Source organism: Chiloscyllium plagiosum, unplaced genomic scaffold (assembly GCF_037043375.1).
Source record: "Chiloscyllium plagiosum isolate Xiang-an unplaced genomic scaffold, Cpla_swu_hap1 HiC_scaffold_27, whole genome shotgun sequence".
NCBI classification, from domain to species: domain Eukaryota; kingdom Metazoa; phylum Chordata; class Chondrichthyes; order Orectolobiformes; family Hemiscylliidae; genus Chiloscyllium; species Chiloscyllium plagiosum.
The window spans coordinates 81,261,793-81,324,201 of NW_028270165.1; the positions used below are offsets into that span (position 1 = coordinate 81,261,793).

The following is a 62,409-nucleotide window of genomic DNA, read 5'->3' on the forward strand; positions in this document are numbered from 1 at the left end:
CAGTGTGTGCAATGAGTTGGGAGCAGCCCGGAGAGCTGCAGCTTGACCAGTGAAGGCCTATTGTAATATACTTCCTCAGCTATCTGCAGACGCGTCTCCAACATCTGTTGTTACTCCTTCCTCTGCGTCCTTCTCGTCATTGAATAAAAAATAATCAGGCCTCATAAAGATGCCTTAGTGGCCTCCTACAGTATTTCCGGATTACTGGCCGTACCCGAGTTGATATCCCAGAAGGCTCTGAACTCTTGTGATGTACTCAACAGATTTGCTATCCCTTAACAGGAATGGGTCCATGCACCAGTGCTGTGCATCCGTTCCACCACTCTTGATTTTACCATCTAATTACACTGGCACATGGTCCGAGACAGCTATATTGCCAATTTCACAAGCCAATGTTCTGTCCAAGCAATCCAATGGCATTAAAAAGTGTCAGTTCCCATGTGGTACTTGTGTGGGTTGGGAGAGAAAGTAAAGTCTCTTCCATTAGGGTGGAGATGTCTCCACACATCCACTAATCCCAACTCCTCACACATGTCCACCAACTGCTTAGGTTGCGCGGGTGTACCTGCCTGGCTCCTTGGCACCCTGTCTACCTCGGGATCTATTAGGCGATTAAAATCCCCTCCAGTGACCATGCGGCGTCCCCCATGACTCATTAATTTAGCAACTGCATCAATTAGAAATTTAAGAGGGTGCACCGGGGGGACAATACACATTCAGGACGCCATACTCTTCACCATGTATGAGAGCTTTAAGAATGACGGACAGTCCATGTTTGTCCTTAATTTGCTCAATTACCTGGAAAGGGAGGTTCCTTCTTACCAGTATAGCCACTCCTCTACACTTGGAGCTAAAGGAGGAGAAGAATACCCTATCATAACCTCCTTGCTGCAGTTTCAGATGTTCCTTATCAGTTAAATGTGTCCACCCTTTCCTTCCTGAGGCTTGACAGCACCGTCTTTCTTTTTAATGGGGGAATGGCTCCCTTTTACATTCCAGGGGCACCACCTGAATTAATCAGTAGCCATGGTCATCCAGGGCATCCCGTGGTTTCCCAAGAGGAGGAAGCTTATCTGAGGTGTGGTGAGCAACAAAGACATTAACTCTATAAAGTCTAAAAACTGCTCCTATTCAAAACTACGATAAATAAAAATCTAACCACCACATATAACTTAAGCAAATGCGCAAATAACCCCCAATTATGTAGAGATCTCCCCCCTCAACCCCCCAACCCCACCATTGCCACCATCCTGCCTCCTTCCCACTGAGGCTGTGCCCCAAACTCCAGGCAATTCACAGATTGAAAAAAAACATGTTATTTACATTCTGAGAGTTAACAATGGTTGCCCATCTCCCCACACCCCTTCTCCATACATCTTAAGCACAGGTATAGCCACCCCCAATCCAAACACAAAAGGACAGCAGTAAAGAAATGGCCTCAGACAATACCTAACTGACTGATATACTATATGATTCCAGTTTTACGTCAAGGCAGTACGAATAAAGCCGATAATCACAAGAAAAGGGGCAAAAAAGTAATGATGTCCCTCCCGCCTTCACCCCGACTCGATTTCTTTAATTCAGAGAATTTGCAAAGTCCTTCGCCTTTTCTGCTGAATCAAAATTATATACCATCCCTCCATGAGAGAAACGCAATACGGTCAGGGACCTCAAAGAATATTTTCTGTTTAGATCCCTTAATTTTCTCTTAACTTCATCAAATGCCCTTTTCTTAATCCAGGCTCCCGAGAAGTCCTGAAAATATATTATTCTTGAGCCTTTGTGCATTAAAGCCTGTGGATCTCTACCCAGTCTTCTTGCTGTTACAATCACTAACTGTTTTTCTCTTTTATGCAGGAGGCGCACTCGGACCACGCGGGGCTGCGGGTCCGACCCGGACCTGCGCATTTCGATCCGGTGGGCCCGCTTCACACTCAACAGGCCCGACTCCAACTCCAGCCCCAGGAATCCAATAAAGTCTTCGCCTCCCTCACATTCCGGAAGACCCACGAGCTGTAAGATATTTCTTCTACTTTAGTTTTCCAGGTCGTCCACTTGCTCCTGAAGGACCCGAACCTGGTCTTCCAGCGTTTAGATCCTTCCTCCTGAGACCTCCGCCACGGTCTTGATGCCACGGTCCTCTCCTCCGCTGCCTATTCTCTTCGGGCCAACATTTGAATTTCCTGCTCCATGCTTTTCCAGCGTGGCAGATAGCGGTTCCACCGCTGCTTCAATCTTATCTCAGAGTTTGGCAAACACCGAGAGTAACTGCTGCTGCCCCATTAAACCCAAAGGGTCTGCCCTGGGAGTTTGAGCAATGGCTCCAGGCGCCCCCGATGCAGTAGGGGAGTGCCCTACCTGCTGCACCCCTGTCGGCCCTTTTCCTTCATTTGCTTTCATTCTGTCCTAAAGCTGTCAAACCACAATTATAGCAGCTCTAGACGTTCAGTAAGTTTATATTAGGATTGTTTTCTCCTACGGATGGTTAATGAGGTGGGGGGAGGGGGTAAAAGTCCACCTTGCCGGGGGTATGGCACAGAGCCCAGCACAGCAGACCACTCAAACCACCGCCATCTTGGATTTCCAAGAAAATGGTTTTAAGACCAGTACAGAACAGCTGCACGGTCATACAGCACACAAACAGACCCTTCGGACCAACTAGTCTATGCTGTCTATGTTCTCAAACCCAACTAGTCCCATCTGCCAGTGATTGGCCCATATCCCTCCGAACCTTTCCTGTTCATGTACATTTCCAAATGTCTTTTAAACATTGTCACTCTACATGCATCCACTACTCCCTTTGGACACCCATTCCACACACAAACCGGAGAAAGAAATTGAGCTCTTCATATCTTTTTAAAATCTTTCTCCTCTCCCCTTCAAAATTTGCTCCCTAATCTTGAACGCCCCACCCTAGGGAAAGGACACCTGCCTTTCACCTCATCTGTACCCTTCATGATATTATAATCCTCTATAAGGTCACCTCTCAATCTCCTCTGCTCCAGTGAAAGAAAACCCAATCTATCCACCTGGCTGTAGGTATATTCATATTCAGTTATGATGTGTTCAATGTTGGTGCAGGCTCAAATAGCCAACTCCTGCTCCCAATTCTCTCACTCTGTGTCCAGGACAGCATTAGGAGATTGGGAAAGGGGAGGGATAGATATCTTGTTTGTTTTTATTTTTAAAATGCACTTGATTCCCACAAATAAAATCAACAGGTACAAGTACAGCACATGCAGTGTTCCTCATTGCAGCTTCAAGGTTTTGTGTCCTCTTCTTACGCGTTGGCTCCAGCACATTCAGCATACTTCCCCCGCCACCCCCCCCCCCCCCCCCCACCCTCCCCATCCCCGCCCTGAGCCGTTGATGCTTCCATTGTTTATAAAATCAAGAGAGGAATGGATAGGGTAAATAGACAAGGTCTTTTCTCTGGGAGTGTAGAACTATAGAGTAAAAGATTGAGGGTGAGGTGGCCAGGGGAGGGGGCGAGGAATTTAAAAGGAACCGAAGGGGCAATTCATGCAGGAGATGGCGCGTGTAAGGAAAGAGCTGCCAGAGGAAGTAGTAGATGCTGGTATAATTATGACACATTTAAAAGGCATCTGGATATGTTTATGAATAGGAAGGGTTTAGAGGGATATGGGCCAAATGCTGGCAAATGAGACCAGATTCAGTGAGGATATCTGGTCAGCATAGACCATTGGACCAAAGGACCTGTTTCTGTGCTGTATATCTAGATGACTCTGGTTTGCCACGCCAGTCTGTTCAATTTCTCTCTGGTGTCATAGCCTTGATGTCTCATTCTAAAACTCCCCTGTGGGGGCACGTTTACCATTTTGTGTCTGATTGGTTGCCAAGAAGCTACATTGCCGGTTCATCCTGAATTTACACACTATATTTTTGCTTCCAAAAATCAGACCTGCTCACTCTCAACAGTATCCCAATGTCGTGGAAGATATTAATTTTCAGGTGCAGAAATCCAAAATTCAGAGAGATGTCAGTTGTGACTGTTTTGCTCTTCTGTCCCTGTCATATCCTGAATCAGCAATTTCAGGAGAATTAGAATGGAGTGAGAACAGAGTGGGGGGGGGGGGGGGGAGAGAGAGAGGGATGGTGCTTTCAGTTTTGTGGAATAATAAAAGAAAAGAATGTTCTGCAGAAAGTAGAATTGCATGTTCTGAATTTCTACCCTGGACTGACAGTGATGACTTTTGTAATCTCTTTTCAGACTATTTGATCTGAAGATGAAGTTTCAAAATCAACACATGAAGGGCTGATGCCTGAACCATTGACTCTCCTGCTCCTCAGATGCTGCCTGACCTGCAGTTTTCTACTCTGATTCTCCAGCATTTGTGAGTCACTCAATCCACCGGGACTGCAACAATTTTCAACTATGATCCAATTGGTTCCTGTTTCAGTACATTTTCAGCATCAGTGGGACTGGAAGAGAGACCCTACTGTTGCAGCAACGCACTGAGTGTGGAGCCTGAAACAGTTATCTGGCCTGGAAAGAGGAATTCGAGGCAGGGAGGGGACATACACGCGTTTGTGTGCAACTGTAGCTTCGGCCATGGAGAAACCATGGAAGTGTGGCGACTGCGGGAAAGGCTTCCGTGTCCCGTCTGCCCTGGAGACACATCGGCGCAGTCACACCCGGGAGAAGCCATTCTCCTGTCCTAAGTGCAGGAAGGCCTTCAGTGATTCCTCCGCCCTGCTGAGGCACCGGCGGGTGCACACTGGGGAGAGGCCCTTCAGCTGCCCTAAGTGCAGGAAGAGCTTCAGCGATTCCTCCGCCCGGTTGACGCACTTGCGGGTTCACACAGGGGCGAGGCCCTTCAGCTGCCTCAAGTGTGGGAAGGCCTTCAGCGATTCCTCCGCCCTGATGAGGCACCAGCGGGTGCACACAGGGGAGAGGCCCTTCCGCTGCCCCGATTGTGGGAAGGTGTTCACTCGCTCCTCCCACCTCGTGATTCACCGGCGGGTCTACACCGGTGAGAAGCCCTTCCCCTGCCCCAAATGTGGGAAGGCCTTCAGCGATTCCTCTGACCTGCTGGCTCACCAGCGGGTCCACACCGGCGAGAGGCCATTCACCTGCTCTGTCTGCGGGAAGTGCTTTACACGCTCTTCCGACCTGCTGAAGCACCAGCGGGTCCACACTGGGGAAAGGCCCTTCAGCTGCTCTGTGTGCGGGAAGGACTTTGCTGTCTCCTCCACTCTACTTACGCACCAGCGGGTCCACACTGGGGAGAGGCCGTTTGCCTGCCCCAAGTGTGGGCAGAGGTTCACAATGTCCTGCAGCTTGAACAAGCACCAGCGGAAGCACCAATGCTCCTAACAATCAGATTCTGCCGGTAACGCTGCTGAGGGTCACCCCCAGGACTGATCCTCCTGCCCTTTCTGACAGTGGGGGTAGTGGGAGAGTTGGTAGGCTTTTTTGTTTTCTACTGGGGGAGTGGGGGGGGGGAGGGAGGGTGGTGGCTTAGTGGTTAGCACTGCTGCCTCATAGCGCCAGGGACCCGGATTTAATTCCATCCTCAGGGTGACTGTCTGTGTGGCGTTTGCATGTAATTCCCCGCTGTGTCTGCGTGGGTTTCCTCTGCGTGTTGCAGTGCCTTCCCAAAGTGCAAACGTGCGCATGTTTGGGCGAATTGGCCAAGCTAAATAGTCCCATAGTGTTCAAATATGTGTCGGTGTGGTGCATTAGTTAGGGGTAAGTGCAGAGTGATAGGGTAGGAAAATGTGTCTGGGTGAGTTACTCTTCAAAGGGTCGCTCTGAACTTGTTGGGCAGAAGGGCCCGTTTCCACACTGTAGTGCCTCTATGTTTCTTTGAACCTTGCTTCCAGTGGGCGCTGCTGCTCATTGCGCCCAAGACCCGCACAAACCTACGACCGCAACACCATTGGAGCAGAAGTTAGGATATTTTGACCCATCGAATCTGCTCCACCATTTATTAGAGACAAAATAAAAAAAACTGCAGATGCTGGAATCTAAAATAGACAAACAGGAGGCTGGGCACAACAAGGCAGGCAGCACCAGCAGGTGGAGAAGTCAGCATTTCAGGTATTATCCCTCAGGACTGAAGAAGGGTTCTACCCGAAACGTTGACATCTCCATCAGAAATGATTTATCAGTATGTTGTTAGAACTAGAGGGCATAGGTTTAGAGTGAGAGGGGAAGGATTTAAAAGGGACCTAAAGGGAAAACTTTTCATGCAGAGTGTGGTGCGTGCATGGAATAAGCTGCCAGAGGAAGTGGAGGAGACTGGTAGAATTACAGAATTTAAATGACATTTGGTTGGGGACATGAATAGAAAGGGTTAGAGGGATTTGGGCCAAGTGCTGGCAAATGGGACTAGATTAAATAAGAATATCTGGTCCGCGTGGACGAGTTGGACTGAAGGATCTGTTTCCGTGCTGTACCTCTCTATGACTACCGGTCCTGATGTAAGTTTCGAATTTAGTAACTTTGAATAATTCAATCTTGTTGAATTCACCTCCTGGAAGGTTTCAAATGAAACCCTCCAAGCGATATGAGTTAACTACGCCGAGTTGGATAAAGTATCCCATCACGTTCAACATGAATGCACAGTTGAAGAAGTTGAAGTCAGAAGTCACACAACACCAGGTTTCAGTCCAACAGGTTTATTTGAAATCCCAAGCTTTGGGAGCATTGCTCCTTCATCAGTGCTGCTCCTTTATCACTTCACCTGATGAAGGAACAGTGCTTCGAAAGCTCATGAGTTCAAATCAATCTATTGGGATTCTCACCTGGTGTTGTGTGACTTCAGACCTGTCCACCCCCAGCACCTCCACATCAGAGTTGACGAATGAGATCAGACTTGATTCAGCATGATTTAGTGAGATATTCATCTGGATGTCCTTATGCCTGAAACATCGATTCTCCTGCGCCAAGGGTGCTGCCTGACCTGCGGTGCTTTTCCAGCACCACACTCTCAACTCTGATCTCCAGCATTTGCAGTCCTCACTTTTTCCAGGTTCATGTGGAAACTCAACACTGTCAGAGTTACAAAGAGATGCCAGTCATAGAGTACTATAGCACAGAGACAGGCCCTTCAGCCCAAACTGGTCCATGCTGACCAAAATGTTTGTCAACACTAACCTCATTTCCCTGCACTTGGCCCATATCTTTCTAAAGCTTTCCTATCCATGTATTTGTTGAAACGCCTTTTCAATGTTGTTAATGTACCAGCTTCAACCACTTCCACTGGCAGCTGTTTCACCAGGCGAACTACACTCTGTAAATATTTTGCCCCACATCTTTTCTTCCATCTTTCTCCTCTCACCATAAAAACGCGTCCTTGCTCTTGAAATCCTTCCCCTAGGGAAGAGACAGCTACCATTAAGCCAACTCTACCCCTCATGGTTTGAAAATATTGCCTCTCAACTTCCTCTGCTCCAGTGGAAAAACATCCCAGCCTATCCAGCCTAAATTCTAATTTGATAATAATGGCAGTGATGATTTTGGCTGTGTGTGTGTCAAGGATCTCTCATTTCTAAGCCAATGCTGTGCCTCTTTAGTTCACCTGATCTTAAAACGAATGGCACCCCATTCATTTAAAATGTCCATGTTTTCTGTGTAAAGTCGGTCCTGGTCGGCAAATAGGCAGTGGTGTCTTATATTCCCGTAGACTTCTTTTGACCGGGTTCATATGCTCTGTTTTGAGATGTATGAGTAAATCTGCAGAACAAAAGATTAATGCAGCCTTTATTCATGTCTCATTATTAAAAACACTTTCTCCATTTACAGATGTGATTGAGAAGCTTCTCCCAATGAATCTTTGACTGATAACAGCATTTGTCAGGCTTTTGAAAGTCACTGCAGCTCTGTCACAGCACAGGGGAGGGCTCTTTCAGACACAACGCGTCATGTAGAAAATTCTCCCACATTAGTCGAGCAAAGTAGACGTCTTTTTAAGACATTGTGAAACTTGTAAGGGTTCAGAAAAGGTTTGGAAGGTTGTTGCCAGGGTTGCAAGGTTTGAGCTACAGGGAGAGGCTGAATACGCTGGTACTATTTTCCCTGAAGCTTTAGAGTCAGCCAGAAACATCTGTTGAATCAGAAAACATCTCTTCCTGCAGCAGCTTCAGACAGACTGCTTGCTAAAATCAAAAGCAGGGGAAAAGAATGGGACAAATGCCCTTTCATCGTAGAAGTGTTTTAGAAGAAAAAATGTCAAACCCTTTTCCCGGATTGTTGCCTTAGCCAGTATCTGTTAACCATTAGCGAAAACCTTAATCCTAGATGAATGGGAAGCCTTTTACAACCCCTCCTGAAAATAAACCAACATCGTCATCTTAAAGGAGCAACATGATCACAACAAAAAGCACTTGAACTGAAACATTTGTAACAAAAGGCTGTACAGTTAGCAGGACAGGAAAACAGGTTTTCAATTGCACCAATCAATTTAAATCAGCCCCATTGGCTACCAAAAATTTATTAAATTTAAATCCTAAAGTTTTGACAACAGGACCAATCCTATCATAAAGAATTGGCGTTCTCAGTCATCTATGTATTAGATAAAGCACCATTTAGAAAAACAGAGAAGGACATTCCTGACGGAGGAATCGGAGGAGGCATCCCCGACAGAAAATGGCGCAGAATATTCCGGAAGACACATAACCTGGTTGTAATCTGAGAGATTAAATTCTATTTTGTGTCATCTGAGTGTGACATGTATTGATTGGAAAAGCATACCAGAAGAATCTTGATTTATTCCAGAATACTCAGTAGCTAGGAAGGATTTATTCAGTTTGTTAGTAGTTTTGTTCATTTGTTCACCGTGAGAGTTGGTTAAATACGTTGCTGATTGTCGGTTGTAAAGTGTCAGGGATTTACTTTTAACACTACAGCAGGTTACACCACTTATCACACTGACTTTACAGATTAAAGGGCAACGTGCCACTCTTTGGACGTTTCAGTTTGAGATCTTGGTGAGGGGGAGGGGGGGTTCAGCCTTCGCTTTGTAACAGTATTGATGACATTCTCTTGAATGCAATGGAGTCAATATTAATCCAAGCCTCTTGGTGTGGTTGTGGGTGAATCACCTTAATTTGGCTCCTGACTCAGAAACCGCACAGACAATCAACTGCTGAAACAATGATTTGCACTTTATTGCACGTCGCAACCACAAATAAAACCTCTCAAGTTCATTCAGCTTCACTCCCCAAACTTGGCTATCACCCAGTTGATGTCTGAAGTTAACTGGTTTTCCACCGACGGTGCCCATCTCTGGAAGTTCCAGGGGTTTGATGCAGTATTATTCTTCTAAGTACTGCTGCGGCTGCATCATTCTGGAATTGAAGTTTGGTGGCGTTTCCTCAATTTCCAATCTGTGGTGTGACTTTTGTTTTTAAGACTCCAACATCACCTCACATTGCTGGAGACCTCAGGTCTGCAGCTTACCTTCTTATCCTTGAGGGTTAGCTGTCTGTTTGAAACAGCCTGCCCTGCAATTAACCCCTCTATGTCAGGGCTTTTCTTCTTCAGGCAGAATTAATTGTTCTTTTGTCACACCATTATTAAACAACATTATCTTGCCTGTCCCAAGAAACAACTTATTGTGTTGCCTCCTTCTTCCCATGGATGTTAATTAGCAGAAATTAAGCCATTTATCGTATTGAATCTGCTCTGCCATTCAGTCATGGCTAATATTTTTCTTAACCCCATTCTCCCTGTAACCTTTGAGCCCCTTGATACTCAAGAATGAGTGAATGGTGGAGCAGACTCAATGGGCTGAATGGCCTAATTTCACTTCCTGTGGTGTCACAGTTTCTCGTCGGCCCTTTCGTTTCTTGGTCCAGAAAGAGTTCTTGTTGACTCGTGAAGTTTGGGAAGCTCTGGAGTTTACAGGTGCACACCACTCTCCTCTCTGCCTCCTCCCAGAATAACGATTCGTCCTGAGATACTGGCAGTTCTTGAGATCCCTGGATATCCAGGAATACAAATCAGTGTGTCTGGAAGTCTCTGCTGCTACCCTGGAACAGAAGGATTATGGGGAGAAAATTCAGAAATCCGAAGAGCAAAGAGACTTGGGACTTCTAGCCCAGGATTCTCTCAAGGTAAACTTACAGGCTGAGTCAGTAGTTAGGAAGGCAAATGCAACAATGGCATTTATTTTGACAGGACTTGAATATAAAAGCAGGGATGTACTTCTGAGGATCTTTCAGGTTCCCGTCAGGCCACAATTGGAGTACTGTACACAGTTTTGCGCACCATATCTCAGGAAGGATGTACTGACTCTGGAATATGTTCAGAGGAGGTTGATGAGAAAGGTCCCAGGATTGAAAAGCTTAACATATGAAGAACATTTGAGAACTCTGGGTCTATACTCAATGGAGTTTAGAAGATGACGAGGGAACTAATTGAAACCTACAGCATACTGAACAGCTTAGACAGAGTGGATGTTGGGAAAATGTTTCCATAGGTAGGAGAAACGAGGACCCGAGGGCTCAGCCTTCAAGTAAATGGAAGACCTTTTGGACCGGAGATAAGGAAAACTTCTTCAGACAGACAGTGGTGTATCTATGGAATTCACTGCCCCAGAAGGCTGTGAAGGCCAGATCGTTGAATACATTTAAGCTGGGGATAACTAGTTTCTTGAGTATCAAGAGGATCAAAGGTTATGGGGAGAATGGGGTTGAGAAATTTATCAGCCATGATTGAATGGTGGAGCAGACTCAATGGGCTGAATGGCATAATTTCTGCTCCTATAATCTTATGATATGCTGATGTGTGGAGGGGTGAGAATGGGGGAAAAGAGATAAAGAGGGGAACACAATTAAAGTGAAGCTGGGTACAGATACATAGGAAATACAATAATTGAACGATAAATTTCAGACCACATAGAAGCACTCGCATACAGAGGGATCTGGCAATATAGATCTCCAAAAGTGGCAATACAGGCGGGTAACGTGATCAAGAAGGCACACAGCACGTTTGCCTTGAGTGTAAGAGTTGACGAGTTATGTTACAGCTATTTATTCCGGCCACATTCAGAATATTGCGTGCAGTTCTGGTCCCTGCACTCCCAGAAGGACATGGATGCTCTGGGAGAGGGTATAGAGAAGGTTCACTAGGACACTGCCTGGTCTGGAGGTCTCATTATGAGCAGCGAATGGGATAAACCTGGATTATTTTCACTGTGAAGATGGGGCAGAGAGATGACCTCAACAGCATGATGAGACACACAGATTGACTGGACGGGGGCGGCATGGTGGCTCAATCATTAGCACTGATGCCTCACAGCACCAGGGAAACTGGTTCGATTTCAGTCCCAGGTCACTGTCTGTGTGGAGTTTGCACATTCTCCCTGTGTCGATATGGGTTTCCTCCGGTTTCCTCTCACAATCCAAATGTGTGGATTAGGGTGGAGTGGCTATGCTAAATTACCCCAATGCCCAGGGATTGGCAGGTTAAATTGGATTGTCCGTGCTTAAATTGCCCCACAGTGTTCAGGAATGTGAATGTTAGGTACATTAGTCAGGGGTAAATGTCGAGTAATAGGGGTAGGGAAATGGGTCTGTGTGGATTATTCTTTGGATGTTTGGGGTTGGGCCAGATAGTCTGTTCGATAGTCAGAGGCTTCCCCCACCCCACCCCCAGGGTGGAAAAGTCAACTACAAGAGGGCACAAGTTCAAGGCGAGAGGGGGACAGTCAGGGGGAGAATTGAAAGGGAAGATTTTTCACACAGTTGGATGGTGGATGCCTGGAATGCACTGCCAGTGGACGAAGTGGAAAGAGGCACCTTAGCAACACTTAAGGTGTATCTGGACAGACACATGAAGGGGAGGTGAATACAGGGACAGAAACCATGCATCGGCAATAAATACCAGGTCTAAGTTAGGATTAAGAATTGGCACAGGCTTGGGCTGGGAGGGGGTAGGGGGTAAAGTCAATTTTCAAAAAGCAGGGGATACCTGTATGGTGATGAAGGGGTGGGTGGAGGCTCAGGTGGTGCATAAACACTGACAGAGCCCAATTGGATTGACTGTGCTGGAGACTCAATGGGACAGAGACAAATGTATCTATTTCAGATCTCCCTGCACTTCAGCCGCTTCTGTGGACTGTTTCCGTAGGGAAGGTGCAATCCCAGGCTCAGAGAGCATCAGCCCCCACTGGAAGTAAAGTGGGTGAGAGAGCGGCCATTCAGCATAAAGGAACCCCTTTCCCCTCCCACTTCACCCACTAAACAGGGTTCAAGATGTGACTCTCAGCATCGGTAACAGCAGAGTCCAACCCGAATCCCTGCGCCATCTAACTTATGAAGTTGCTGGTGTCTCCACAAGTTGCACGACTGGGTGAAGCCCTTTCCATACACTGGACAGGTGAACGGCCGCTCCTTGGTGTGGATGCGCTGATGTTTGCGCAGGGTGGAGGAATCGCAGAAGTCATTGCTCCACACGGGACAGGTGAACGGCTTCTCCCCAGTGTGGACGCGGAAGCTGAGCAGCAGGTGATACGACTGGGTGTAGCCCTTCCCGTACACGGAGCAGGAAAACGGTTTCTCCCTGGTGTGCATCTGCTGGTGCGGCAGCAGGTGGTGTGACTGAGTGAAGCCCTGCCCACACACGGGGCAGATGAACGGGCTCTTGCTGGTGTGGACCCATTCGTGGGCCAGGAGGTGGTGTAACTGAGTGCAGGTGAACAGCCGCTGCCCGGTGTGCAAACGCCGATGAATCTCCAGCGCAAATGGCGAAGGGATACCATTCCCACACTCCCCACATTTCCACGGTTTCTCCATGGTGCAGGTGCCCTCGTCTGTCTCAGACCTGAACAATCAGTTGAAAACTTGCTCACGCTGACAGCATGTGTTTGGTGTTACTGGTGAACCCTCTGATAATTGGAACACTCTCATTCAGTCTGTAAAGCTTGTACCAGTCACTACTCGGGTGTGTGGGTATGTGAGACTCTGAGTTTCCAGTCACACTGACGTTTAAAACCTAACTAAGCAGACAGACCTTCTCCCCTTTGTTTTCAAGGCCATCAATATCCACGTCCTCGTGAATCAAGTGACTGTCAGACTTTGATGTGATGTTTGGTCTGAGATTTCTGCCGCCAAATTATTCTCTTGTAATATTCCTGTGAAGTGATTGCAAAGGTCATCACAGTCAGTCCATAATAGAAAATCTGAACGTAATTCTAGTTACTATGGAACATTCTTTCCTCTCAATCCCAAAGATCTTTGTGTAGATCTATATGTAACTGTTAACCAACAGGGTTATGGGGCAGACTGCATACCTCCACGAAGAGTTCACATGGACTCAAGTTGCTGAATGGACCTCTGCAGTGCAGTATTGACATTCTTACTGAAGATCTACAATATGCTGCAGTACTATATTACAAGCCCAGGAACAACTGCAAAGCAGACAAGGTCTTTTCAGAAGTTGGACCATGAACTTCTGAAGTTGCTGCTTCTCTTCCTCTCCCTCTCTGAATGAAGATTGATCTTCACCCAGACTGCAACTTCTTTCCTCTGTCCAAATATTTGTGAACACATCCTTTTTTTTGAAGAATGGCATGTTTTCTGATCATCACAATTAAAGGGGTGTCTTCCCCCTGATATGCAAAGGGACAGTCAGTCAGGAGAGGGCAGGGTCACGTCTTGTGTTGTTGTGTGGAATCTGTGACAGCTGCAACAATTCATCCCAACTCCTGTACTCAGTGCTCTGACTGATGAAAGCAAGCATGCCGAAAGTCTTCTTCACCGCCCTGTCTACCCATGACTCCACTTTCTAGGAGCTATGAACCTGCACCCTTCCATCTCTTGGTTTGAAATACTGCATATGAAACAGATTTGGTGCTTGTTGGTATGTGTTATTATTTGGTGCTTATCTCGACTCTAATTCGGTATTTTACACTGAATGCCATGACTGATGAAGGCCAGTGTGCCAAAACTTTCTACCTGTGACTCCACTTTCAGAGAACTATGAACATGTACTCCAAGATCCCTCTGTTCCACTACACTCCTTAAGGTCCTACCATTCACCATGAAATTCCTACCTTGATTTGACTATACAAAATGTAAGACCTCACACTTATCTATATTAAACTCCATTTGCCATTAACCTTAAACCTATGCCCTCTAATTTTGGACTCCCCCACCCCAAGGGAGAAAAGCTTGCCTACTTACCCTACCCATGTCCCTCATGATTTTATAAATGTCTTTCATGTCACCCCTCAGCCTCCAAAGTTCCAGAGAAAATAGCTCCAGTCTATTCAGCCTCTTCCTGTAGCCCAAACCCTCCAACACTGGCAGCATCCTTGTAAATGTTTTCTGACCATTTCTAGTTTCACAACACCCTTCCTGTTGCAGAAAGCACAGAATTGCATGCAGTATTACAACAATGATGGAACCAACGACCTCTCTGAAGAGGATTTTAAAACAATATTTATAACTACAAGCAAATCAGGTTAGTTGGGCATGACTTTCCCATAGCAGTTTGTTTTGGTTGTCCTTCATTAACCTATGCTTTAAAATATATAAGAAAATGTTTTGAGGGATTGAATTATTGCTAGCTCGTCCAACATTTGCTCCCCATCCCTCATGGCCTTTGGAGTGTGCAATTGGCTACATGCTAGAAGGCAGTTGAGAGTCAACCACATTGAAGTCGGTCTGAACTCACAGGATGTGAGCGTGTGCACGTGTGTGTAGGGTTGTGAGTGGTAGATTTCCCTCCCTAAAAGAACACTTTAACAACACTTTGTAATGATTGGACAAAAACAACAGTCCTGGCAGCATCTATGAAGAGACGACAGTGTTACTGTTTTGAGTCCAGTGGCCCTTCAAAATTAGGCTGGATTCAAAACATTAACTATTTTCTTTCCACAGATGCTGCCAGACCTGCTGCATTTCCCCAGCAATTGTGCCTTTTGTTGCTGATCTCCAACAGTTGCAATTCATTGTCTTAGCCAATAATGGTTTCCTGGTTGCCAGTACAGAGACAAACTCTTTTTATTCGTTGAAAATAAAGTCCACTAGCATCCATGATGGGATTTTAATTTTTGTTCTCAGAAGAGCGAGAACTCTGGGCTACTTAACCAGTATCACGAGATCACTATCTTCCCTTCACTGACAGTGACATTGACAATATTGTCCTGAATATTTTTCTTTATTCATTCGTGGAACGTGACACTTGGTCTCCCAAAAAATAACCAAATGCGAATTCAGAGGGCAGTTAAGAGTCAACCACATGACTTTGGATCAAGAGTGACACATTCAACAAACTGGGAAAGGACTGAAGATTTCCTTCCTTAAAAAAAGGTTATTAGTGAACAAGACAGGTACTTATGACAATTGATGAGATCACCAGAGCAGCGATAAGTTTATATTCCAGATACATAAATTGATTTCAAATTGCATCGGGGCCATAGCAGCATCAATTTGAAACTCCAGATGTTAAATCCAGTAACAATGCCCAAATGCCACCAACTCCCTACAATCTCTAGGCTTCCCAACAATGACTGGTCTGTAATTGCCAGTTGCATCCTTTTCCTCCTTACTATTTACTATTCAATTCAGCCCATTGAGTTGACTCTGCCATTTATTCAGATCACGATTATTCTGGGAAACATTTACTCCATTTTGCTACCATTTCCCCATAATCCTCAATTCGCTTACTGATTAAAAAAAATCTATCTCAGCCTTGAATGCACGTAACAACCCAGGCTCAACAGCCCTCTGTAGTACCAAGTTCCACAGATTTACTGCCCTCAGGAGAAATTCCTATCTGTCCTAAACATGCAATCTCTTATTTGGAGGTTAAATCCTCTGGTCCCAGACTCACCCACTTTTCCACGTCGAGCCTGTCAAGTCTCCTCAGAATCTTGTACGTGACAATAAGGTTATCTCTAATTCTTCTAACTACTAATAAGCACAGGCCCAACCTATTCAGTTCTCCTCATAAGACAGTCTTTCCATACCTGGTATCATCATGGTCAACCTTCTCTGGACTGCCTCCAATGCCAATATATCTTTCCTCAGGTAAAGGGCCCTAAACTGTTCACAGTATTCAGTTGTGGCCTGACAAATGCCTTACATAGGTTCACTATAACCTCCCTACATTTCTACTCTATTGAAAAGGCCAACCTCCCATTTGCCTCCCTATTACTCACTGAAATTGGATGAAGAGATTTGTGGACGTGATTCCAAATCCCTCTATTCTAAAGCTTTCTCCATTTAATATTCAGTTCTTCACCTCCTGACAAACTGTATTACCTCATTTTCCCGTCTGCCAAGCTTTCGCTCATTTGCATAACCTGTCTATATCCCTCTCCAGATATCTAATGTCACCCTCACCACCTGCTTTCACATCAACTGTCTCTTCTACAAATTTAGCAATAGTACCTTCACTTTACTTATCCAAGTAATTCATATATATATTGGAAATAATGTTGGCCCCAGCGCTGATCCCTGTGGTACACCACTAGTTACAAGTTGTCATCCTGAACATGCCCCTTACCACAACTGTGGTAGTTAGCCAATCCTCTATCCATGATAACATACAGCCTCCCAACACTGTGGGCTCTTTGCTTACTATTTCATGAGATGTGAATATCATTGGCTGTGCCAACAACTCTTCCCAAACTGACCTTGAAAAGGTGGTGCTGAACTGCCTCTTAAATTGCTTCACAAATATGGTGTGGACTGCAACAATGTTCAGGAGTGAGTTCCAGCATTTTGGTCAATAACAAAGAAACAATGCGATATATCTTGCAGTCGGAATCCTGTGTTCACACTTGTCTGTTCTTGGTGGTTGAGGTCATGACTTGGAAGGTGCTTTTGAAGAACGACCACTCATGCAACCAAGCCAGACTGGTAGATTGTGGCCCGAGACTCTGCCATTTTGAATTCCCTCATCGATCTACATTCTTTCCAGCGAAGTTTCAGTCTCAAACCGCCACGCAATGCCATCTGTTACGGCTTAAAAGATAAGAATACACATGATTGCCAACCGTATTTTGGGTTGTATAAATCTTTGCCTGCCAGAATTATTTTCCAAAAGACTTTAATTAAACTGGGTGACTGCATGAAATGGTTTGTTGGTCAGACTATAATCATCATCCTCAATGGAGACAATGCCAGTAATACCATTGAACTCGTCTTTTTGTTTAAAAAGCACAAGTTCTTGATTTATTTTTACAACTTACTGGCATTCACACCTGCACATTCAATGTCAAACTCAGACAACATAAATGAAATTGCACTATTAATTTTGTTTTACAACAATCCAACAGATTAATTAATAATACACAGTGAATACCAAGGCTGATTAATGTGAAATTAAATTTGACTGAAAATGTAAAATCGAGATGAGAGATAACAAATGTGGGAAGGGCAGAAGGCAAGAAATGCAGCATCATAGAAGGTGCTCCTCCAGGGAGTGTATTTTACCAACTACAACTGCTCAATATAAACAAACACTCTGACATGATCCTCCGGTTTTAATGTAAACCATACTCCCATACAGTAGGAACCATTTAAATAAGTTAATAGATACAAGCCTTGAGCAAATCCAGCCTCCAGCCAGGCCTCCCGCTTCTTGGAGCTCCGAGAGGGGTTCCCACTCATTCATTCAACAGGAGGCGGCTCAATTTATTGTAATGGGCACGGAGGGTACAGCGGTCGTGTCTCATGATGAGGAGGAAGCTGTTTCCTCTCATTCAACAGAAGAGGACCTATTTACTAGAGTTCTTTTTTGTGGTGCAGCTGTAGTCTCCCATAGAGCCCTGAGGCTCAGGTTCAAATCCCACTGCTCCAGTGTGTGTAATAACATTACTGCCCAAGCCACGTGCCAATTGGCACAGGGATAAGAAAATTAGGGAAGTAAACACGTCAACCTGTTCAATGCTATCTCCAATCATTTCACTTTCTGTCCCATTCGTACTCCAGGGAGCCCAGCCTCGTTTCACGGAGGTTCTTTTTGAGAAGTTTAATCGGGCATTTTTGCACAAGTCAAGTTAAGAAAGCCGGGATCTCTCGCAAGACTGCGCGGAAGACAACAATTGTAATTCTTGGCGGAGAGGCTGAATTATGAATTCACTAATAGCCTCGTCTAAGCGATGGGGCAGAGCGCGCCAGTGCCTGTCTCTGTGGCGCAATTGGTCAGCGCGTTCGGCTGTTAACCGAAAAGTCAGTGGTTCGAGCCCACCCAGGGGCGGTGTGTTCGCTGTTCTGCCTTCGCTTCGAAGCTGTACGCTTTTAATGGGGTCAGGAAAATGTTCCCCAAACGGAAATCTTCTCCACAAAGGGGTTTCTGAATTAAATTAATGTCCAACTGAAGGGACTGCGGATGCTGAGAAGCCGAGACAAAAAGAAAAACTCGGCAGGTTTGACAGTACCTCTCGGAGAAAACAGAATTCTGAAATGTTGTCTCTGATTCTCTTTCCACAGATATTGCCTGACCTGCTGAGTTCCTCCTGCAATTTCTAGGTTTGTTTTTAGCGGAAAGTTCATTTCACCTTTTGGGATGAAACACCTCGACTCGCCATGTGCAGATATTTAACCATTTCGAATCACTGTAAAGTGATTGGATTCAAACAAACTCTGCGATGATTCACTCTTTCTCAGCTCTACAGGCAGACAGACCTGGGAAGTGAAGCTGTCAGTGTGGTTCTGTATTCGTGGGCCGAGTGGTTAATGCGATGGACATGAAATCCATTGTGGTTTCCCCACGCAGGTGTGAGCCCTGCCGAGTACAAAATGAGAAATGTCGTCGAAAAGAAAGGGAGCTTGCTCCCAGGCTTCTTCTTTAAGATTCAAATCAGTGGAGGGGGAAAAATATTTCACTCACATTGGAACTGGTGGGAATCTGCAACCCACTGCCTGTTCGGGTGGAACAAGCAGATACCCGCAGAGCTTCGTTTGAGGCTGTGAGCAAAGTGTTTGGAAATGAGATTAGAACAGTGAGGGGCTAGAAATCGTGATCGAAATGAAGCAGGCATCTGAGGACAAGGGTGTTTCCTTTGCCAGTGAAAGATACTGCTTCACAAAGTTGGGCCTGTGGCAGGGAATCAGTGACGGTGATTATCTTTGGTTGTTCACCTTGTGAAGGTTCCCATTGCTGCGCATGTCCATGTTAACGACAGAACTCTGCAGCATGGTGCCGTAAGATATGCACAGGACCGGGGCGCAATGGATGACACATCTGACTCCACCTATCTGCTTGAAATGCAGCTCACAGCTTCTTCACACACCCCAATTAATCTTTCTCGTTCTCCTGAAGCCGGCATACGCCATGAATTCCCGATCTGCGGGCATGAGAATCTTTTCACTGTCTCGCGTCAGGAAGTGTCCCCAAGAACATCGGAGTCAAGAAACAGCGCTGTCAGATGAGGGGAAGCTGAAATAGCCCCACACGCTGCTCACGGGCACATTTTACTTTCCCCAACTCACCACCCCAACCACTGCGGCTCCTGGGAGTGGAAAGGAAACAATCACCAAAACCCAGTCTTCGCTTTGTGAATCTTCAGAAAATCAGCAAACGTTCATCCCTTCGGATTTTCTATCCTGGGCTGACAGGGATGGGTTTTGTCACTCTTTTGTAGGACATTGCAAGTGGATGTTTTGCAGAAAAGCACCACAATGCAATCTGATTAATCAGGACCTGGATGTTTTCGGTCTTTGAATGTAAGTGTTGTGCTCCAGAACTTTGTTGTTCACAGTTTATAATACTTAGCTTCCCAGTCCCCTGTGTCACTTGTTGAAAATGTTTAATTTGCGTCTTGTAATCCTTTCACTGTCTGCTAATGAGGATAGCGTTTCCGTGTTTTACCTAAATTATCTTGACCTTGCATACCTCAAGCCTCAAGCTAATTTCACGAGAAAACTTCTCCAGTTCAAAAGCCAACTGTTAATGATGGCTCTGTTTCTTGTCACGTATCCAATTTCAGATCGATGTTGTTAATTCCCCTTTTATTCCTTCAGATCCAGGTTTCGCTCACAGGGCTAGAACAGAACTGTCGCCAAATACATTTGCCAATCTACGTTCATCCTATCGATTGTATTAGCATCATCAACACTTCTCATCAAAATAACTCGAGAGACTTTCATCACAATTTTCTGTGAACAGTTCCACATTAGCTTTGCTGAATGAACCCCAAATTTCTTGAAGTGGCTCCTCATGTTCGGCCCTGATTATTAATCTCTCTATGCATGGGAATGGATCCTTCCCACCCGTTCTATCACTCATCAATGTGTGTCGTTCAGTTCGATCTCCCATCAGCCTCCTCTGTCCTGATCAAATCCAGGGGAACAGAATACGTTGGGACTATGGCGCGGACAGGAAAAGCCTAATACTCACCTTTCCTGTTAGAACCACTCCATGAGAAATTTTAGACCACAACTTTGGGCGTGTAGTTGTGGCCGAACACTTAAGGTGCTAGCGTAGAGATCCTTTGGGGCTCCCCCGCTCAGGGTGGTAACCTGCTGACTATGCTTTCTTCACTGGCGATTTTAAATGACTTCCTGTTGGCTGCATTATCGCTCAAACTTCACAAAACCCGTCTCGATAAAATCACGTTTTCTCATGTCTGGGAATTGATTGCCATGCAGGAACCTCGGATTCTGAACAAACAACGTACCAGCCTCACAACGTCAGCTTTGTTTACCTTTCCACAGATGCTGCTCGACCTGTTGGCTTTCTGCAGTATTCTCTGTGTTTAATCGGCACAATTGGTCAGCGCGTTCGGCTGTTAACCGAAAGGTTGGTGCTTCGAGCCCACCCAGAGGCGATGAACTTCTGGTTGCCTGTCACTTTAACACGCCACCCTGTTCCCTGGCCCACATCTCTGTTTCAGGCATGCAGCAGTGTTCCAGCAAAGCTCCGCTCCAGATGGAAGACCAGCGCCTCATTTTCCGTTTGGAATCCTCCAGTCTTCAAGATCGAGTTCAATATTATTTGGACCCGAACTCCCGCATGCCCTTGATCCCTACCACACCCACACGAGACCTTGTTATCACATCGTCTGCTGTTACACACGACTTATTGTTAGCCAGGAATAGTCTCCATGAACAGTTAGTCACCCTCCGACACAGATCGTTATTCTCTCCTTTGTCCCTCCAATGTTCTCCCTCTGAACTCGTGGCAAAGAGAGCAATGTGGATTGATATCCCTGAGCCAGCTCTTTGTCCCATCTCCAGGAACCGGGTTCTCTCCACTGGCGGATAATTAAACCCCTTTGTTGTTGCGTTGACGTGAGGAGATTGTATAAATATAAACTTTTCTAAATCCCCACCTTCCGTTGATTGAACTGTGAGTTCACTCTGAATCACAACACGTGTCACAGCGCAATTTGAGGCCCACATTAGCTCTGCTGGTTCTATACAGCAAGTAAATGAGAGTCTCTATTCGTATCATTCTCTTGCCTTCGCCCTGTAAATCTCCACATTGTTACTTTGGACATGACCACCGAATTCCCTTTTGTGTTCTTGAATCTGCCTCCTTGTCACGGTCAGACAGGGACAAGAAAGTGTTCTTCCTAATGTCACTTTTACTTTTTTTTCCAAATGCCTTGAAATCTCTGCCAATTTTTTGGGAAATTGAAAGGATTCTCATTCCTGCACATGAGGCTGAATTGATTTAATTTCTAACGTAAAGGACTGCGGATGCTGAGAATCAGAGACACAAAGAGGAGCTGCTGGAGAAACTCAGCCGGTTTGGCAGTACCTGTGGGAGAAAACAGAGTTCTGAAATATTGTCTCTGATCCTCTTTCCACCGATGGTGCCTGACCTGCTGAGTTGCTCCTGCAATTTCTGTTTTTGCTTTTAACTGAAAGTTTATTTCATCTTTCATGATGAAACAACCAGACTCGCCATGTGCAGATATGTAACCCTTTCGAAACCTGTGAAGTGATTGTATTCAAACAAACCCAGCAATAACTCACTATTTCTCAGCTCCACAGGCAGAGAGACCTGGGGAATGAAGCTGTCAGTGTGGTTCTTTATTCGTGGGTCGAGTGGTTAATACGATGGATTTGAGATCGATTGCGGTTTCCTCACGCAGGTGTGGACCTTGCCGACGACAGTTGAGAAATGTCGTCAAAAAGAAAGGAAGACTGTTCCCCGGTTTCTTCTTTAAGATTCACATCAGTGGAGGGGTTGGAAATCTGCAACCCACTGCCTGTCATGGTGGAACAAGCAGATACCCACAGAGCTACTTTTGAGGCTATGATCCAAGTGTTTGGAAATGAGACGAGAACAGTGAGGGGCGTGAAGTCGTGATCGAAATGAAGCAGGCACCTGAGGACGAATGTGTTTTATTTGCCAGTGAAAGATACTGCTTCACCAAGTTGGGACAATGGAAGGGAAGCAGTGATGGTGATAATCTTTGGCTGTTCACCTTGTGAATGTTCCCATTGCTGCGCATGTCCGTGTTAACGTCAGAACTCTGCAGCATGGCGGCGTCAGGTACGCACAGTGCCGGGATGCAATGGATGACGCATCTGACTCCACCTACCTCTTTGAAATGCAGCTCACAGCTTCTTCACACACCCCAATTAATCTTTCTCATTGTCCTGAAGCCGGCATACGGTTTGAATTCCTGATTTGCGGGAATGGGAATCTTTTCACTGTCTCGCGTCAGTCAGTGTCCCTGAGAACATCAGAGTCACGTCACAGCGCTGTCAGAGGAGGGGAAGCTGAAATCGCCCCACACGCTGCTCAAGGACATATTTCACTTTCTCCAACTCATCTCCCCAACCACTGCGGCTCCTGGGAGTGGAAAGGGAACGAACACCAAAACCCAGTCTCAGCTTTGTAAATCTTAAGGAAATAAGAAATCTGTTCATCCTGTTGGATCTTCCATCCTGGCCTGGCAGCGTAGATTTTCAATGGCTGTCCAGTCAGTGCCGATTCGTTTTGGCTGAAAAAAATCTTCCTTATCTCATCCCAGCATTTCTTGCCACAGTGATCTGTGCGGCAGAGTTCATGTATATATTTCCTTGTATGGTATTTTGTAAATAACATTCGTTTGCGGGTTGTTTGTATAGGCTATTCCAGGTTCATTAGCCGCTGTTTAAGTGTGTTGGTAGGTTTGTGGGCTACCATGATGCTGAGAGCGTTGAGTTGTCTGGACATCATTTCCCAGATGTCTTTTATGTAAAGTAATGTGGCTAGGGTTTCTGCACACGCTGTGTCTGCTTGTGTCAGTTTGTTGATGTGAAATCGACACACTGGGTTTATTGGGTAGGCAAAAGTGCGGATTGCAGATGCTGGAAACCAGAGTTTAGATCAGAGTGGTGCTGGAAAAGCACAGCAGGTCAGACAGCTTCCGAGGAGCAGGAAAATCGACTTTTCGGGCAAAAGTCCTTCATCAGGAATGGAAGCAGGACGCCTCCAGGGCGGAGAGATAAATTGGGGGGTGGGGGTGTGCTGGGCCGAAGGTAGCAAAGAGTACAATAGGTGAATGGGGGTGGGGATGGTGGTGAAAAGTCAGAGAGGAGGGTGGAGCAGATAGGTGGGAAGGGAGATTGGCAGGTCGGACAGGTCATGAGGATAGCACTGTGCTGGAAGTTTGGAACTGAAGTAAGGTGTGGGGAGGGGAAATTAGGAAATTGGTGAAGTCTACATTAATGTTCTGGGTTTGAATTTATCCGAGGCGGAAGATGGGGCATTCTTCCTCCAGGCATCGGGTGGGGAGGGAGCGGCGATGGAGGAGGCCCAGGACTTGCATGTCCTCGGCAGAGTGGGAGGGGGTGTTGAAATGTTGGGCCTGAGGGCGATGGGGTTGATTGTTGCGGTTGTCCTGGAAATATCCCCTCAAGCGCCGTGACTGGACTCTGCGAGGAGTCTCCAGCCTCCCCAATGTAGAGGAGACCGCATCGGGAGCAATGGATACAAGAAATGACATTGTTGGATGCACAGGTGAAAGCTTGCTGACGACCGCGGCCCAGGTTCGATTTCCGGGCAGGAAAGTAATTTTTAGTAGAGCTGACAAGGGTAATCTGCATCTCCCTGGTGGTCTAGTGGTTAGGATTTGGCGCTCTCACCGCCGCGGCCCGGGTTCGATTCCCGGTCAGGGAAACCATTTTCCGGGGTGCAGGCTACCCGTTCTTCTTAAATGCGCTGTGTAATTATTTATAGTCGTTCCTGGGTGCTGCAGTGTGTCGTTGAAATCGTGTCCTGTTGTTCTCCTCTTTTGTGAATTTTATGTCAGCGAGGATATTGTTGATGGTGTTGTAGGTTTCCTCTAATTTGTTTCATTTTTTGATGACAAAAGTGTCATCACTGTAGTGGACCCAAAGTTTGGGTGGATCGTTGGAAGGGCTGTTTGTTCGAGTCTCTGCATTATTGCTTCTGCGAGGAAACCTGATACTGGTGGTTTCATGGGTATTTCGTTGATTTGTTTGGAGGGCTTGTTACTGAATACGAAGTGGGTGGTAAGACACAGTTCTACGAGGTTGACAGTGCTATCTTTGCTGATGAAGTTTGTGCTGTGTTTGTGTCTCTGGTTCTTCGAATAGTGTCTTCAGTTTTCTTTGGCCAAGTTGATGTTAATGGATGTGAACAGGGCTGTTATGTCAAAGGACAGCATTATTCCATCCTCTTCTATCTTAGTGTCTTTGGTGTTCAGGAATTCTTGGATGGAGTAAATGGAGTGGCGTGAATCTTCGACTTGGTGTTTTCAGTGGAGGCCTTTGACAAGTCTGCATATTGGTGTTCCAAATGGTGAGGCTTTGGGCCTGAGGGGGGCTCCTGGTTTGAAGAGGAGAACAACAACACAGTACCATTCTTAGATGTCACAGTAGAGCGAACAGTCAATGGGGAACTTCAAACTAGCGTCTACAGAAAAACAACACACACAAACCAAATACTTAACCACAGAAACAATCATCCCAACACCCACAAACGTTGCTGCATCAGGACATTATTTCAACGAGCCACTACACACTGCAGCACAGAGAAACTATGAAGAGCACAAGAGGAATACGTATATAGTGTATTTAAGGAGAACGGGTACCCAATAAACCCAGTCCGCCGATTTCTCATTGATGCTTCCAAGCTGACTCTCAAAAATTCGTTTGGCCCTCCATTCTTTCCTGTTTGTTTTTTGCGGGTTTTGAAAGCTTTCGCAATCCTCTGACTGAGTATTGGAGTTGGGAAGTTATGTTGTGGCTGTATAGGACATTGGTTAGACCAGTTTTGGAATATTGTGTGCAAATCTGGTCTCCTATCAGAAGTATACTGTGAAATTTGAAAGGGTTCTGAAGCACCAGTGGGTCCACAGAGGGGAAGAGGCCCTTCTGCTGCCCTGAGTGTGGGAAGGCCTTCAGTGATTCCTCTGCCTGCTGCCGCACCAGTTGGTCCACACCGGGGAAGGCTGTTCTCCGGCCCCAAGTGCGAGATGGCCTTCAGCAGTTCTTCCCTCCTGCTGAGACACCAATGGGTCCACACTGAGGAGAGGCCGTTCTTCTGCCCCGAGTGCAGGAAGGGCTTTGCTCTTTCCTCCGACCTGCTGGCCCATTGGTGAGTCCACATGGGGGAGTGGTCGTTCAGTTGCCCTAAGTGCAGGAAGTCCTTCAGCAATTCCTCAGCCCTGCTGAGGCACCAGTCCGTCCACACCGGGGAGAAGCCGTTCTCCTGCCCCGAGTGTGGGAAGGGCTTTATCCGCTCCTCCACACTGCGGAAGCACCAGCTGGTCCACACGGGGGCGGGGGGAAGGGGGGGGGGCGGGTTGGGGGGAGGCCATTCTGCTGACCTGAGTGCGGGAAGGCCTTCAGCAATTCCTCCACCCTGCTGAAACACCTGTGTGTCCTTCAGCAGTGGGAAGCCCTTCAGCTGGCCCGAGTGTGGGAAGAGGTTCATGTTTGCTTGCAACTTGCGGAAGCACCAGCGGGGGCACTGCTGCTCATTGAGCCAGGGACTGCACATTGCCAATGAAATGATCCAAATAAACCTCAGACCACAAGACCATCGGAGCAGAAGTTAGGCCATTGGGCCCGTCGAGTCTACTCTGCCATTCGTTAGAGACAAAATTAGTGCAGATGAGATTAGCTACAGGAAACAGGCCATTTGTCCCAACAAGTCCCCACCGACCCTCCGAAGAGTAACCCATCCACACCCATTTCCCTCTAACTAATGTACCTAACTCTATGGGCAATTAAGCATGGCCAATCAACATGACCTGCACATCTTTAGTTTATGTAAGAAGACAGGATCACCCAGAGAAAACCCATGCAGACACTGGGAGATTGTGCAAACTCCTCACAGACAGCCATCCAAGGCTGGAATCAAACCTGGGTCCCGTGCGCTGTGAGGCTGCAGTGGTAACCACTGAGCCACTACATATTGCAAACCGAAGTTGCAAGCAGGAGGTTGGGAGAATACAGCCTCAGAATGTGGAGTAGTCAGCGTTTTGGGTATTAACCCTTCTTCAGGACTGAAACGTTAACTTCTCCATGAGAAACGATTTATGGGAATGATGCTGGGGGTTGTAGGGTTTGAGCTCCAGGGAGAGGCTGAATAGGCTGGAGCTGTTTTACCTGGAGCATCGGAGGCAGAGTGACCTAATAGAGGTTACAAAATCATGAGGGGCATGGACAGGGTAATAGACAAGGTCTTTTCTCAGGGGTGGGGGAGTCCAGAACTAGAGGGCATAGGTTTAGGGTGAGAGGCGAAATATATTAAAGGGACAACGTCTTCATGCAGGGGGTGGTACATATATGAAATGAGCTGCCAGAATATATGGGTCAGGTGCTGTCAAATGGGACTGCATTAATTTAGGATATCAGGTCAGCATGGACAAGTTGAACCGAAGGGTCTGTTTCCATGCTGTACGTGTCTTTGACTACTGGTCCTCATGTAATTTTAAAATAGGGTCCAAGTACCTTTGAATAGTTCAATCTTATTGAGCTCACTTCCTGAAAAGTTTCAAATGAATCCCTCCGAGCGATACTGTTTAAAAATGCTGAGTTGGACAAAGTATCCCATCAAGTTCAACACAAACCCAGAGTTGAAGAAGTCAGAACACCAAGGGGACCAAAACTGATCACAATATTCCAGCCTCATCAACGTCCTGTATAACTACAACATAACTTGCCAACATCTATACTCAATGCCCTAATTGATGAAGGCCAGTGTGCTGAAACCTTTCTTCACTGCCTTGTGTACTGATGTTGTCAGAGATATAGGACCTACTTTAAACTGATCCACAATCCAGCTACTGGGAGCCCAGAAGCAGAGTAGTGCTGCGTGAGTGTGCTGGGCACATAACCCAGAGGTCGATGGGTAAAAACCATGTGATGCTATTGCCCAATGTCTCCGTAAGCTGCTTTCATTTACAATGGTGCTCTGTTCTGTATCTTGCCTTTGCATCTGCTTCCCAAAGCTTCTTCAGTGGAGGAGTGGCAGCTGGAGCCCAGGAGTTCAACGACCCGCCGGAGCTTGAGGAAGGTCCAAGCTCCAAGAAGCGGGGGGTAAGGCTGGAGGCTGGATTTGCTCAAGGCTTGTATTTTTAACTCATTTAAATGGTACCTACTGTATGGGGCTATGGTTTACATTAAAACCGGAGGATCATATCAGAGTGTTTATATTTAGCAGTGGTAGTTGGTAAAATACACTCCCTGGAGGAGCACCTTCTATGATGCTGCATTTCTTGCTTTATGCCCTTCCCCCATTTCTTATCTCCCAGCTTGGTTTTATGTTTTTTTGGTTAAATTTAATTTCATATTAATCAGACTGGGTATTGACTGTGTGCTATTAATTTGCTTCTTCGAATATTGAAAGTCAAAATTAATGGTGTAATTTCATTTCTGATGTCAGAGTTTGACATTGAATGTGCAGATGTGAATACCAGTAAGTTGTGAAAATACATCAAGAACTTGTGGTTTTTAACAAAAAGAGCAGTTCACTGATATTCATGGCATTGTCTTATTTGGGAGTGATGATTCAAATCTGACCAGCAAACCGTTTCATGCAGTCACCCAATTTAGTTAAAATTTTCATTAATTTAATTCAAGAAAAGAACTCTGGCAGGCTAAGATTTATGCAATCTATTTATAAGATTATGTCCATTGCTTGCAATATGGTCTCATCCACATTCGGGAAACTGGACGCCAACTCGCGGAACGTTTCAGGGAACAGCTCTGGGACACTAAAACTAAACGACCGACGCCCTGTGGCTGAACGCTTTAACTCGCTCTCCCATTCCGCCAAGGACATGCAAGTCCTGGGCTGCCTCCACTGCCAAACTCTTGCTACCCGACGCTTGTAAGAAAAACACCTCACCTTCTGACTTGGGACCCTCCAACCACATGGTATCAATGTAGATTTCATCAGTTTCCTCATTTCCTCTCCCCCACCTTGTCCCAGATCCAACCTTCTAATTCGACGCCAACCTCTTGACCTGTCATACCTGTCCACCTCGCTTCTCACCTATTTGCTCCACCCTCATCTCTGACCTATGACCATCAATCCCTACCTCCATCTACCTATTGCATTCCCAGCTGCCATTCATCCAGCCCCACTTCCTTCCCATTTACCTCTCAGCCCCCTTGGGCCACCCTTTATTCCTGATGAAGAGCTTATGCTCTAAACCAAGACTGTTATGAAACAACATTCTCAACAAATAGGAAATAGCTCCCAAGTCAGATTTCATTCCCTCTTCTGTTTCCCAGTTCTTTCAGAAATAAGAAATATCTTTTTCTTCCACTAGAAAGTGATCTTCCACTTTGCACTGTCTGAAGTGTTATGCCACATTATTACTTCAGCCACCTTTTAAGAATCGTTTCAACCTGTTTTTCTAACAATTGTGGAGGTGACCAAAAGCAAACATTTCACTCCTCCTCAATGTCCCATTTCTCCTCCTATGAGCCACTTTGTCACGTTGTCTATGTTACAAGCAGCCGAGTGCACTTGGTTTCTGAATTGAAATTTGGCCATTGAAGTGATCAGAATTAATATATATCGATGGCTAGCTGTGTTTGCACTAACTGTAATTATCCACCAATACGATGTCGTTTGTTCCACCAAAACTGGAAACAATGATTTGTGATTATATTGCAGTCGGATGTAGAAAATCATCCCAGCGATCTTCACGTTATTATAGTTTACTGTGGCCATACAGCATTGCGAGGCAGTTTGATGTGACTATAACTTGGATGGAAAGAATGTAGATTGATGAGAAGGCAAAATGGCAGAGTCTCTGGCCACAATCGATCTGTCTGGCTTGATTATATGAGTGGCGGCTGTTCAAGAGCAACTTCCACTCCATCACTTCAACCAGCAAGAGGAGATAAGTGTGAACACAACATTCCAACTGTGACATATACGCATTGCTTCGATGTTATTGATCAAAATCCCGGAACTCGCTCCTGAACCTTTATTATAGACCACATCATATTTGTGAAGTAATTTAAGAGGTAGCTCACCACCACTTTTTCAAGAACGGTTTGGGAAGACTTGCTGGCAGAGCCAATGATATGCACATGATATTGGAAACAGTCTAATCGTATGGATAGATGATTGGCTAACCAATGATACAGGAGGGATAAGGGGCATGCTCAGGATCGCAACTTACAACTAGCAACGTTCCACAGGGATCAGTGCTGGGGCACAAAATTATTTACTATATTTATATGAATTACTTGGATAAGTAAAGTGAATGTACTATTGCCAAGACTGCAGTCGATACAGTTGATTGGAATGCCGGTGGTAAGGATGACATGAACTCTTCATCCAAGTTCAGTGAGTAATCGGGAAGGCAAAAGGGAGATTGGCCTTTAAATGGAGTACAAAAGTAGGGAGGTTATAGTGAACCTCCGCCTGGAGGTTTTGATTGAAAGTGCAGTGAAGATTCAACCAGCTGACAGTGGATCTGAATCACATGTAGATCAGATCAGGTTTGGACAGCAGGAAACCAGATAAGTTTTTACAACAAACCACAACGATTTCATCATTTGACTCTTAATTCCAGATTTATATTGAATTCAGATTCCACCATCTGCCGTGGTAGGTTTTGAACCCAAGTCCCGTGAACATTACCTGGGTGAATAGTCTGGTGACAATAAAGTGGCCATCGCCTCCCCTGAACACATTGGCATATTGTGTTCAGAGGTAACAAAGGAGCAAGAGGTTTCAGCAGCTGCTAAGTTGTTGATATTACACAAGGGAACATCAGCACTCTCAGTAATGGCACATACTGAAGCCAGGGCCCTGTATCAGAGGTAAGGGCTCGGGATCCACAAGAAATAGGAACAGCAATACGCCATTCAGCCTCTTGAGCCTGCTCCTCCATTCAGTAGGATCGTGGCTGATCTGGCATTCCCCACATCCACTTTCCTGCCCTTTTCCTGTAACTGTTCATCCCCCGACTGATCACGAATCTATCGATCCTAGTTTTAAATGTGACAAGAAGGATGTCAACAGAGTTACTGGGGTTGGGGGAGGGGCGGCGGGTGCTCAGGTCGAACTTGGGGACTAAAACAATGGCTTCACACTTCACAATATTTAACTAAGGGAATGTTTATGGTTATCCAATGCTGGAAATTGGGCAGGCATTCAGATGAAATTATTGGTAAATTATGAATGACAGAGGAGTCGGGAGAGAAGTGGTGTTCAGGCACAGTTGGATATCATCAGTATAGATGCCAACACCAGCGGCTACGGTTAAATAAACAAGAACGGAAGACACTAAAAGCAGACCCTCCCAGAGGATACAGCGATGTTGGAGAGGGTCAGTACTGTCATTAACTCTGATCAAGGCTGTCCGCAGGTCGACGAGGGAATGTTCATCCCTGTCACCGTTACAAAGGATGTCAAATATGACCTTGATAAGAACTGTTTCAGGGGTAGAAACCAGACTCGAGGGCTTTAAACACAGAATTCTGGAAAAGCTGGGAATGGCTTATTCAACAATGTTACATCCAAACCAACACTTCCATTGGTGCGATAATTATAGAAGTGTTTTGGTTTTTATTTAGATGATTCTCAGCAATACTGAGTAAGAAGCAACAAAATTAACACAAGAAATATTGCAATTGCTACAATATGCCTGCTCCCAATAGGAGACCACCTGGTGTTCACTTAACTGTCTGCAAGGCGCAATATTGGAAAGGAATTACCCAATTCACAGCTATAAGAGGGGAGACACAGACTACTTGATACAAAGGGCGGGAGTAGGCCACTCGGCCCTACGAGCCTGCTGCAACATTCAATAAGATCATGGCTGATCTGAATACAACCTCAGCTCTACATTCCTCCACATCCCCGACAATCTGTCACCCACTTGGTTAGCAAGAACCTGTCTACCTCTGCCTTAAAGATTTTGAATTCACTGCCTTTTGAGGAAGACACACAACCATCAGAAAGAAAAAAAATCATCCTCATTTTTGTCTTCTACTTTTAAAATATGACGTTCTATTTTCAGATATTAAGATAGGGATACAAGCTGCATTCAAATAATACCTGTGGTACAGTTAACTATCTCAAAGTGCTTCACGTGAACATAATGAGAATTCCTTTGAAAATCACATAATGAAAAACATAATGAAAATCACAAGAGTGGAGCACAGATTAGGACAGGTGGCCAAAGACTTGGTCAAAGGGGCAGGTTTAGGGCAATCTTTTAAACAGGTTCAATTTCCCAAACATCTGAGGACTAAGACATAAAGAGCAAACACAAAATAGCAAAAGATGGGAAACAACAGTGTGGACATAATGTCACAGGATGAGTAATCCAGGGAACATGAGTTCAAATCCCACAACAGCAAGAGGTGAGATGTGAATAATTCAAATCATAAATGGGAAACACAAAATTAGTCTCAGTATGGTATCGATGGCACTGACGTCAATTGTCATAAAAGCCCATGTTCACCAATGTCCTTTCAGGAGGGAAACTGCCATGCTTACCTGGTCTGGCTTACATGTGACTCCAGACCCACAGCAATGTGGTTGACTCTTAAATTGCCCTCTGAATTGGCATAAGCAAGACACCTTGCACTTAAGGATGGATAACAAACATCAACCTTGTTAAAGTGTCAGAACAGAAATTGCTGGAGAAACTCAGCCAGTCTGGCAACACCGGTGGAGAGAGAGAGAGAAAGAAACAGAGTCAATATCCTGGCCTGCGTCCAGAACAGTTGTGAAGAAAGGTCACAGCACTTGAAATGCTAACTCTGCTTCTCTCTCCACTTTTGATTCCAGTCCTATTGAGTTTCTCCAGCAATTGGTGCATTTTTGTGTTTAAGATCTCCAGCATCTGCAGTTCTTTATTACACTGACTTAGGGAAGCTCAAATCCGATAAAAGAATAAAGCAGAAGGGCTGGAATTACTCAGCAAGTCTGGCACCAGCTATGGAGATAAAAACAGTTAGTTCTTCGGGTTATTGAATGATCTTATATCGGGGACAAACTTTTGGCAAGCTGCAAGAGTAAAAGGCACTGGTGTAACTTCAACATCTGGGAGAACTCTCTCAGCCATGGAGGTCAGACTGACTCAGCATTCTGGTCCTGCTCATTACCTGTTATCTTCTCCATTTGTTGTTCTTGTTATATTTCTACATGGTTGACACATTCCTATATTTTAAAATGATATTCCAAACTGACAGGAATTTTCCATGTAAGTAATCATACATTAGAGGGTTTGGAACGTGAATGTAACTTTTAAACAAAAAGTATTTATTCATGCATGGTGTGTGGGCATCGCTGGCAATGCTTGCATTTATACCATCCTTAACCGCCCTGTGGTTGGTTGGAAACGTGAATGAAGGTGTCTGAGATTGTCTTGATCAGCACAGCAATCTCAAAGATGGGTGTGCTCAGGTAGAAGTACCCTCCACTCCCACAGCAAGTCTGCATTCACTTCAATTACAGATGCCATCTCACACTCCCAGGAAAAGGACAGCATGGGATTACAATCAGAATAAAGCTTCCTCTACTCTTAAATTGAAAGTGAAGCTACCTCAACACTGTCCCCAACAAACACTGTCAAGACAGAGAGAGCATTGGGTTAGATACAGAGTAAAACTCCCTCTACACTTCCCCATTCATTCAGTCCCTGGACAATGACAGCAAAGGGTTAAATAAACAGTACAGCTTCTTCCATTATGACTGACACTTAGTACGTTCTACACCAATCCTCAAGGAAAATTCAGAACTGAGCCTATTATCTGGTACTGAATTCACACACCCTAATGGGAATGACAGCAACAGAAAATCAGGTAAAACACACACAATGTACAACAAAACGAGATCTAAGATATTTAAATGAGAGGAGATATGATCCCTTCAATGACCTGTATGTGAACTGAACAACTTTCTCACTTGAACAATATTCTCTGGGAATGCAATGTCCACCTCACTGCTGTCTGTTCAATTCCTCTGCTCTCGTTCAGGGCTGAGTTGCGGCTGACCACATGGTGGCGTTGGCGTCAAGAGGTTAGACAATTAAGGTCAACTTGGATTGAGGGCATCCTGTGTCATGCCAGTGAGGTCGAGGGTCGCTGATTTACTCAACTTATAATCGGGGACAAGGGGATGTCAGGCTGGGCTTGTATCAATTTGCGTTTAGAAGAAACAGATGATCTGATGAAGCTGCATAACATCTGGAGAGGACTTAATGTAAATGTAATGTCCACTCATTTCTAGCCAGAGACTAGCCTCTCATTTAAGATAGGAGAGTTTTGTTTTTCTCTCAAGTGTTCCCAAGTCTTTGAAATTCACTTCTTTAGAGAGCAGCATGTGGTGGTGGCACGGTGGTTAGCACTGCTGCCTCACGGCATCAGTGATCTGAGTTTGAACCCACCCTCGGGCCGACTCTTTGTGAGGAGTTTGCACATTCTCCCCTTGTGTCTTCGTTGGTTTCCTCTGGTGCTCTGGCCTCCTACCACAGTCCAAAGGATGTGCAGGTGAGTGTAGATTGACCATGGGAGATGCAGGGTTACAGAGATAGTACGAACTGGTTTTGGGTGGGACGGTCAGTCAATGTTGACTCGATGGGCTGAATAGCCTACTTGCACGCAATTGACCTATATCAATCAACAGTATACTCTTGCTTTATGGTAACCGACATCAAATTACATTCGTGGTTTTGGTTATTTCATCTCTTACATCATCATATTCAACCAACTGCAGCATCTCGAAACTTGCTTAATTACAATATTCAATATCAGCAGAGTACTTTTTCTTTTTGTCACGACCATTACCTTGAAATCTGACGTGTGACCTCTTCATTGCTGTCAAAGTTCCTTATTTGTCCCTACATTGTCATGGTTTTACTTTGTCGAATGACTTCCTGGCTTTTGCATTTAAGACCCTATATTCTGCCCTCGTCAACACTTTCCCTTCCAATTCTGTACTAAAGATTTCATGAAAAACCTCCGAGTGTGGTGAGACTGTGGAACTCACTCCTATAGTGAATAGTTGGGGTGAAAGACATTACAACTAAGGGTAAGCAACCAAATACAAATGAATGTCACTCTCACCAGATTCACAACACAGTGAAATTAAAACATGCAATGTCCCTCAATTTCTCAACTGTTCCTAACCAGACTTGATGAAGAACAGATCTTGCACATCAACATTATAATTTAAATAAAAACCAACAATTATAAATACGGCAACTTTTCTCGGCCAAAGTTAAGTAGATAATCTAATTAATAGCAATGAATGAAACCCTTTGATCAAGTCCCCCATCATCTCAGAAATAGAAATTTCAGCGGCAAATTAAGAAAGAATTTTTTTAAAAAACTTACCAATTCAAACAAACAGTTTCCAACAATGTATTGCCAAGCCTTTGTGCAATACTTGGACTATGAGTTTTTCACAGACACGTAACTGTAAATCCAATTTAAAAGTCACTGCTGAATGTGACGAGACACCCCAAAGTATTCAGTCATTTCTTACAGGCTGGGACTCATTCCCAGAAAGAGCCAACAATTCTTTAACTGGACAGTAGAATCTCGAGAGAACAGCTCCTGGGCTCAACAAGCAGCAACGCCCAATGGAGGCAAAGTTGGCGGCGGGGCAGGGCGGGGCAAGGGCATAAAACAAAAAAGCCCACTGACTCTCCCACTGCACAAACACACTGTCAGAATGCACAGGGGCTCAGTCCTGGGAGTGACCCACAGCAGTTTCATCAAGAGGGCCACACTTGATGAACAGATCTTGCACACCAGAATTATAATTTAAACAAGAACAAACAATTATGAATACCGCAAATTTACTAGGGCAAAGTTAAACAAGATAATCCAGTTAATAGCGATGATTTAAGCCTTATGATCAAGTCCTCCACCATCCCATAGACACAAAATTAAGGGGTAAATTAAGGAAGAGAATTTTTAACATTATCAATTGAAGCAATCAATTCCCAACAATGGATTGCCAAGCCGTTGGGCAATTCTTCGATGATGAGTTGTTCACAGGCACATAACCGTAAATTTAATTTGAAAGTCACTGCTGAATGTGAATGGACACCCTGAAGTATTCAGCTATTTCTTACAGACTGGGGCTCGTTCCCAGACAGAGCCAATAATTCTTTAACTGGACAGAAAACACTAGAGAGAACAGCTCCTGGTCTCAACGAGCAGCAGTGCCCACTGGAAGCAAAGTTGCGGGGGTGGGGAGCACGACGGCATAAAACAAAAAAATCTGACCGACTCTCCCGCTATAAGCACTGTCAGAATGGGCAGGGGTTCAGTCCTGGCAGTGACCCACAGCAGATTCACCAGCAGAATCAGATTGTTGGGAGCACTGGTGTGCCCGCTGGTGCTTCTGCAAGGTGCAGAATGATGAGACCCTCCGCCTGCACTCGGGGCAGGTGAACGGCCTCTCCCCGGTATGGTCCCCGCCTGTGCCTCAGCAGGTGGGAGGAATTGCTGAAGGCCTGCCCGCACTCTGGGCAGGGGAAGGGCCTCTCCCCGGTATGGACCCGAAGGTGGGATGCCTGGTTAAAGCCCTTCCCGCACTTGAGGCAGGAGAACGGGCTCTCCCCGGTGTGGACCCGCTGGTGCCTCAGCAGGGCAGAGGTATCGTTGAAGGCCTTCCCACACTTGGAGCAGCTGAAGGGCTTCTCCAATATGTGGACCCGGCAGTGGGTCAGCAGGACGGAGGAATAGCTGAAGGCCTTCCCGCATTCGGGGCAGGAGAATGGCCTCTCGCTTGTGTGACCCGCTGGTACCTCTGCAGGACAGAGGAAATGCTGAAGGTCTTCCCGCACTCAGGGCAGCTGAAGGGTCTCTCCCTAATGTGGACCCGCTGATGGCTCATCTGGCGGGTGGAATTGCTGAAGCCCTTTCCGCACTCAGAGCAGGAGAACAGTCTCTCCCCAGTGTGACTGCGCCCATGAGTCTCCAGGTCAGATGGGAAACGGAAGCCTTTGCCACAGTCGCCACACTTCCACGGTTTCTCCACGGGACGGGATTCCTTAGGTTTCTCCATGACCGAAGCTTCACCTGCACACAAACGCGTGTACAGCACCTCTCTGCCGTGAATTCCTCTTCCCAGTCTGCATAACATTTTCTGGCTCCACAATCAAAGTGCTGCAACAGCAGGGTCTCTCTTCCAGTCTCACTGATGCTGAAAACGTACTGAAACAGGAACTAAAACGCTTGGTTCCTTCTCACAGAATCATGGTCGAAAATTGTTATAGTCCCGATGGATTCAGTGACTGTCAGACATTGACGTGAAATTGAGGACAGCAAATGCTGGAGAGTCAGAGTCAAAGTGCAATGCTGGAAAATCACAACAGATCAGGCAGCATCTGAGGAGCAGTCGAGTCAATGTTTCAGGCAAAGCCCTTCAGCTATTGATATTGAAACTTCTGTCTTCAGATCTTCAAATAATCTGTAAAAAGAGATTACAAAAATCATCACTGTCAGTCCAGGTTAGAAATTCCAAACAAGCAATTCTACTTTACGCAGAACATTCTTTTCTTTTTCCACAAAATTGAAAGCACCATCCCACCCCCTCTCACCCCTCTATTCTCACTCCGCTCAAACTAATTCTCCCGATGGTACTGATTCAGGATCTTACAGAGACCGAAAAGTGAAAACATCAAGACAGACACCTCTGAATTTTGGATACCTCCACCTGAAAGTTAGTATCTTTCACGGTATGTAGGAGTGAGTAAGTCTGATTTTGGGAAGCAAAAAAAGTACCAATTCAGGATGAACCTTCAATGCAGCTTCTTGAGAAACAACCAGACACGGAATGGTTAACATCTGGGGAGGTGGAGGAAATGAGATATCAAGGCATTGGCACCGACACCAGACAGAAACTGAACATACAGGCATGGCAAACGTTATGGGCAAGCCAGAGTCATAGAGATACACAGCACAAAAACAGGTCCTTCAGTCCAACTCATCCGTGCAGACCAGAAAGCCTAAATTAATCTCGTCTCATTTACCAGCACTTGGCCCATATCCCTCTGAACTCTTCCTATTCATATATCCATCCAGACGCCTTTTAAATGTTATAATTGGACCTACATCCATTACTTCCTCCGGCAGATCATGCCTTACACTTGCCTCTCTCACGCCAAACATACTACCCTCCTGTTCTGGACTTCTCCCATCCCTGGGAAATGACTTTGTCTATTTAACCTATCCATGCCTCGCATGACTCTATAAACGTCTGTAAGGTCACCCCTCAGCCTCTGGTATACCGGGGAAAACAGCTCAAGTAATGCACTGCGTGTACTTTTAGCTTCACACTCGCTGAACCTCCCTCCCGTGTAAAACATTGTTTCCCTCCCCAACACTGTCCATGGGAAAAGCCAAGAGTGCTGAGACTCTGGAGTTGGGGGAATGCCACGTAGAATTCCTACAATGTGGAAACACGCCATTCAGCCAAACAAGTCCACACAGACCATCCAAAGTGTAACCCATGCATACAATTTCCCCTATCCCATTACACGACACTTACTGCACACTATGGGCCCATTTAGTATGGTCACTTCTCCCGAAACCGCACATCGTTAGACTTTGGGAGGAAACCAAAGCAGCTGGAGGAAACCCACGCAGACACGGCAGGGAGAATGTGCAAACTCCACACAGACAGTCGCCCCAAGGCTGGAATCGAACGCTGGTGCTTGGTGCGGTGAGGCAGCAGTGCTAACCACTGATCCATCGTGCTACTTACGTCTGCAAAAGGAGGTGGGGCCTGGGAACTTTGTTAATTGTACCACACAGTGGATTGTTGAGTAAGGTTAAATCTCACGGGATCCAGGGAGAGCTAACCAACTGGGTACAAAATTTAGAAGCGCGTTGTTGTAGATGCTGGAATCCTTCCTGAAAACAACAAATGCTGAAGATCACAGTGGGTCAGGCAGCGCTGTGCCACTCTATTACCGGATAGTGTGGATGTGGAGATGATGTTTCCACTAGGAGAAGGGTTGAGGATGCCAAGTCATTGAGGGCATTTAAGACAGAGATAGGTTCTTGATTAGTAAGGGGTCAAGGGTTATGAGGAGAGGGCAGCAGAATGGGATGGAGAAATATATCAGCCATGATCGACTGGTGGAGTAGACTCGATGGGCCAAATGGCCTCATCCTGCTCCTGTGTATTATGGTCTTAAAGCGGAGCAGTAGTCTTAAGAGGTTCTCACAAACTATTTCAGAATCCTGAAGAGGAGTTGTTGGACTGGAAACCTTAACTCTGCTTTTTCTCCACATATGCTTCCAGTCCTGCTGAGTTTTTCCAGTGTTGTCAGTTTTTGTTTCAGTTTTCCAGCATCCACAGTTCTTTGTCTTATTTATCACAGTCATTTCTTGCCTTTCCCAAGTGTCTGGAACTTCATCTCCCTGATCTACAAACTGTTCAGTTACCCTAGAAATGACCACTACCTCCTTATCAGAGTAGACCCCTTTGTTGCAAAATGATTGTTCAATTCTGTGATCAAAATAATTGCATTCGTAATTACTTACAACAGGGACTCTCAATATCTCAGGGAAGAACACAGCCAGATTTTTTCAGACAGTACATTTATGTGATTTGATACAAATCCCTATTCCCTACTTTACCAGCGTGCTGCTGGGAATGGAGGGTTTGAGTTAAGAAGAAGCTGGGACATTTTTCCAACGAAGCCTAGCAAGTTGACAGATAACTTTATGGAGATTTTTAAAATCAGGAGGGGGAAAAAATAAGGTGTCATTTCCTGGAGGCTCAGAATATTTTATTGCTCCAGAAGGTGTAAAAGGGGGTCAAAGATTCAGCAGAAATCGAGTAGAGCTGAGAACAGACAACATTTTACTCTGTGGGAACAGGGGGACCAGAGGACAGAGAAATCAGGACCTGAAATCGAGCTGACACCAGACTACCATGTTATCAGTGCTTTGACAATGGGACTTCTGTGCGGGGCAGGTTGAATTATGAATTGAATAGTAACTTCCTCAAGGAGACTGTGCAGCAAGGTCCGGGCCTGTCTCTGTGGCGCAACTGGTCAGCGCGTTCGGTTGTTAACGAGGATGTTGTTGGTTCGAGACCACTCCGAGACGGTGCGTTTGTTGTTCACGCTCCTACCGCTTTCTTGGCCGCAAAGATGCGCGTTTTTAATGGTGTCAGGAAAATGTTTCCCAAACGGAAATCTTTTCCACTGAGGAAGCACAAAGGGGTTTCTGAATTGATTGAATTTCTAACGTAAAGGAATGCGGATGCTGACAGTCCGAGACAGAAAGCGAAACTGCTGGAACAACTCAGTCCCTGGATGAGGAAAAAAAAAGTTCTGAAATGTTGTCTCTGATTCTCTTTCTACAGATGCTGCCTGACCTGCTGAGTTGCTCCTGCAATTTCTGGTTTTGTTTTTAACTGAACGTCCATTTCATCTTTCGGGATGAAACACCCAGGCTCACCATTTGCAGATATTTAACCCTTTCGAAACCTGTGAAGTGATTGGATTCAAACAAACTCTGCAATGATTTACTCTTTCTCAGCTCCACAGGCAGAGAGACCTGGAAAATGAAGCTGTCAGTGTGGTTCTGTATTGGTGGGCCGAGTGGTGAATGCGATGGACATGAAATCCATTGCGGTTTCCCCACGCTGGTGTGAACCCTGCCGACTATCGTTGAGAACTGTCGTCAAAAAGAAAGGGAGATTGCTCCACGTTTTTTTTAAAGATGCAAATCAGTGGAGGGGTTGAAATATTTCAATCACGTTGAGACTGGTCGGGAATCTGCAACCCACTGCCTGTCAGGGTGGAACAAGCAGATACCCGCAGAGCTGCTTTTGAGGATATGAGCCAAGTGTTTGGAAATGAGACGAGAACAGTGAGGGGCGTGAAGTCGTGGTCGAAATGAAGCAGGCACCTGAGGACAAAGGTGTTTTATTTGCCAGTGAAAGATACTGCTTCACAAATTTGGTACAATGGAAGGGAAGCAGTGACGGTGATTATCTTTGGCTGTTCACCTTGTGAATGTTCCCATTGCTGCGCATGTCCGTATAACGTCAGAACTCTGCAGCATGGTGGCGTCAGGTCCGCACAGGGCCAGGGGCGCAATGGATGACGCATCTGACTCCACCTACCTGTTTGAAATGCAGCTCACAGCTTCTTCACACACCCCAATTAATCTTTCTCATTGTCCTGAAGCCGGCATACGGTTTGAATTCCTGATCTGCAGGAACGAGACTCTTTTCACTGTCTCGCGTCAGTAAGTGTCCCTGAGAACATCAGAGTCACGTCACAGCGCTGTCAGAGGAGGGGAAGCTGAAAGAGCCCCACACGCTGCTCACGGGCACATTTCACTTTCTCCAACTCACCGCCCCAACCACTGCGGCTTCTGGGAGTGGAAAGGGAACAAACACCAAAACCCAGTCTCAGCTTTGTAAATCTTCAGGAAATAAGAAAGCTGTTCATCCCTTTGGATCTTCCATCCTGGCCTGACAGCGTTGATTTTAAATGGCTGTCCAGTTAGTGCCGATTCGTTTTGGCTGAAAAAAATCTTCCTTATCTCATCCCAGCATTTCTTGCCACAGAGAACTGTGCGGCAGAGTTCATGTATATATTTCCTTGTATGGTATTTTGTAAATAACATTCGTTCGCGGGTTGTTTGTATTTAAGGTGCACTAGCTGTTGTTTAATGCTGAGAGGGTTGAGTTGTCTGGACATCATTTCACAGATGTCTTTAATGTAAAGTAATGTGGCTAGGGTTTCTGCAGGCGTTGTGTCTGCTAGTGTCAGTTTGTTGATGTGAAATCGTCACACTGAGTTTATTGGGTAGGCAAAAGTGAGGACTGTAGATGCTGGAAACCAAAGTTTTGATCAGAGTGGTGCTGGAAAAGCACAGCAGGTCAGACAGCTTCCGAGGAGCAGGAAAACCGACGTTTCGGGCAAAAGCCCTTCATCAGGAATGGAGGCTGGACGCTTCCAGGGATGACGAGATAAATTGGGGGGGGGGGGGGGAGGGGGGTGCTGGGCCGAAGGTAGCAAAGAGTACAATAGGTGAATGGGGGTGGGGATGGAGGTGACAGGTCAGAGAGGAGGGTGGAGCGGACAGTTGAGAAGGGAGATTGGCAGGGAGGACAGGTAATGAGGACAGCGCTGAGCTGGAAGGTTGGAACTGAGGTAAGGTGGGGGGAGGGGAAATGAGGAAACTGGTGAAGTCCACATTGATGTCCTGGGGTTGAATTTATCCGAGGTGAAAGATGGGGCGTTCTTCCTTCAGGCATCGGGTGGGGAGTGAGCGGCGATGGAGGAGGCCCAGGACCTGCATGTTCTCGGCAGCATGGGAGGGGGAGTTGAAATGTTGGGCCAGAGGATGATGGGGTTGATTGCTGCGGGTGTCCTGGAGATGTTCCCTCAAGCGCTGTGATTTGACTCTGCGAGGAGTCTCCAGTCTCCCCAGTGTAGAGGAGACCGCATCGGGAGCAATGGATACAAGCAATGACGTTGGTGGAAGCCTTCTCACGATCGTGGCCCAGGTTCGATTTCCGGGCAGGGAAGCAATATACAATAGGGCTGTGAGGGTGCGCTGCTGTCTCCCTGGTGGTCTAGTGGTTAGGATTTGGCGCTTTCACCGCTGCGGCCCGGGTTCGATTCCCGGTCAGGGAAGTGTTTTTCAGTGTATCTTTTGCCTACCCATTCTCCTTAAATGCGCTGTACAGTTCCTTATTGGTCTTCGTCGTTACTGGCAACTGCAGTGTGCCGTGCCTCGTTGGAATAGTGTCCTGATTCAGGCTTGTTTGTATGTGTAGGGATCATTGCTTCTGTAGCTAAGTACTTGGTTCGTGTGCGTTGTTTTCCTGTAGACGCTGTTTTGAATTTACCATTGACTGTTCGCTCTACTGTGACATCTAGAAATCGCACTTTGTTGTTGTTCTCCTCTTTTGTGAATTTTATGCCAGTAAGGATATTGTTGATGGTGTTGTAGGTTTCCTCTAATTTACTTCATTTTTTGATGACAAAAGTGTCATCACTGTGGCGGACACAAAGTTTGGGTTGGATCGTTTGAAGGGCTGTTGGTTTGAGACTCTGCATTATTGCTTCTGCTAGGAATCCTGATACTGGTGGTTTCATGGGTATTTCGTTTATTTGTTTGTAGGGCTTGTTACTGAATATGAAGTGGGTGGTTAAGGCACAGTTCCATGAGCTGGGTAGTGCTATCTTTGCTGATGAAGTTGGTGCTGTGTTTATGTCTTTGGTTCTTCGAGTAGTGTTCCAGTTTTCTTTGGCCACGATGATGTTAATGGATGTGAACAGGGCTGTTATGTCAAAGGACATCATTATTCCATCCTCCTCTAACTTAGTTCTTTGGTGTTCAGGAATTCTTGGATGGAATAAATGGAGTGGCGTGAATCTTCAACTTGGTGTTTTAGTCTTCAGTGGAGGCCTTTGATGAGTCTGTCTGTTGGTGTTCCAAGTAGTGAGACTAAGGCCTGAGGGGGGCTCCTGTTTTGAAGAGGAGGAGAACAACAACAAAGTGCCATATTTAGATGTCACAGTAGAGCGAACAGTCAACAGTGAACTTCAAACTAGCGTCTACAGAAAAACAACACACGCAAACCAAGTGCTTAACCACAGAAGCAAACATCCCAACACCCACAAACGAAGCTGCATCAGGACATTATTTCAATGAGCCACTACACACTGCATATAGAGGATTATAAAATCATGAGGGATACGGATGAGGTGAACAGCAGGTGTCCTTTCCCTCAGCTGGGGGTTTCAGGATCAGGGAGCAAATATTTTGAGGTGAGTCGAGAAAGATTTTATAAAGACAGAACAAGGATCGTTTTTAAGAGAGTGGTCTGAGTGCAGAATGAATGCCCAGAAGAAGTCATAGAGTCACAGAGATGTACAGCACAGAAACAGACTGTTTGGTCCAACGTGTCCATGCTGACCAACTATCCCAACCCAATCTCGTCCCACCTGACAGCACACGGCCCCATATCCCTCCAAACCCTTCCTATTCATATACCTAACCAAATGCCTTTTAAATGTTGCAATCGTACTAGACTTCACCACTTCCTCTGGCAGTTCATTCAATAAACGTACAATCCTCTGCGTGAAAACGTTGCCCCTTAGATCTCTTTTGTATCTTTCTCCTCTAATGCTAAACCCATGCCCTCTCGTTCTGGACTCCCCCACCCCTGGGAAAAGACTTTGTCTATTTATCCTATCCATACCCCTCATGATTTTATACACGTACAGTTACAACGTTTAAAAGACATTTGGATAAGTACATGAATATGAAAGGTTCGAAGGTTTATGGGCCAAACACTGGTAGGTGGGACGAGTTTAGTTTGAGAACATACTCAGCATGGACGAGTTGGATGAAGGGTCTGTTCAGTGCTGTCATACTCTGTGACCGACCTGTACTGGTCTTAAAACCATTTTCTTACCTCCACCCCATAACCATCCACTTCTTTGTTGTTCAAAACTCAGATGAATTTAGCCTTGAATATGTTTAATGACCCCACTTCTGAACTGAATTCCTCTTCGTAATATACCACTTGCCTCGCTCATTGCCTGCTGCATCTGCCCGACAACTGGCATTGACTGGTGTGGAGGGACTCTGAGACCCCTTTGTACATCCATACATCATTCCTGATGAAGGGCTTGTGTCCGAAACGTTCACTGTCCTGCTCCTCAGATGCTACCTGACCTGTTCTGCTTTTCAAGTGCCACATTTTTCGACTTTCACCTCTAGTCCTCACTTTCTCCACATTCCAATATATCACCATTTAAACAATGCACTGCTTTTTTTTAAACAGCCAAGGCGATAACTTCACATTGCGGCACTGCACTTGCCATGTGTTTGCCAATTGAGACACAGACCTGGACCAACTTCGGGAAGAGGCAAAACACTGAGTTCTGAACAAAAACCGTAACACACTCAAAATGTCGGCTCTGTTTACCTTTCCACAGATGCAGCTCGACCCGTTGGCTTTCTGCAGTGTTCGCTGTGTTTGAACTGAGAGAAGACAATGGTAATTCTGGGCGGGGCAGGTTGAATTATTAATTGAGTAGTAGCTTCCTCAACGAGACTGTGCTCGTGATGCTCGGGCCTGTCTCTGTGGCGCAATTGGTCAGCGCGTTCGGCTCGTAAACGGACGGTTCATGGTTCGCACCACCCAGGGCCGGCGTGTTTGTTGTTCACGCTCCTGCTGCTTTCTTGGCTGCAAAGATCCGCGTTTTTAATGGTGTCAGGAAAATGTTTCCCAAACGGAAATCTTTTCCACTGAGGAAGCACAAAGGGGTTTCTGAATTGATTGAATTTCTAAAGTAAATGACTGCGGATGCTAACAGTCCGAGACAGAAAGCGAAACTGCTGGAGCAACTCAGTAGGTTTGGCTGCACCTGGATGAGGAAAAAAAAAGTTCTGAAATGTTGTCTCTGATTCTCTTTCTACAGATGCTGCCTGACCTGCTAAGTTGCTCCTGCAATTTCTGTATTTCTTTTTAACTGAACGTCCATTTCATCTTTCAGACTCGCTATGTGCAGAAATTTAACCCTTTCGAAACCTGTGAAATGATTGGATTCAAACAAACTCTGCAATGATTCACTCTTTCTCAGCTCCACAGGCAGAGAGATCTGGGAAATGAAGCTGTCAGTGTGGTTCTGTATTGGTGGGCCGAGAGGTGAATGCGATAGACATGAAATCCATTGCGGTTTCCCCACGCAGGTGTGAACCCTGCCGACTACAGTTGAGAACTGTCGTCAAAAGGAAAGGGAGATTGTTCCACGGCTTTTTTAAAGATGCAAACCAGTGGAGGGGTTGAAATATTTCAATCACATTGGGACTGGTCGGGAATCTGCAACCCACTGCCTGTCAGGGTGGAACAAGAGATACCCGCAGAGCTGCTTTTGAGGCGATGAGCCAAGTGTTTGGAAATGAGACTAGAACAGTGAGAGGCGTGAAGTCGTGGTCAAAATGAAGCAGGCACCTGAGGACAAAGGTGTTTTATTTGCCAGTGAAAGATACTGTTTCACAAAGTTGAGTCGATGGAAGGGAAGCAGTGACGGTGATTATCTTTGGCTGTTTACCTCTCCCTCAAAAATTCGGCAGAATTTTAAAGTCACAATGAAAAGAAGTAAAAGTGACATTAGGAAGAACGTTTTCGTACAGGGAGTGGTTAGGGTCAGTAAGTCCCTGTCTGTCATTGACAAAGAGTAAGATTCAATGGGCACAAAAGTGAATTCGGTGGTCACGTTCAGATGTGCAGATTTACGCTGAGAAGGCGAGAGAATGAAACGAATAGAGACACACGTTTACTTAAGTGTAGAACCAGCAGAGCGAAGGTGGGCCGCATGGCCTCCGTCTGCGCTGTGACACATGTTGTGATTCAGTGTGAAATCACAGTTCGACCAACAGAATGTGGGAATTTAGAAATAAGTTTATATTGACACAGCCTCCATACGTCCGCGAAACAGCATATTACACGACAGCAGTGGAGGTCTTTGACATCAGGCTCGAACGTGCCTGCCGCGTGCCAGACGAAAACCTGTAGTGTTCTGTGGAAGGGACGCCGCGTGCGGCAGCAGAGTGGCGCAGCGGGAGCGTGCTGGGCCCATAACCCAGAGGTCGATGGATCGAAACCATCCTCTGCTATTGTTCTACGTCACCTCGAGTAAGATCACCTTAAGATCGGTGCTCTCTTCTGCAAGTTGCATTTACTTACTAAATGTCGCATATCGATGCACTCGTCAAATCAAGTGGCCTGATTTTAGAGGTCTCAGTGGTATTCTGGTCTTCGTCGGTTTCCTCTGAACCGAATCGCAAACCCAGTTCTCTGCGATGCCAATCAGCTGGTAAAGTTGAAACACATGCCTTGCGGTTTCGTCCACTTTTTGCAGTAATTCGCCACCCTGGTTCAGACGAGAATGACAAGCATGTCAGAAACCGCATCACGACTCAGACAGAGTCCCCTACTATTAGGACGGATACCACCGATTGTGAAGAACCTCAGAGAGAGAGAGAAGTGACAGACAGTCGCCGTGGACTCGATGGGCTGAACGGCTTCTGTCTGGGCGAGAATGATGCTACGTGTTTATGCCGTCTGGGACAGAGAGGCTGAGGGAGCAAAACTGCTTCATTTTTAACAGTCCCTTCCGTGTTGGACTGCCTGCAGTCCCTCAGCTCAGGGCCGTGGGGATGACTCTCAGTGAGTGAAGGTTTCACTCGGATTCTCTTCATCTGGGACACTTGGGGCTCAGATGTTAACTGCTGCGCGGTCGCAGCAAAGAAAGCGATGCCCACTTTGCAATAGACTTTCCGTAAGACGATTTCTGAACACCAAGAAGGCTGCACAACAATGTGAATTTACCTGGGCGAAGAGTTTTCGGTGTCCATTTCTTTCTGTCCTGCCAGCACAGCATCTTTCTATCTCTCCGATAACAAACCCTTGGAGAAAGTTCACAATCAAAGTTGTTCATGTTCCGCGCATTAATGTAACTGACACCTCTCACCCCAAGGGTTTCAGAGAGAGAGAGAGAGAGAGAGCAGAAGAGCGAATGGACTCTACCCGCCCCCCATCCTACACCCCGTCCCACCCCCCAGAACAACGTGCAAGTAGAAATAAAATGGTTTAATTATCCACCAGTGGAGATAGTCCAGTTCCTGGGGATGAGACAAAGTGACCATTCTGCCCCGGGGACAGAATGACAAGCAGATGTTCTGGAAACGCTTTGCTGCTTGCAATTCTTGGAGCAATGGGGAATGTACTTCACACTGAGCAAGTTTCAGCTGGCTCAGAGTCTCCGATGTACATTGCTGTGCTTGCCGCCAGCTCAGAGAGAGAACAATAGGAAGGACGTAGGAGTGAATAACGATCCGCGTGGGAGGGCGAATAACTGTTAATGGAGACTGTTAGCGGCTAACAATACGTAGTGTGTCATAGCAGACGAGGTGATAACAAGGAGTCGTTTGTGTGGTAGGGGTCAAGGACATGGGGGAGTTCAGGCCCTAAAGTTATGGAACTCGATATTGAAGACCGGAGGGCTGTAAGGTCTCCAAGTGGAACACGAGGTGTTGTTCTTTCATCTGGAGCTAGATCACAGCTGCAAGCCTGAGACAGAGATGTTGGCCAGGGAACAGGGTGATGTGTTAAAATGGCAGGCAACCGCAAGGTCAGGGCCTTTTTTTCCGCGGGCAGAACCGGGATGTTCTGCGAAGCAGTCACCCAGTTTATGCTTCATGCTACATTGGGGAAACGACACTGTGAGCAGCGAATGCAGCGGACTAGGTTGTGACAAAAGTGCTGCTTCACCTGGCAGGTATGTTTGAGCCCTTGGATATTCAGGAGGGAGCAGGTAAATGGGCAGGTGTTACACATTCGGCGGTTGCAGGGGAAAGTGCCTTGGCACTATGGGAGGTGGGTGTCGGGTGTTGCGAGTGAAGGAAGAGTGGAACCGAGGCGGAACCCCTGGCACAACGGGTGCGTGTTGGGACCATAACCCAGCTGAGAAAGCATTCTCTCCTATTCACTCAATGTCGTCTTTAGCAGCTTTCCGGTATAACAGCGCTCTGTTCTGCACCTCGCCTTCTAATATGCTTCCGAAAAAAGCTTGGACATAAATATTTCCCAGTGATATACTGGCCCAATGTTGAATTATCTGCCAGTGGAGAGAGCCCGGTTCCTGGGGACGGGACAAACAGTAGCAGGGAGACTGAATGAGAAGCAGTTGTTCAGGAAACTCTTTGCCGCTTGCAATTCTCAGAGCAATCTCAAATGTATTTCATACTGAGCAAGTCTCAGGTCGGGCAAGCGGTGTGGGGCGCTAGCAGCGTGCCGGCTCTCTGGCTCGTTGGTCTAGGCGTATGTTTCTCGCTTAGGGTCCTTTACTATGCCGAATGACGAGAGGTCCCGTGTTCAAATCGCGGGCGAGTCCGCGTTTTTTAACTTGACTTGTGCAAAACTGCCTGATTAATTTTCTCAAAAAACGCCTTCGTGAAACGAGGTTGGGCTGTCTGGAGAACGAATGAGGCGGTAAAACAGGGAAGTGAAATGGTTGGAGATAGTGTTCAACAGGTTGACGTGAGTGGTGCAGTGTTTGAGGAATGTCAGCAATCAAGGTAGATTGGAAAATTGGAACAGCTCTCCTCGGAGAACCGAACTTTTCCAAGTCATGAGGAACCCAGAAACAGGAAATAATGTTGTGAAAATGCTCCCACACCTGAAAGGATCCTCAACGATTCGGCAAGTGGAAAATGAGGTGTTGTTCTTTCATCTGGAGCTAGAACACTGCTCCAAGCCTGAGACAGAGATGTTGGCCAGGGAACAGGGTGATGTGTTAAAGTGTCAGGCAACCGCATGGTCAGGGCCTTTTTAGTGAAACTGACACCTCTCACCCAAGTGATTCAGAGAGAGGGAGACAGCAGAAGAGCAGGTGATTGGAGACAGCGCTGAACAGGTTGTCGTGATTTGTGCCGTGTATGAGGAATGTCAATAATGAAGGCAGATTGGAAAGTTGGGACAGCTCTCCTTGGAGACAGAAGTTTGAAATCTGGCCCAGTTGATGTTTTCCAAGACATGAGGGGTCTAGACAGAGAAAATAATATAGTGAAAATGGTACCACGCCTGAAAAGATCGCTAACAATTAGGCAGTGTCTTGAGGAGAGGAAGTAAAAATAACATTATGAAGAACGTTTTCGTGCAGAGATTGTTAGGGTCAGATTTACACAGTTGCGCTGGCACCATGTGAAGCTCTGAGTTGTCTTGTCCTGTTCTGTCGGTGTGTTCTGATCTCAAGTGTGAAACCTCTTCCCTCAGATGGTGAAGTTGAAACACATGACTTGCTTTTCTTTGTCCATTTCCTGCGGTAAAGAAACAGACGCCCGTGTAACAAAATACTTTCTGCAGGATTGCTGTGTCAAGGCAAATTCTGAACACCAAGCAGGCTGCATAAGAAGGCACTCATATCAATTTACCTGAGGGAAGCGTCTCCGGTGTCCATTTCTGTCTGTCCCGATAGCACATCACCTTGCCATTTCTTCGATAACAGACCTTTCGAACAAGTTCAAAGTTGCCATTTGATGCATTCGTGTCAATGACGTCTCCTACCCCAAGTGATACTGAGAGAGAGCAGAAGAGCGAATGGGCTCTGCCTTCCACCAGCACAGCTTGCAAGTAGAAACAAAATGGTTCAATTATCCGCTAGTGGAGCGAGCCCGGTCCCTGGGGACGGGACAAACAGCAGTGTTCTGGGAGCAGGAGACAGACTGAGAAGCAGATGTTCTTGAAACTCGTTGCGGCTTGAAATTCTGGGAGCAATGTACAATGTATTTCGTACTGAGCAAGTCTCAGCGGCTTCTGGAGCTGACTGCGTCCATGGTATGTCGCTCGTTGGTCTCAGGGTATGAACAGGTTGACGTGAATGGTGCCGTGCCTGAGGAGTGTCAGTTCTGAAGGTAGATTGGAAAGTTGGGATAGATCTCCTTGGACCTGTAGTTGCTGTGGAGGAGGATCATAAGACACAGAATATAGAATAAAAGATTATAGTGTCATGTAACATAAATGATATATTGAAGAAACCTAGATTGCTGTTGAGTCTTTCATGTTTTAAAACGGGTTGTAGATTTCGGTTCATTAATCTGTAAATCCCAGAACTTTTTAAAAATCACATTCTCCAGGTAACTTAAGGTTCTATAAAAGGAGGTGACACCTCAGGTCAGACAATGCATGAAAACTGTGAGGGTAGGGTCTATCTGTATCCTAATCTTGAGTGAGACTGGTTCTATTTCCAAATATATAATTCTGCAAACGCAGATTCACCCCAAAGACTTCTATATGTGAGTGCATGCATGAGAGAGAGCGTGTGTGTGCGTGTGAATGCTGGGTACAGTGTGTGTGTGTGTGTGAGAGAGATGGAGTATAAGTATGTGAGATGATGTATGCATAGGGTTGAGTGTGGGAATGTATTACTGTGTGTCTGAGAGAGAGCATGTCTATCAGAGAGAGTCTGCACGAGCGTGTGAGTATGTAAGAGAGTGTGCTTGTGTGTGTGAGAGTGTATTGTGTAGCTGGGTCTCCTGTAGTGTGATGTGAACCCAGGGTCTCGGCTGAGGCCATTATCATGTGTTCTAAACTTGGCTATCAGCCTCTGCTCGGCCACTAGATCAAAGAGGGCTGAGGCACGAGAAAGGACGGGCGGGGGCACTGGTGGTGGTGGAGAAGGGAGAGAAATGGAGAGGAGACAGAGGTTGGGGAGTAGAGAATGACTGGGGTTCAGAGGGTTGGGGAGAGAATCGGGTGCAGTGTGAAGAAGGGAGAAAGGGCGGGGCAGTGGGTGGGGAGAAAATGGACAAGGGGCAGAATGGGAAGCGAAAGACAGCACAAATCCCACCTTCCCGAGGACTGGTGTCAGTGTCCCACGAACTGGAACCCACTCGTCCCACAGCAGATTTGGGGCAACCATTTCTCAATATACGCATGGCTAAGGCATATCATCCCTGCAGGTCATTCACACTGACCTTCCCAACAGCATCCCACCCAGACACACTCGATTACGCTACAGCCCTGCAGTTCCCCATGGCTATTTTCTGATGAAGGGTTTTGCCCAAAACGTCGATTCTCCTGCTCCTCAGATGCTGCCTGACCTGCTGTGCTTTTCCAGCACACACTCTCGACCCTAATTTCCAGCATCTGCAGTTCTCACTTTCGGCCTGTAAGGGGTGAATGTTATATTCCGTGTCTTTTAAATCTTTTAAAACCTTTTCCCCTCACCCTAAACCTATACCCTGTAGTTTTGCAACACCTCTACCCTGGGGAAACGACAGAAACGTTGAGCAGCCAGACAAAATGCAAAAGTAATACCATGTCTAGACACAGGGGAAAAACATTTCGACAAAATTTGCTTTGGTATTTTTCTCTCGTATTCGCATTTGGACACTTAAAATTTGTCATGATGTGGAGGTGCCCGTGTTGGACTGAAGATTTTGGATTGTAGGTGAATTTAGGGTAGTCAGGATAATGCTGGTAAGAGAAGCTGAGATGATGGATAGATCAGCCATGATCTTAAAGAATGGCGGAGTAGGCTCGATGGGCCAAATGGCCTCTTTCTGCACTGCAGGGATTTTATGAGAGCTTCATATGGTGTATATCTGATATTCGCTGTTGTACAAGCTGCATGGCTATGATTTTTCACCTTCTAATATACTAATGGAATTACATCCTGTATTTCTTGTATTCATTTTTATTTTAACAGGTCAGCAGGAAGTCTTTCAGCAACTTTACTGGCTTTCTTTCCTGAAGCAGCCTTGACATTTCATTTTCATATCCTTCATTCAGCTCCATTTCCAGCACCTTTGTAGGAAGGTTGTTCCAGGTCATTGTCACCGAAATGAAGTTTTCCTCTTTATATACTTAATGCTATCTGGCTGAATGAGGGTTTTCAGGTTTCTGTGTCATGAATAATATATGATCAGCAGGTATCTGGCAATCTAAGGAATTGTCACCGATGTTATGTTCATTTGACTGTACTGACCGTGACTTATTTCATGGTTTTATTTGCAGGAAGACATGGGGAAAGAAATCTGAAACCAAAAGATACATCAGCTTCTGACAGAGCCACTTGATTCATTGGGACTTGAATATCAGCAGCCATTCCAGTCGAGAAGAAATGTTTGCTTCTGACTGCTTGGACACTGGTGTGGCAGGAAGAATACTGATACAGCCGAATGAGGGAGATTCAGTGCGGTGACCGTGAAAAGTACAGGACTTCACACCATTTACTCAGCTTGGAGGATCAAAGAGTCCATTCACTTGCTCTCTGTGCGGGAAGGGCTTCACCCGCTCCTCCCACCTGCAGAGACATCAGTGAGTTCACCTCCCATCGCAGGGGGATTGAAGGAGCTTCGGCCGAGTGCCATTATCGACTGCATTAATACCCAGTTCTGGGGACTCCCGGGTTTGAATCTCACCATAGCAGATGGCGGACTTGGAGTTCAGTCAGAAATCTGGAGTTCAGAATCTCATTATGAAACCATTTTCGGGGAACAAACACCCCAATCTGATTCACTCATGCTTTAGGGGAGGAACCTGCCGATGTGGGAAAGGATTCACTCAGTCGTCCCAGCTGCATCCTTTACCTGGTTTGGCCGATATGTGACTCCAGATCCACAGCAGTGTGGTTGACTCTTGACAGACCATCTGCAAATGCGCGGGGAGAATCTTACTTGCATACAGGCTATGGGTTGCAATTGCTGAGTGAAGCAATACTTCCTCCAGGCTAAGGCTGCACCAAGGATCGAATTACAAAGGGACAACTCAGCTGACCACTAGAGAAGAAAGTGGGATGCAGGGGAGTGTGTGTGTGTGTTTAAAAAAAGCGCTACTTTTTGTGCACCTTTTTGCTGGGACGATCTGAAGCTGCAACAAAGTTGGGTCCCAACAAAAGTTACCTGAACTTACCGTCGGACTCAGACATTAAAGGCTATGAGATCCAACAGGTTTTTCTTTTAAAGCTGCTAATTTCTTTCAATCTCCGGCGCGAGGTTTCCAATGTCTTATATCAGAAGGAGCAGTCAATGTGTAGCTCGTATTATTAGAATTGTACATTTTTCAGGACTGATGGTTCATTGTTTCCTCAGCATTGTAAAGTTTACTGGCAGCAGTGGGAGGGGTCGGCTGTTTTCATTGGAAACATAGTTAAAAATCCAGTTATAGTCCAACAGGTTTATTTGGAAGTACTAGCTTTCGGAGTGTTGCTCCTTCGTCAGGTAGCTGTACAGCAGGATCATAAGACACAGAATTTGTAGCAAAATGATATATTGAACAAATTTCGACTGCTTTTAAGTGTTTCATCTTTAGAATGGGTTGCAGGTTTCAGTTCATTAGTATGTAAATCCCAAAACTTCTTTTAAGTCACAGTCTCGAGATAACTTAAGGTTTTACAAAGAGGTGCCATCTCAGCTCAGACAATGCATGAAAGATGTGAGGTTCGAGTCTGTCTTGAGTCAAAGTAGGAATTTATAAAATATTACATGGATTGACTGTCTGCAGATTGTGCACTTTTTGAGCAAAATAGAATGTATCTACAAACATAATTCTGCAAATGCAAATTCACCCCATAGTCTTATCTATGTGTGCATGCATGAGAGTGAGTGAGTGTGTGCATACACGTGAGTCTGGTGAGAGAGTGTGTGTTTGCGTGTGTGCATGCTTGGTAAAGTGAGAGTGTGCAGGAGTATAAGTCTTTGAGAGGATGTGTGTGTGGGTGAGAGTGTGGGTGGGTACATGTGTTGTGCATCTGAAAGAGCGCGTATATCTGAGAGAGTGCCTGCGTGAGTATGTGAGAATGTATGGCTGTGTGTGAGAGACAGAGAGACAGAATGTGTACAGTGTAATGGGGTCACCTGTAATGTAACATGAACCCAAGATCCTGGTGAAGGCCATCCTCATGGGTTCCAAACTTGGCTATCAGTCTCTGCCCGGCCACGAGAAATCATTAAGCAGTTACACAATAGACACGGGAGAGGGCAGGGTGAGACTTGTCTTTCAATTTGCAAAAGGTGGAAGGCTCTGGATGATGTGATCTAGGGTAACCACAACTTGGAGGACCTTCGGCTCAGAGAGGTGGAGCTGGAAGCCGGGCTGCAGACACACTGGGAAGGCAAGGCGTAAAGTTAATCAGATGTTTTTTATTCCGGGAGATGGTCTTTCCCTCCGTACAGAGCCTTCCGATGGGGTCAGTGGACAGGGTCAGGAGGGTGTGAGCCCGGGTCAGGCAGGTAAAGGGGATCTGAGAGAGGGCTGGGGGGAGGGGGAACTAACTGTATGGTGGTGGGAGAAAGAACAACGTTAGGGAGGGGGAGATAAGGGACAGAATAGTTATGGGGATTGCCTCCGTTCTCTGCAGTTGGCAGCAGAAGCACAGATGGCATCAGAATCTGGTGCCAGGATTCAGGAACCGCTGTGCTCTGGGCTGGAGAAGTGGGAAAGGGAGGTGCAATGGGTGTGGTCCAACGATGTCAGCAGGAGACAGCCTCTGCTGAGGGCGCATGAGAAGTTAAAAGCTGCAAAGACAAAGCAGACCCTCAAAGCCCGGGGTGGGATGGGGCTCAGTGGTTAGCAATGCTGCTTAATAACGCCAGGAGCCTGGGTTTGATTCCACCCTTGGGTGACTGTCTGTGTGAAGTTGGCATGTTCTCCCCCTTGTGTCTGTGTTGGTTACCTCTGGGTGTTCTGGCTTCCTCCCACAGTCCAAAGATCTGCACTTTAGGGTGGATCAGCTGTGCTAAAGTGTGCAGGTGAGCTTGCATCTTGGATGACCATGTTAGTTTCGGTTCCTTCATTTGTAAATCCTAGAATTTTTTTAAATTTACATTCTCAAGATAGCTTTTAACAATAGGTGTCATCTCAGCTCAGATAATGCATTGAAGGTGAGACATAAAGTCTGTGTCCCAATGTTAGGTCAGACTGATTCTATTTCTAAAGCGGGAGCTACAGAATCTTACATGGATTTATGCAGTTTTTGAGTAATTCGGAATAAATGGACTTCTGCAAGGAAGTGTACAAACAACTGACCAGGAACACGACAGGCAACTACCAGCTGATCTGACCAAAGAGCACAACCGTGAACTGACAGCATTCATCAAGACTTCTGATCCAATCCTTCCAGAAGTTCAGCACCCACGGACTAATTGAATCCGTGGACATGTCAGTACTCTACACCAGCATTCCTCACGATGATGGCATCACGGTAACAGCCTCAGAACTCAATACCAACAACTGCCAATCTCTGAGCACTGTCCTACAACTCATCCACTTCATCCTTGACCACAACATTTTCACCTTTGTCAACCAGTTTTTCATCCAGACACATGGAACAGCCATGGGGACCAAATATGCACCCCAGTATGCCAACATTTTCACGCAGAGGTTCGAACAAGGCTTCTTTTCTGCACAGGACCTCCAACCAACACTATACACCAGATATATTGATGACATTTCTTCCGGTGGACCCATGGTGAGGAGTCACTGAAACAACGATACTGTGATATTAACAAGTTTCATCCCACTATCACATTCACCACACTCTTTAGTATCTGTCTCATTTTTGAACACATGCAGCTCTATCAAGGATAGATATCTCAGCACTTCTCTGTACCGCAAACCCATGGATAACCTGACAGTGCTATACTTCTCTAGTGAAACATATTAAAACAGCCACTCCCTCTGGATAAGCCCTTCGCATACGTAGGATCTGTTCAGGTGAGGAGGAACATGACAGACACTTGGAAGTATACAAGCATGCTCTCATAAGAACGGGGTACAACGTTCAACTCATCAACTGCCAGTTCCAATGTGTCACAGCAAGAAACTGTAATGACTTCCTTTGGGAGACAGACATGAGCTGCAACCAAAACTGTATCCTTTGTTGTCCAATACTTCTCAGGAGCCGAAACACTACGCAATGTTCTTCACAGCCTGCAGCACATTATTGATGAGGATGAGCACCTCACCAAGACCTTCCCCACGCCTCCACTTACCGCCTTCAAACAACTGCCAAACTTTAAACAGATAATTGTTCGCAGCAAACTGCCTGGCCTTCAGGACAACACGATACAACTCTGTCACAGCAGATGATGAAAGACGTATCAGAATGTTGACACGATTACCACCATTACACGTGGGGACACCACCCGCCATGAGTGCAGCAGGTACTCATGTGACTCAGCCAACATTGTTTATCTCATACGCTGCAGGCATTGATGCCCTGAGTCTTGGTATATTGGTGAGACCGAGCAGAGGCTACAGCAACAGATGAATGGACACTGCACAACAATCACCAGCCAGGAGTGTTCCGTCCCAGTCGGGGAACAGTACAGCGGTCTGGGACATTCAGCCTTGGACCTTCGGGTGACTATCCTTCAAGGTAGACTTCAGGATAGGGAACAACGGAAAGTGGCTGGGCAGAGGCTGATAGCCAAGTTCAATACCCATTGAGATGGCCTCAACCAGGACCTTGGGTTCATGTCACACTACACTATACATTCTCTCCCTCTCTCATACACACACACACACATACACACCCTCTCGCAGACTTATACTCCATTATACACTCTCTCTCTCTCACACACACACCCTCTCAGACTTATTCCCCATTACACTCTCTCACACACACATGATCACTTGGTTTCTCCTGCACACACACACATAAAAGTTTGTGGGTTGAATTTGTACTTGCAGAATCGCATTTTATTTTGCTCAAAAACTCATACACGTAAGATTCTGTAATACAACGATAGAAATAGAATCCGTCTGACCTAACATTGGGACACAGACAGACTTTAACTTAACACATTCAATGCATTATCTGATTGAGATGACACCTATTGTTAAAAGCTAGCTTGACAACGTAACTTTTGAAAAGTTTTAGGATTTACATGTGAAGGAATCGAAACGAACATGGTCATTCTAAAAAATGGTAGAGGTAAGCTAAAGTTGTTTAATATTCCATCCCATGACACTGCAATCCTGTTGCTATAAAGTCTGTGTGTTATGATTCTGCTCCACAACCAACGATGAAGGAGCAGCGCTTCGAAAACTAGTGATTCCAAATAAACCTGTCGGGCTATAACCTGGCATTGTGTGATTTTTAACTTTGAAAATCTGCTGTAATACCAACATCTCCATACTGCGCATGCTACTCGGTGTCAGCAACGCACTACGCATGTTCCACGGTGTCAGCAAACTATTACGAATGCTCACGCAACAAGCGGAAACACTCCTTGACCTTGTTTTGATGGACCAATGAGAAGCTCTGGAGGACCGGATGTAGACCGGTCCTCCTGCCAATCACAGCAAACCCATCACCTGGATGCGGAAGTTGGACCATGTGCTTCTGAGGTGGTTGTTGCTGCTCCTCTCTCTCTGAATGAAGATTGAGCTTCACCCCAGACTGCAACCTCCTTCCTCTCTCCAACATCTGTGAGTTTAACACACTCTTTTCTCACCCCCTTTTCCATTCCGGAGTTGAACTGTTGACTTGCAGGATCTGAAGGGAAACGGAGTGTATCCAGGGAGGGGACAGACTCTGGGAAAGTTAGTCCAGGTCTTTTTTTTAATGGCAAATACAGGAGAATTGAGAGTTCAGGCTCGAACCTTTCATCAGCAATGATGTGTGGATGAACAAAGGGGCCTCTGCGTCCTTCTAATCCAGTCAATGCAAGTTGTCAGACAGGTGCAGCAAGTAGTGAGCAAGGCAAGTGGTATATTAGCAAGAGGAATTGAGTTCAGAAGTGGGGACGCCTACCTGCAGTTTGGGCGTAATTGAATATATCCAAGGCTGAGTTCATCTGATTTTTGAACAACAAAGAAGTGATGATTATGGGGGAGGCAAGACCAGTACTATGCTGACTATGTTCTCAAACTAAACTGGACCCACCTGCCTGTGTTTAACCTATATCCCTCTGAACCTTTTATATTGGAGTCATAGAGATGTACAGCACAGAAATAGACCCTTCGGTCCAATTTGTCCATGCCTATCAGTTATCCTAATCTAGTCTATTTGCCAGCCCTGGGCCATATCCCTCGAACCCCTTCTATTATAGACAATCCAAATACCTTTTAAATTCTGTAATTATACCAGTCTCCACCACTTCCTCTGGCTGGTCATTTCATACATGCACTACTGTGAAAAGGCTCCCCTTTGAGCTCTTTTATGTCTTTCCCCGTTCAGCCAAAACCTTTAGTTCTGCACTACCCCACCCCAGGGAGAAGACTTTGTCTATTTACCCTATCCATGCCTCTCATGACTTTATAAACCTCTAAGGTCATCCCTCAGCCTCCGACGCTCCAGGGAAACAGCCGCAGCCTATTCAGCCTCTCCCGAGAGCTAATTTTTTCAAATCTGGCAACATGCTGGTAAATCTTTTCTGAACCCTTTCAAGTTTCACACCGTCCTTCTGATGGGCAGGAGACCAGAGTTGCATGCAATATTCCAAGCACGCAATATTCCAAATGTGGTCTCACCAATGTCCTGTAGAGCTGCAACATCACCTACCTCCCAACTCCTTTACTCAGTGCTGTAACCGATAAAGGAAAGCATGCCAAATGCTGTCTTCACTATCCTATCTACCTGGGACTCGACCTTCAAGGAACTGTGAACCTGCACTCCAAGGTCTCTTTATTCAGCAACACTCCCCAGGACCTTGTACACTTTATGCTAAGTCCTACTTTGATTTGCTTTTCCAAAATCCAGCACTTCACATTTATTTAAATTAAACTTCATCATTCATATACTAATCCAAATGTCTTTTAAATGTTCTAACTGTATCTGCATCCACCCCTTTGTCTGGAAATTCATTCCACACACAAACCACTCTCTGGGGGGAAGAAAATGGCGACCCTTATGTCCTTTTAAAATCTTTCTCCTCTCTCTCTTTCAAAATTTGCTCCATAATCTTGACCCCCAGCCTAGAAAGAGGATTTTGGCCGTTCACTTGATCTATACCCCTCATGATGTTATAATCCTCCTCTGCTCCAGTGGAAAAATTTCCAGCTTATTAACCTGAATGTAGGTATATTCATGGCAGGTCAGGCAGCAACCGAGGAGCTACCTGATCTGCTGTGCTTTTCCAGCACCACTCTAATCCAGACTCTGGTTTCCAGCATCTGCAGTCCTTGTTTTTACCTTTTACGTCGGTATACTTAGATCTACTTATGATCTGTTCAATGCTGGTGCAAGCTCGACAGGCTAAATGCCCTATTCCTGCTCCCAATTTGCACACTCCTAGTCCAGAACAGCAAGAGACCATAAAACACAGGAGCAGAAATTAGGCCTCTCAGCCCATCAGGGGTGCTGCACTATTAAGTTCTTGCTGATAAGTTTCTCAATCCCATTCTCCCACTTTCTCCCTGTAACCCTCGATCCCCTTGATACTCAAGAACCTATCTATCTCCATCTTAAATCTACTCAGTGATCTGGCCTCCACAGCCTTCTGTAGCAATGAATTCCACATATTCACCACTCACCGGCTGAAAATGTTTCGCCTTATCTTTGTTCTAAAAGATAATCCTTTTACTCTGATGCTGTGCCCTCGGGTCCTAAACTCTCCTACCAATAGGAACATCTTCCCCATGTGCACTTTGTCCAGGCCATTCAGAATTCTGTCTGTTTCAATTAGATCTCCACCTCCCCCGAGTGTGGGCCTGTTAATCAGCATGAACCACACCCTTCAGGATGAGTTACAGCAGGAATTAGGTTCAGCAAAGTCAGAACGGAGGGAGTGTGTGTGGGATGGAGATTCTCAGCTTTTAAGGGATGAGAGAGGAAATAAAGTTCAATATAAATTAGAATTGATCGGATGGGCTGATGGGCCGAGGAATGGCAACATGAGTTTAATTTAGATAAATGTGAGGTGTTACATTTTGAAAGGCAAATCAGGGCACGACTTACATAGTTAATGGTGAGTGTTGCTAAACAAAGTGTCCTTGCAGGTTCATAATTCCTTGAAAGTGGAATTGCAGGGAGACAGGATTGTGAAGAAGGCATTTGGTACGCTTTTCTTTATTGGTCAGAGCATTGAGTACAGGGGTTGGGAGGTCATGTTCGGCCACTTTTGGAAAACTGTGTGCAATTCCAGTTGCCCTCCTCTGGAAGAACGTTGTGAAACTTAAAAGGGTTCAGAAAAGATTTACAAAGATGTAGACAGAGTTGGAGGGTTTGAGCGATAGGAAGATGCTGAATACGCCAGGGATAATTTCCCTGTAGCATTAGAGGCTGATGGGTGACCTTACAGAAGTTTATAAGGGGTATGGATAGGTTGGATAGACAAAATCCTTTCCCCATGGTAGGCAACTTCAAACCTAGAGGGCATAGGATTCACGTGAAAAGGGAAAGATTTAAAACGGACCTGAGGGGCAACTTTTTCACAGAGGGTAGTGCATGTTTGGAATGAGCTGCCAGAGGAAATGGTGGAGGTTGCTACAATTACAACATTTAAAAGGCATCTGGATGGGTATGTAAATAAGAAGGATTTAGAGGGATACAGGCCAAATGCTGACAAATGGGATTAGATGAGTTTAGGATATCTGGTCGGCATGGATGAGTTGGACCGAAGGCTGTGTTTCTGTGCTGTATGACTTTAATCATCTTGTGTGAAAGCAGAAGTGTTGTTGTGAAGATTGGACTTTCAGAGCAGCTTTCAAAGGTGTTTTGCCTTTACTAGAAGCAGAAGAAGTGACAATGAAATATTTCATTGGTGAGACAGCAACTGAGTACGTGAGTACGTCTAGGATTTTGGTGGAAATTGGGAATCATTGCACTGTGGGGGTGAAGTGCTTTAAGGCTTACCAGCAGTAAGGACGGTGTGCTGATTGGCGTGCCCAGTGAAGGGTTAGGTGGGGTTTTGTTTTAAACTGCTCATTTCTGCCAGCCTCCAACATTGTATTTCCAATGCTGTCCATCAGAAGGAGCGGTGAATCAGTAACTGGTATTGTTAGAAGCCTTACGATTTTCAGTACTGCAGGAATGGCATTGTTTCATCAGCTTTGTAAAGGTTACTGGCAGCAGCGGGAGGTGTGGGCTTTAGTTACTAGAAACAATTAAGCATTTAGATAACGTACATACGAGAGGGCAGGGTGGGATTTGTCTTTCGATTTGGAGAAGGTGGGAGATTCTGGGAGCTGTGATCTGAGGCAAACACAACTGCGGTAAATCATAGAAGCCCTACAGTGTGGAAGCTGGCTATTCAGCCCATCAAGTCCATTCTGACCCCTCCGAAGAGCATCCTGCTCATACACCCCTCGCGCCCCCACCCCTTAGGGAATCAAGAGTTTGAGATAACACAAGTAAGAAGAGCTGAGATGATGGATAGATCAGCCACGATCTTAATAAATGGTGAAGCAGGCTCAACAGGCCAAACGGCCTACTCCTACTTCTATTACTATGAAACAATAACCCTGCATTTCCCATTGGCTAACCCACCTAACCTGTACATCCCTGGGCACTATGGGCAATTTAGCATGGCCAATCCAAATCAAGGTTGGTAAGCAATGTAGTGATGTGGAAAATGGACGTCAGAGAAAAATAGAAAGGAACAAGGAAAATAAACGTACCAGCAATTAAAACTGGATTCAAAAGATTACAAGCAATAAAACTAAAAGCTCAGTATCTGAATGTGTGCTTGTTATGAAGGGGTAGAGGTACTGTACCTTGAAGGGGTAGAGGTACTGTACCTTGAAGGGGTAGAGGTACTGTACCTTGAAGGGAGTTAAAAAGCTGAGCAGAACAAAGTGTTCTAAACAAGATGAGAATGTAATATTTGGTCAACACAAATAGAGCAACTGGGTTGCCATGAGGCACAAACAAATTCAAATTTGGCCAATCAGTTTAAATTTTGCCCCAAAATACCAAAGTCCAATCAAGTTTGAATTAAGTATTTTGATAATATTAACACCAATAAAATGATCCGATGTTTTGGACTATAAAACCAGACATTTTTGTGAGTTTTAATACTCTGTGTTGGACATAAAGAGTAAAGTTGTTAATTCTTACTTTAAATATTTACCTCTGGGATAGTACCTTGCCTCTCAAACTTTTACATATTACTGCGTGGGGTGAATCATTTCTGTGTTTCTGGTTTAATTTAGCAGAGGGGGTTACTCTGTGTCGTAATAGCGCTGCAACGTAACAAAAGTGAATGAATTGACTGCACACATTGAAGAGAATAGAGTTCTGTTTCTCACAATTGGGGGCCTCGTTCCAGGATGCAAAACTCAGACCGCTTGACACTCTTGGGATGACGGGGGAGGTGCACCTCGCCGATTTCGGTGATCTCCGACTCCCTTGCTTGTCGTTCGCGGTTTGGGCGAGTACGATCCGGACGTCCAGAAGAATATTCAAAAGCTCGAGGAGTCGTTGTGGGAAGCTCAAAGTGTCTGTGAGACATGGTGTCTGTGTGTGTGTGTGTGTGTGTGTGTGTGTGTGTGTGAGAGAGAGAGAGAAAGAGCTGTACAGCAACTAGAAAGTTTAACCCTTTGTGATTTGGTTTGAATGCACATTTGTTTGTTGGTGA

At 45.8% G+C, this 62,409-nt stretch overlaps 1 protein-coding gene and 2 non-coding genes across 3 annotated transcripts; all 3 read left to right on the top strand.

The window, feature by feature from the left end:
* Nucleotides 1-4,573: 4,573 nt before the first annotated feature.
* LOC148144686 (uncharacterized) lies at nt 4,574-25,490 on the top strand. Its single transcript, XM_087975434.1, has 2 exons — nt 4,574-5,292; nt 25,379-25,490. The coding sequence occupies exons 1-2, from the start codon at nt 4,574-4,576 to the stop codon at nt 25,488-25,490; spliced, it is 831 nt and encodes a 276-aa protein (XP_087831560.1).
* Nucleotides 23,972-24,043, top strand: trnae-cuc (transfer RNA glutamic acid (anticodon CUC)). Its single transcript has one exon. It is a non-coding gene; the product is annotated as a tRNA-Glu (tRNA).
* Nucleotides 25,491-41,927: 16,437 nt separating the features above from the next.
* trnae-uuc (transfer RNA glutamic acid (anticodon UUC)) lies at nt 41,928-41,999 on the top strand. Its single transcript has one exon. It is a non-coding gene; the product is annotated as a tRNA-Glu (tRNA).
* The last annotated feature ends 20,410 nt before the right edge of the window (nt 42,000-62,409 follow it).

Excerpts from the sequence above, each read along its gene's own strand:
- LOC148144686 (XM_087975434.1), top strand. The coding sequence starts at position 4,574 with ATGGAGAAACCATGGAAGTGTGGCGACTGCGGGAAAGGCTTCCGTGTC. Across the intron at positions 5,293-25,378 it reads TGTGGGCAGAGGTTCACAAT|TTCTTCCCTCCTGCTGAGAC; the intron begins GTCCTGCAGCTT and ends GGCCTTCAGCAG.